Raw genomic sequence first — 72089 nt, forward strand, 5'->3', positions numbered from 1 at the left:
GTTGTTGCCTATCAAACTAGGGATGATGTAGGGCATAGCGTACCACATCTAGAGTCAAGAATCACATCTACACCACACAAATGGGTGTGTGCGTGTCTGTCCGTCCTTGTTCATAAGGCCAACGTCTGCTACCAAGTAATCCATTCTTATCTGCTGCACCATCAAGTGGAGAGAAAAAGTACAGCATTGTCTTCATCATCATCCTTCTTGTGTTATTGTCTTGCATAGAAATAGCTCAGAAAAAAATGAACTTAACCACACAAAAATGCTTAGAATGACATACTAGGCTTTTGATAAGCTGCAAGACCACAAGGTGAGGTGTCATGATATCGGTCTAGCGAAACCCAAGGTAATGTATTGATAAGGAGAGATATACAGAGCGCATGTTTTGTCTCTCCAGTTCACACTGAGCATGACAGAGAGTGTTCTCCAAATACAGTGGTGCCAGATGGGAGATTGGGCCACGGGTATTGTCTATGAAACAGCTTGAGGTATGTCAGCTTTATCTGTGTTCAAACATACCAAACATTTTTCTGTCATATTGTGGTATCAGAGCTATAGCTTCTCTCTCCCATCTGCGCGGTCGCCAACTATCTTGGTGCTGCAGTGTACAGTTCATGGGCAAAAATAACTCTGCCGATTCAAGGAGAAGGCCTCATTGCCAACTTTGTGGTACTTAAAGTGTGAAATGTAGAGATATGGAGGCATGCTGCCCAAGATTCTGTTATATTATGGAGCCACATTTCTACCCCCCCCCCCTCTCTCCCCCTCACTTTCCCTTGCCCTCTTTCCTTTTACTCATACCGTATAAAAGGTCTGAAAGGCGAATATGCTCTCGTTCCCTGAGAACATAATACTGGGGTCGTCAAATCAAATCGAATGTTAATTGTCACATGCTTCGTAAACAACAGATGTAGACTAAGAGTGAAATGCTTACTTAAGGGCCCTTCCCAACAATGCAGAATAGAAGGAAAAAAAAAGAAAAAGAGGGAGAAAAAAAGAAGATAAAAGAATAGTAACATTCTCATGACTGGAATGTTAATAGTCCAGACAGAACACAGGCATTGGGACTTCCAGGGCTCAACACACCAGTTTTGACTGTGTGAATACCACCTCAGCAGCCCAAACCAAAACAATGCAACATTTCAAACCAAACGCACAAGCCTCTGCGTGTTATTTGGTGCTTCCAAGTCGACTTGTGACACACCTACAACGACAACAATCATACAGACCGGGCAATCATTTGACAAGATGTGTCCTCTCGAAAGAAAATATAACCCCTGTTCCCGAGAGCGACCCATGAACTTGAAATCCATGTCACGCTGGGAATGTTAATAGAGGAAACAAAGGGGGCTGAGAGTGTGGGAAGCAGCGTTCCGGGTGTGCAGATCAAGAGCTGTGTTTGAGTATCTTATCAGTACTGTCGCCAGCTCCATTGACATTGCGTGGGATTAAAAGGGCCCACAATGGCAGATTATTTGGGTGAGCGAGCTGTCTTGTGTAAACAAACACAGTGGTCAGGCTCTCCCCAGTCAAAACACGACCCTGTGACCCCATACTGTACTCCATCACTACACAATACTCCTCCTGCTCCTGAATCACGTCTGAACCTGCCAGGCAGTATGGGGTCAAATAACCTGGTTTAAACCAGGCGGAATCCTGCACTCACCAGTGAAACTAATGGTGAGCACAGCTGTCAGTCTACTTTAACCAGGCTAGGTGTCAGTGCACTCTCAACTCAAATACCCTTTATGAATAGATAATTTGACTTTCTGAATGAGGATTGTGTGCATCAATCTTCTTTCATGAGTTGCGTTTCAATGGATCACCAGAACGGAGTTTAATTGAATTGATCCCTATCTTGCTGTCAGGGAACCCTTTCCATTCGCATAGATAAAGGGTAGCAAATGGCTAAGAAAACACAATGAGACTTCTGTGTGAGTGGATGGATGCATCATTAAACTCTAAAATGCTGCGGGAGGGAGATGGTGGATCAGGTCTCTGCTATGCAAAACTTCTGACATCCGTAAACTTGTTAAAGTCAAGCAGAAGTGACGCTGAAGCATATTGAAGGTGATAAGAATTTAGCAATTATAAATAAAAAAAATCTGGCTTTTAATCTCGTCACCGGCAACACCATAGCACCATGTGCGGCAGATGGATGGGATGCTGAGGGGAAACGTTCTTTCACAGAAGACAGTTATATAAACACATCCTGTCTGTTTTGCTTTTCAATTTTTCACTGCGAAGAAGAAATTACAAAGGTGGAGCGAAGCGCCAGTGCGGGCTGAGGCCGTGTCTCCTGATATCCATTCCAGATGCTGGCTAGACTTTGTGGAGCCAGGGCTGTGGTACTGGGGCTGGATTTAGTTGTCTTTTCCTCCAGGTGTGATACCTCATGCTGATTCCTCCACATGTTCCACGGGCCTTATCCAAACACGCCAGCGCCCGGTGACAGCGCCGACCTGCCCACCTCCTCTCCCCTTCCCTGGCGGCCCACCCACACTTCGGGAGCAGGCACCATGGGCTCGGGGCTTAGGGTTTAGTGCTCAGTCTCGCCCCACACAGACCCACTTGTCCCTGGCTGTCACCAGAGGCTGGACCCTGGAGGTCTAGCCGGCACTAACCTGGAAGACTAAATCCTTTGAGCGGCTTTATTCTTTTACCATAAAACATCAATTATTAGCCCAGAGGTTTATTTGCTTGTATTCTATTTCCTTAACGCACACGTCTTTTGCTTATTTGCATAGTTATCGTTTAATTCCAGCATTCACTTCCAGCGATTTCAATAAATGTCTTAATTTCCTGCAAATAACGTGTTATTATTGACACACTATGCAACGTTTCTTTTGTCTTAGTATGCATTACTAGCTTTCCATCCAATTGGTCAAAGATTTCCATGCGAATATTCAAAAATCTGTATAAAAATAATAGGCATTTCCATCAAACTGACTTGTCGCAGATAACAAGCTGTGCGTAATTATGTCACATCCGACTTACACACTATCGCACATACTTGGATTTATTGACATTTTTAATAAATGTTTCCATTGTTGACTTCAATCCACCTGGCTAATGTATCCTACCATAAAAAAAGAGATTGTTGAAAACTTGGTATAATGCTGTGTGGCCTGATCTTGCATGTTAGCCCGCCTGTAGCCTACCCAATGCACATATCCAATTGGATTTTCAAGAATGAATTCATCTTGGCTAAGTTATTGTAACTTGAATGTTTCACGCTGTCTCCACAGTGTATGTAATCCTCAGAGGACTCCAGCAACAAAACACAGCACTTCGCATCATGATGTGAGCAGCAATGGCCTGGTCACAGTGCCATGCACCAAATACTTGGCAACGGCAGCGTGTAAGGTGGTTTTGGGAGGTGATAGTGGAGAGCAGTGTAGGCTGCTAAGGGGAGGATGACTCATAACAATGGCTGGAACCGAGCGAATGGAATGGCTTCAAAACCATCTGTTTGATGTATTTGATAACATTTCACTTATTCCGCCCCAGCCATTACCGCGAACCCGTCCTCCCCAATTAAGATGCCACCAACGAGAGCATTTGGCTGCAACATTTCCGCATGTCCAGAGCAATGTTCGGCCTGCTGTGTAATGTGATTGGATAATTTGTTGATCTGACAATGTCAAGTCAGCATCCTTTGGTTTCAACCCGAAAGCGTAGTGCTATAGCTCTCTACAAACTGTCCACATGTGCAGAGTACAGGGTGGTAGGAGAGACATTCGGTGTCAGCAAGACAACTGTTCAAGGTTATGCATGTGCTGTATATCTGACAATTCCAGAACAGATGTGCAGCTGTACTACATTGCCTGGAATTGCAGAGGCTCGGGAGATTTCAAACCGGAATTCCATCGCACACCAAGTGCCACAGGTGTACTGCGCACTGGTTGGTACTCATACTTGGTACTCATACACCCATTTTAACCGGCTTGGGGATACCGGGATTATGTGATTGCAAAGGCTGGCCATCCATAGTTCTACAGGTTGTTGTGGATGATCAGTGTTTGATCAGAGACATTTGGGTTGGCTCACCAGGCAATGCACATGATGAAGCCATGTTAATTACCTCGGACCTGTGCAGGTTCCCCGAGAGATGTCCCTATTCTACAGTCAACGTGGAGGGAGTCCAGTTACCTCTGCTGCTGGTTGTAGACCCAGCTTACCCTCTCCTGCCATGGTTGATGAAAGCCTTCTCCTGACCTGTCAGATGAAGAGGAGGCATTCAATCTTCAACTGAATGGCAGCCATGTGAAGGTGGAACACACATTTGGAAGCCTCAAGGGGAAATGGCGCATCCACTTCATACGCTCAGATATGAATGACACTTTCATGGCAGTTGTTGTGGTCGCATGTTGTGTGCTTCATAACATCTGTGAAAAGGAAAGGCAGAGGTTCCTACAACCGGGCCAAGATGAGTGTCGTGAGGAACGAGATGCACCACAGCCACCTCACCATCTCTACGAAGGTCCACATAACGCACAGGCGCAGGTGATCCGGGACGCTCTAGCGAGATACGTGGCAAACAGAGTCAGCTACACTCTCCAAGAGGTGGCCTGCACATCAGATTACCAGACAGAAGTGACCAATTTTATGTTAAATGAAGTTGCACAATTATGTGTAACATTTAAATAATCAAAACTACGATTTCTAAGCAGCATATCTACACTAGTTTTCATTATCAAAATATTTTTTCTTGGATGCTTATAAAGTTGAGCTACAGTTGAAGTTGGAAGTTTACATACATTTAGGTGGGGTCATTATAACTTATTTTTCAACCACTCCACAAATTGCTTGTTAAAAAACTATAGTTTTGGCAAGTCGGTTAAGACATCTACTTTGTGCATGACACAAGTCATTTTTCCAACAATTGTTTACAGACAGATTATTTCTGGTTCATCCTTGAGCAATATCCAAACGTCTGAAGGTAACACGTTCATCTGTACAATCAATAGTACGCAACTTGTACTCACTTATAATTCACTGTATCACAATTCCAGTTGGTCAGAAGTTTACAGGCACTAAGTTGACTGTGCCTTAAAACAACTTGAAAATTCCAGAAAATGTCATGATGTTAGAAGCTTCTGATAGGCTAATTTACATAATTTAAGTCAATTGGAGGTGTACTTGTGGATGTATTTCAAGGCCTACCTTCAAACTCAGTGCCTCTTTGCTTGACATCATGGGGAAATCAAAAGAAATTAGCCAAGACCTCAGAAAAAATAATTGTAGACCTCCACAAGTCTGGTTCATCCCTGGGAGCAATTTTCAAAAGCCTGAAGGTACCACGTTCATCTGTGAATACAATGATAAACACCATAGGACCACGCCGCCGTCATACCGCTCAGGAAGGAGATGCGTTCTGTCTCCTAGGGATGAATATACTTTGGTGCGAAAAGTGCAAATATATCCCAGTACAACTGCAAGGGTCCTTGTGAAGATGCTGGAGGAAACAGTTGCATAAGTATCTACTGTATATCAATAGTAAAACGAGTCAAAGATCGATATAACCTGAAAGGCCGCTCAGCAAGGACGAAGCCACTGCACCAAAACCGCCATAAAAAAGCCAGACTACGGTTTGGATCTGCATATGGGGACAAATATCGTACCATTTGGGGAAATGTCCTCTGGTCTGATGAAACAAAAACAGAACTGTTTGGCCATAATGACCATCATTATGTTTGGAGGAAAAAGAGGGAGTCTTGCAAGCTGAAGACACCATCCCAACCGTGAAGCACGGGGGTGGCAGCATCATGTTGTGGGGGTGCTTTGCTGTAGGAGGGACTGGTGCACTTCACAAAATAATGGTTCTTCCAAATGGACAATGACCCCAAGTACACTTCCAAAGTTGTGTCAAAACGCTTAAGGACAACAAAGTCAAGGTATTGGAGAGGCCATCACAAAAAGCCCTGACCTCAATCCTGTGGGCAGAAATGAAAAAGCATGCGCGAGCAAGGAGGCCTACAAACCTGACTCAGTTACACCCAATAAGTTGGGCCAAAATTCACCCAACTTATTGTGGGAAGCTTGTGGAAAGCTACCCGAAACCTTTTGACCCAAGTTAAACAATTTAAAGCCAATGCTACAAAATACTAATTGAGTGTATGTAAATGTCTGACCCACTGGGAATGTGACGAATGAAATAAAAGCCGAAATAAACCTTTATCTGTACTATTATTCTGACATTTCAAACTCTTAAAATAAAGTGTTGATCCTAACTGACCTAAGACAGGGAATTTGTACTAGGATTAAATGTCAGGAATTGTGAAAAACTGAGTTTAATTGTATTTGGCTAAGGTGTATGTAAACTTCCGACTTCAACTGTAGGTTGGCTTATAAAAGGAATGGTCTGGTCATAAATGTTGATTTATATTAAAGCCAAATTAAACATTTTGCAAAATGTTTCTTGTCCACAAATGGTGATCTTATTTCCTATTCCTTTTCCCCGCTGTCCCCCAAAAGGTATTAGGCCTACAGTGCAGAAACCATTCACTCTTAGAAATTGCTTCAATACAATTTTATTGCCTTTCTCAACAAAAACAAAATCACAAAGACCACATATGGTCCACAAGCAGTATTTAAAATAAATGGATTACCTTTACCAAGAATGCCTAATAGCCTAGCACAGTTCCAACCATGCCTCATCTCAGACATCCTCTCAGAAGCCTTTTCCACATTGGCACAACGTTCAAAGTATTTGGCCGCCTTAGTGATGTCAGTGGCCATGGATCTCCTGATCCTGCTCTGCTTGTTTTACCAGGTTCTCGTAGATACCTTGCATCTCTGGAAAAGGGCTCACATTCAGGGTGCTCTTTGCTGGACGCATCCAGAAACGTTGTGTGTTGGATGGTGAGGCTGAATTCCTAGGCAATAGTGTGCCTGGTGAAGGTGGAGGGGACTCAGATTGGTCTGCATCACTGGGACCTCCCACAGAATGCTGGTCTCTGGAGCAGCTGTTGCCGTCTGGTGACTCTAACGGTAAGGGAAAACACACAAAAACGGTCTTCAATCCATCTTAAATACACAAATTGCATTCTGTTCAGATAGGGATAATCAAGGATCGGAGATGAGCCACTGCTCTACAGTTACCCAGACTAATGTCAAACATACAGTATTCTCTGCCATACCTGTTGTCTCCGGGATGTCGTCCTCAGCATCCTGACTGTTCTCTTGCTCACGGTTCGGCTCACCCATCCAAGCAATAGGCTAATTAGGCACACACTATGTACTGTATGTTCATATTTACAGGAGAACAAAAACAGTACTTACTCAAGTTGTTGATGTTGGTGTTCAACGAAGAAACAGTGGGCCGTGCCTTGAGGATTTGGTCCATCTCCTTGAAATAATGGAAGCCCGTTGGCTTTTTGTTCCGGCACCGCTGTGCGAAAGCTGGTTTTTGTCAACCATGTAGCTTTTATCAACCATCAACCATGTAGGGACTTCAATGTGTTCTGAAGAAGGCTCCGGGGTTTCTTGAAGCCTTTATCTGCCATGTCTTCTTCCCGATGTTATTGGAAAGTATCTGCATTTCTTGACCTTTTCCCATCTAATATGAATGCTATATCTTGCTCCAAAATAAGAGCAAGGGTCATGTTGATCTCATCAAGGCTCTGAGTAATGTATAGCTCCTGCGTGGAATTCAAATGGTAGGGCTTATTACGTAGCTGTCTGTCACTTTTAAAAAGGATGATAGTGGAAACACCTGAGCAAAATCACTTGACATTAACTTTATTTTCAATTTAATAAATGGTTAGTAAACAACTGTTTCCACCCCAATTTTAATTTTACCTTACACAACAAGATCCCACCATGTTGAACAAAAATTGTTTGTCTGCATTTATGAAATTGTATTGAAACTGTGTGTTTCCATCACTCGTGATTTTACATAAACACTATGGTTAGAAATGTGGTTTATTTAAGAAAGAAAGCCTCCTTGACAGAACAATTATTCTCCTCCTTGAACGTGCATTTGTTTGTCAGTTCTTACTTGAACCAGTTGAACCAGTTTCTGGGGGTCTGTACTCCTGAAGTTGCTGACTGTTTTTGTGCTTACCAGTTAACTAGCAGTTCTCAGCTGTTAGCAGCCAATGGCCCTAATTTTTTTGAGTCATTACTAAATAATTTTATGTAACAAATTTAACATGAAACCCCGTAAACAATTCATGGTCAATCATGGTAACCTCGTAAACAATTTATTTAGGTGCAGCATTCATTTGAAACAGGCGTTTATTTGCTGAAATGTGTGCCTTGACCCGACTATTAAAGGGAACAAGTGGCTATGTGAGACTCTTCATTTAATTGAAGTTTTAGGGTATTTCATTCCTCTCCTCCCTTCCTCCAGACCTCCATCTCCCTCCTCCTGGTTTTAAACCCCATTCCCGTTTGTACAGGGAGGTTATGTTCACACTGTTCCTCAGCAGTCTGAGCTATTGGCCCTGTCAGACCACTGTTATTCTTGTCATTCGATCACGGTCATCGCTGTTTTAGAGCGTATTAAACGTAGCATATTTCTAGCCTGGTCAGTTTTAGAACAATGTGTCATTAGGGAGTGTTGGGGAGGTAGAAAAAATAAAAAATAAAAACAGAAGCCAAATTTGCTTAGCGCTTTGATCTAGCTCTAGTTTTCGGCATCTGTTTCCATTAAAAGTAGAGAGTCTTTTATCTCGCATAAACCAGGCTGGCAAAAGGGGCTCTTTTTCACAAGTAATATTTTACTGTTTGCTTGGTTGCAGTGACTCCATTCTTCCATTCTTCCATGGTAAAATCAAAGTTTCCCTTGAATGGACATGAATTATGCCTACTCTCAAGGGTTTACCAGCACAATTACTTTTTGAGGCAGTAGGTGCAACCATTATTCCATTTTTTTTGTTTCAAGCCATGGTTGAAAGGATTCCAGTTTGATATGAATGAGGACAACATAATGTACTGTATTTATTAGATCAAGAAACAGACCTTTTATTGAAATAGTTGGCCTTGCATCCTTCATAGAACTTTTCCTGGGGCTTATTTACCTACTCGTACAGCACAAAATAATTATGTTTAATCTAATTTCACTTCATATTTTGTATTATTTCAATGATCCAAGGATGCATATGCTTGGAAGTCTTTATGTACAGTCATTTTGGAAACTGAATCTGAAGAGGCCTCACATTTTGTATTTCAGAAGTAATGAATGACAGTGGTTTGTTGATTTGTTTTTACAGTAGACCCGTTTTGAAACTGTATCAACTGTTAACTCAATCACTTGACTTCCCCCTTGTGTTATTAATATGACAAAACCCCACATTTTGATCCCAGTCTTATAGTCTTATTGAAATCGCTATTGTGTGCATTTTGCTCTGTTGTCATAACTTAGCAGAGATTATTTTGGGGCACACAGAGCTCTAACATGGTGTACAATGGTTTCCTTGTGTTTAAAGCATCTTGGATGTAATAGGATGTATAGTATCTCAATGTCAATGTATAAACTGCTTAGACTTACTTCAGAGCTACTTTAAAAATACACAGAGGAAGATGACTCTGAGTTCTAGATGTCTGAAGTTATATAGGCCTTCAAAAGGGAATATCTTCAATCTTCAAGCCATGTCTGAGCTAATAAATAGACAATGTACAGGTAACTGCCAAAATAATGGAAACACTTGAGTAAATGTATATTGAAAACAGGTGCTTCCACACAGGTGAGGTTCCTGAGTAAATTTAGGAATTAATATCCCATCATGCTCAGCAGCCCATTATTTTGGCTACCATGGTTATGCCCCTATAGGATGACAATGACCCCATCCCCAGGGCACTAAATGGTTTGATGAGCATGAAAACGATGTAAACAATATGTCATGGCCATCTCAGTCACCAGAACTCAACCCAGTTGAACACTTATGAGAGATTCTGGATTGTTGCCTGAGACATCATTTTCCACCACCATGAACAAAACAATAAATCATGTAATTTCTTATTGAAGAATGGTGTCGCATCCCTCCAATAGAGTTCCAGACACTTGTAGAATGTATGCCAACGTGCATTGAAGCTTTTCTGGTTCGTGGTGGTCCAACACCCTATTAAGACACTTTAGGTTGGTATGTCCTTTATTTTGGCAGTTACAGTCCCCGTAGATGTAGTATACAGATGTAGGATCTTAATTGTATTACTCTTTTGTTGACGGAACTTTAAGTTATTCAAGGTTTAAAATGGCTTCTAAAGTTTGTAATTAGCACTTAAACATGTCATACCTGTTTTGCCCTAATGTTAAATGTATCAACCTCTAAAAAAAATGTCCATGAATTATAATCCAAATTATAATTCACATTTCCTGTTCCTGCGGGATTATTTTCCTGCTGTAGCAAACTGGCTCAAATTAAGATCCTACATCTGTAACCAATTTGCGTAGATGTGCAGGCTATGTTGAATGTAGAATGAGTGATGACCAAATAGATGTGTAATCCTTCAGCAAATGGAACATCAGCCAAAATCATAAAATATTGTTGGGTGTCAGCCAACATTTTGTAGATGTTTGTCATTGGTGGTGGGTTGTTGGATTTATTTGATGGGGGTTTGCACTTTCACATGACAAGAATCTGTGGTGGTTCCCCTCAGCCTGCAAGGAAATATCTTCCTCCTAACTAATGTTAAATGATGTTCTCTTCCAGTACACATGTTTGTGATTTCTAGTTGAATGAAAGCGTGATTAACAGGAAAAGAGGGCAGAGGATAATTATATGTGTTGAGTTTCGACAGGGCCTGTTTATGTAAATGTTATTGTTTGGCCCATATTTCAACTTCTTTCGCGAAGAAATCGCAAATGTGCTTGTGATGCCAACACTCTCACAGAGAGGTGATGCCACCAGCGTGGTATCTCATCTGTCAGACGATGTCTTCCTCTCTCGGTTCCAGGTCGGCACTTCACAAGTAGCACGTTGCGGACACAAACACCCATACTCTTACATCATTTCCAGTCAGCGCAGTCAAACCAGTGGCTCTTCTCCAGCTGGAGCCCGACTAGTGAATTTGAGTGAATTTGGACCCTGGTAGGGCCCCAGTGCTGGTATTAATTTCTGGTGCCTATTGGCAGTGCATTCCCTGGCAGAGTCGCGCCAGCCCCAGCCCCGTGTAGGAGTGTTACTGGAAAGCCTGGCCAGAGGGATCTGAGTCTGATAATCATTTCTGTCCAGACCTAACAGCATCTGTACTGAAGCTTACAGGAAATTTGGACTGGTACTATTCCGAGAGGAGAAAAAGTGAAAAAGAAAGGAATCTTCTGGAATCATTCATCATCTTAAGAAAATGGAGAAACGAAAACAACTTTTTAGGGTCTCTAATATGGCTATAACTTAATACCGATATGGTGCATGCGTTTGCGGAATTTCCTCATGGTTTCCAAGATTTGGAGTGTTTTATATTCCAACGGCTGTTTTCAATTGCAAGAGGAGGAATAGGTGAATAATGGAATGGAATCAGGGAGGTTTTATGTATGGGGTAACAAGCACAATTTTACAAGTCGTTTCATTCTGAGCACCTTGACTCACGTGGGCATCTTGAGCCATGTATAACCATGTAATCTCTTAATGAGCAATCAAAGATAAACCTGTCATGTAAGCATGTTAGATGCATAATCCTACATTGTTACAAACTTTCATGGCACTCATATTAAACTGGAATTATGTGTAGTATACAATGTAGCTATTATTTTACAAAGCAAAAAAACACAGAACTCACAGAGACAGAGTAACTCATTCTCAGCAGTTGGGGACAACTCTTTTCCAACATGTCCAGCAGCTTTTAATGAAAATAAATCCCTTTTTTTTTATTCTCTCTCTCTCTAAAATTGGTCTCAATCTTGGGTCGCTCCTTAGGGAGCATTTGTATGCCTGTTGTTCTTTTCCATGAAACGCAATTCACATTCACTAGCTTCGGTACGGCCTCCTATTCTTCCTGGTTCCACAGTTTAATATGGTTCTGTTTAAGCAGAGGGGAAAGCATAATGACTCACACCACAGATACATCATAATTCTCCTCTGCCAAGGCACTGGATGTCTCCTGCTGCAATCACAACAGTGGGAGCCTGGAGTGGAGTGACCACTGGTCAGGAATTCCTACTGGTCAACAGTCAACCAGGAAATGTGCGGCTCGGAAATTCCGGTGGCTTGGGAACGCTGCAGTTCAGAAGCTATTAGGGAATGTTTACCAATGATTCAATATGGAGAAATGCCTTGCCCTCTCTTTAAGAGACCAGAATGAATGATTAAACCTTATCGAAAGCATTCTTTAAAAGATCTTGGACTTGAAATGTATATTGTAAATTAATGTTTCATGGGGATATGATTAATAGTGTTTTCATTGGGAGATGTTTTGATACGACCAACCAAAGATTTTGGTCTCTAGCATTTCTGCGACCTCTGTAACCTTCATGTTGAGTGTACGTACATTCTAAGGTCAAACAAACATCTACCAAAAATATTCAACAACATATTTAACCCGATAACTGAAATTCAGTGTTACCAAACGTTGGCAAAAAATACTATATATATATATATTATATTCCTTTCTGTTCAAAATATCCATCTTGATATATTAAGCATTGTTCTATAAAACCATTTTCTCTTTGGTAAAGAATCCTGTGAGGCTTCCAACCAAACAGTTGTCCCCCGCCCACCCTGACTTGGTCCCAGTCCCCTCAGTAAATACAGCAGGAAGTTAAAAGCTGTTCCACTTGCCTCCATGGCCACGCCTCATTACCCTGGCTGTTTCCCTCCTTACCCTGAAGCAGAGTAGCTACGCTCCCCTCGCGTTCCCCTTGCTGGGCCCATCAAGGTGACCCTACATGCCCCGGGACGACTAGGCCTGTTCTATTCTGTGTATTATTCCTTTACGTGTGCTGCTGCAGTATGACGCTGCAGTGTGGTGCTGCAGTGTGGTACACTGGTGCCCTCGGTGGCTTCACGAAGTGCTGTAGCACGTGGGGAGATATGTCTAATTTTTCACACCCAGCTGCCCTAACATTTCACACACACACAGGTGAAGGTGACCTCCGTTCACTAAATTAGTGATGTACAGGAAAGCCTTCGGTGCAGTGTCAAAAATACTGTCTGGTCTGTTACGGATGATATTTTGTCTTATATTTCACGTTTTGGGGGGGGGGAGCTGTCATTTTACAGATCTTGTGGTCAACTAGTTCATATACACTTAAGTAAAGCAACTTGAAAACTAAGAATTGACATACTGACTTCTGCAGCACAATACTTGAAGGTTGTGGAGCATTCTGCAACCGAGCAACTGACAGATTGCCAGCCATTTTCTCTCAGAAACTAGACCGGGGCAGATTGTGGAGAAGCGATATGCGATGGCACAACAGAAGTTGAGGGAGAAGCTCCTAGTTATCCCAGACGGATCAGGAGGTGTGTGACGGAGGTGTGGATGGCTGCTGCAGGTCAGTGACGTTGGCGCGCGAGGCAGGCCTACCCACATGGCACGGGGACCGGGGGACTGAGACAGATGGCACCTGGTGGGTGACAAACAATTAACAAACCAACAAGAATAGCTGGATAGGCAGTGTACCCGCAAGCACATGCAGGAGATAGCAGGAGATAGCGAGCAGGGTGCATCTGTGCGTGGAAGCACTTTTTCTCCCGTTCCTGTACTCTGTACTTGTTTTAACAGTTTAACAGTTACATTTCTCTATTTGTCTTAGTGATGTTGTTTCGTTCGAGCACACAAAAAAACGGCATCTGTGATTAGAGCAGTTTAGATGGTATAGTTTTGTAACCGCATACCCTTAGACGAGTTGAATATGTTCAACTTGACTTGTATATGCTGTAAAACATGGCAGTTGTTGACAGGCACATTCAATGTTTCCCTCTTAGCTTAGGGATACACCTGATACTGCATCAATCAACCAAACGTCCCCTACATACAGCCAGATAAATTCATCTAGTGTGTTGGGACCAAGGGAAGGGCAATAACGGTATTGATGATCAGGGTTATGCCACGACCTAACTGCATCCAAAAGTCATCTAGATAGGAGTGGTTTGGCCTCCGCTCCCACTGAAACTGCTTAAAAATGTTCTCAGTATATCACTGCAACAAGATAACTACTCTGTATCGTTCTCAGATCTTACAGACTATATCCCATACTACCCGGCTAGTCACTAATCTAGCCATGTTAAGGAGTGCAGGCAGGAATCTCCTCCACTTCCATGTCCACACTTGAGAGAGCTCTGTGTAAGTCTTTGTAAGTGGGTGGCTGTCATCTGCTAGAAATATTGCCCGGCTTGGACAGGAGCTATGCATGCTGGCCCTGGTATTTCAGTAGTGTGAACAACACATCTGGAGTCTAGACTCAGTGGCTCTGTGGGCAGGGCCCTTCTCCTATCTGTGAGCAGCATCGAGGACCAGAGACCAAGAACTGTTTACATAGGTGGCACATACCAGCATCTGTTTCAACAGTCAACTCTATGGTACTCCCACCAAAACCCCCTACTGGATCCCTTTTCTTCTCTGGTGAGAGACGAGGGGATTGGAGGGGTGGGAAGAGCGGGGTGGAGGAGGAGACAGCCTACTCCAGCCACCGAAACCCCCCGGAGCCCGACCAGCCTACTCCAGTCACCGAAACCCCCCGGAGCCCGACCAGCCTGCTCCCAAATGCTACTGCTCAGAATCAGGGCCATGAATCCTTTAATCCCTCGTTTTTATTGTTTTGTATTGTGTGTGTGTGTGTGTGTGTGTGTGTGTGTGTGTGTGTGTGTGTGTGTGTGTGTGTGTGTGTGTGTGTGTGTGTGTGTGTGTGTGTGTGTGTGTGTGTGTGTGTGTGTGTGTGAGAATTGTAATGAATTTCCTCATGAGGAGTTATAGTTAATCACTCAAATGGTCTGTTGGTGGCCACAGCGGAGAGTGCACACTGAAACGGCCTGTAGCACTTCCACAGTCGGGACGTTTATGAGAGTGCTGCCACTTTTAATTTACATTTGTGTGCACTGCAGACTGTATACACACACAGGCTCCCAGAGCAAAAATAATCGCTGCAATATTCTGAGGGAAGTTTATATAATAGCTCGAAGTATTAATGAAATAAACACAACAATAAATCTTTGTCGTGGAGTGACATGCGAGAATGCTCGAGCGTAGGCTTTTCACAGTAGAAAAATAAACAGGGGTAAGACTATGGGAATCAACAGGGCCTGGGGAGGCAATAACATATCCTCCAATACAGCCCAGGACATATTCCATCTTATAGAAACTGCTAACAGTGTGGGAGAGATTTGAAGACTCAGAACAGAACAGAACATACTGCATCAGCCTATTTCAAGGGAATCATGCCTCTTTATCTTCCTGTACGTGTGCTCTCTTTTCAATTGAAGTAACTGCAGACTGTCTCACCCACCAACCAAAATGGTACTATCAATAGTGGACTGAAGCGGTACGAGAGCTAATCAATGGAAATGAATGGACTACCATCCAGAGGGAAAGAAAATCTATTCTTATACACATTGTGATGAAGAAAGGCTGCCCCATGCTCTGCACTGACATCTACGCCTGGTCGAGATGGCGGTAGGCCACTCTGCAAATGTGCTCAGCAAAATGGAGATCCCTAATAGGATCAAAGATATGAATTTTCACATCACCTCTGCTGCCTGCGAGGAGACTTGCGGTCGATAAGAGAAGAGAAAATTGATTTTGGGAAATAATTGCCATTCTTTCTGTCAGGGTGATCCTACTGCCTCTAAGGCTTTATCCTATTACTGGTACTGGGCCAGTGGGCCTGGGCATTTTAGTTGCTCTGAGAAAATACATATGAGGTCACAGCTTTTGGCCTCCGAGTGATGAAAATAGTAATAAGATTCCCTCAGAAATTCACAGATAGATGTAGCGAATGGTTGGAGATTTTGGAAAATCGGTATGGTCTGACCTTTGATAAATTAGGAGTCTTTGAAAAAGGATGATAATTCCCATCTTAGTCCGTATCTGTCTACATGTAGTTACAGTGGGGCAAAAAAGTATTTAGTCAGCCACCAATTGTGCAAGTTCTCCCACTTAAAAAGATGAGAGAGGCCTGTAATTTTCATCATAGGTACACTTCAACTATGACAGACAAAATGAGAGAAAAAAAATCCAGAAAATCACATTGTAAGATTTTTAATTAACTTATTTACAAATTATGGTGGAAAATAAGTATTTGGTCAATAACAAAAGTTTATCTCAATACTTTGTTATATACCCTTTGTTGGCAATGACAGAGGTCAAACGTTTTCTGTAAGTCTTCACAAGGTTTTCACACACTGTTGCTGGTATTTTGGCCCATTCCTCCATGCAGATCTCCTCTAGAGCAGTGATGTTTTGGGGCTGTTGCTGGGCAACACAGACTTTCAACTCCCTCCAAAGATTTTCTATAGGGTTGAGATCTGGAGACTGGCTAGGCCACTCCAGGACCTTGAAATGCTTCTTACGAAGCCACTCCTTCGTTGCCCGGGTGGTGGGTTTGGGATCATTGTCATGCTGAAAGACCCAGCCACGTTTCATCTTCAATGCCCTTGCTGATGGAAGGAGGTTTTCACTAAAAATCTCACGATACATGGCCCCATTCATTCTTTCCTTTATACGGATCAGTCGTCCTAGTCCCTTTGCAGAAAAACAGCCCCAAAGCATGATGTTTCCACCCCCATGCCTCACGGTAGGTATGGTGTTCTTTGGATGCAACTCAGCATTCTTTGTCTTCCAAACACGACGAGTTGAGTTTTTACCAAGAAGTTATATTTTGGTTTCATCTGACCATATGACATTCTCCCAATCTTCTTCTGGATCATCCAAATGTTCTCTAGCAAACTTCAGACGGGCCTGGACATGTACTGGCTTAAGCAGGGGGACATGTCTGGCCCTGCAGGATTTGAATCCCTTGCGGCGTAGTGTGTTACTGATGGTAGGCTTTGTTACTTTGGTCCAAGCTCTCTGCAGGTCATTCACTAGGTCCCCCCGTGTGGTTCTGGGATTTTTGCTCACCGTTCTTGTGATCATTTTGACCCCACGGGGTGAGATCTTGCGTGGAGCCCCAGATCGAGGGAGATTATCAGTGGTCTTGTATGTCTTCCATTTCCTAATAATTGCTCCCACAGTTGATTGCTTCAAACCAAGCTGCTTACCTATTGCAGATTCAGTCTTCCCAGCCTGGTGCAGGTCTACAATTTTGTTTCTGTTGTCCTTTGACAGCTCTTTGGTCTTGGCCATAGTGGAGTTTGGAGTGTGACTGTTTGAGGTTGTGGACAGGTGTCTTTAATACTGATAACAAGTTCAAACAGGTGCCATTAATACAGGTAACGAGTGGAGGACAGAGGAGCCTCTTAAATAAGAAGTTACAGGTCTGTGTGAGCCAGAAATCTTGCTTGTTTGTAGGTGACCAAATACTTATTTTCCACCATAATTTGCAAATCAATTCATTAAAAATCCTACAATGTGATTTTCTGGATTTTTTTTCTCATTTTGTCTGTCATAGTTGAAGTGTACCTATGATGAAAATTACAGGCCTCTCTCATCTTTTTAAGTGGGAGAACTTGCACAATTGGTGGCTGAGTAAATACTTTTTTGGCCCACTGTATAAGCAATCCCTCTGCAATAAAGTTGTTAGCCTTCTCTTCGACAAACATCACTTCTGTCAGAAGCTTTTATACATAAGCGTTGTCTTATTCAATCCAATTTCTCTGAGAATTATTCAGTGAGAAAACAATCCCAATTGAAATCAGCAGCTAGTTGCTCATTATACCCTTCTCATAAATCATCATTCATTTTATCCCTCCGTCCCAAACAGGCATTTGTCACTGAAGTGATTACCAGACAGATCCTCAGAGAACCGGCTTAATTCCAGCTCTAATTCCCTGATACCTGGACCCTGTCTCTTCAGGTTGGCCTATGCAGTGCTGCCCTGATCCCCCATGCTTTGTAACCATTTAGCTAACAATAACAAGAGTCATTTAGCAAAGATAATTGCAGGAAGCAGAGCCAGCATTGTGTTCTGTGTGCCTTGGCCTCCCCTCACTCCTGCATACCCCGGTGCCCTCTGAAGTTTTCTCGCTCTGCAGCACAGTTGTACTGTACAGAACCTCATTGTGGTGTCCTGGAGATAAGGATATGGAACCTCTCCACTCATTCTGCCTCTCCTCCGAGCGAAGGCGCCAGGCCTATCTCTTCTATCTCCTCCAGGGAACGCGGACATTCCCAAAGACACCGGTGCTATGAGCCGCCCCACAGCCACCCGCCCGCACACCAAACCTGGAGATTTATGTCATGGTAACCCAATCTCTCCCCCAGAACAGAACGGTCGTCTCCCCCGGTCTCCCCTCACTGGCATTGGGAGTTGAAGCTAAGTTAAGGCTGATGTTTTTGTAGTGCTGTAGAGAGCTGCTGGAGAGAGAGACCATGTTCTCTTTCTGTTGTTTTCATCTGATATGGGTGGCCTTCAGATGTAAGGCTGGCTGACTGGCTGGGGTCGAGTGGCCGCTTTAGTTCCCACTACTGGTGGATATGGGAGTGAATGAGAGGAGCTGTTTATAGATGGGGGTGAAGCTACACACGCACACACACACACGCACACACACACACACACACACACACCACTAGATTGTGAATGATTTATTTATGTTGTCCTTTGCAGAATGCAGGTTGACATTTATTGTCATGAGTCTTGTCCTGCTGCGAAGTCCAAATTGTCTACATTGTAAAAATTCATGAAATCAAATTAGATTTTTGGTCTTGATTTAAGGTTATGTTTAGGCATTAGGGTTATCAGTGTGGTTAAGGTTAGGCTAAGGTTAGGGTTAGGTTTAAAATCTAGATTTTATGACTTTGTGAGTCTGCCAGCTAGTGACCACTGCAGAGCTGCCTCCAGAACAGGATTCATAATGAAAAATGCTAACCTGCTTCCAGAACATGGGAACTGATTTTTTGGCTTGTCTTGTTGTGTTTGTTAGCTTTACAAGAGTTGTGTGTTGGTTTTACACAACACTTAAAAAGGCACAAATTATTATTATTTTTATTCATCATATTTTTTTTACCCCTTTTTTCTCCCCAATTTCGTGGTATCCAATTGGTAGTTACAGTCTTGTCTCATCGCTGCAACTCACGTACGGACTCAGGAGAGGCGAAGTCCGAGAGCCATCTGTCCTCCGAAACACAACCCAACGAAGCCACAATGCTTCTTGACAAAATGCTCACTTAACCCATAAGCCAGCCACACCAATGTGTCGGAGGAAACAACATAAACCTGGCGACCGTGTCAGCGTGCACTGCGCCTGGCCCACCACTGGAGTCGCTGGTGCACGATGGGACAAGGATATCCCTGCCGGCCAAACCCTCCCCTAACCCGGATGCCAATTGTGCACCGCCCCATGGGTCTCTTGGTCGCGACCGGCTGCGACAGAGCCTGGACTCGAACCCAGAATCTCTAGTGGTAGACCACTGCACCACTCGGGAGGCCAGGCAGAAATTATTTGGACACATTTTTGAAAATAATGGACGTCACGACACTTCCAGTCAGTGCATGCTCCAAACAAATCATTGAAAAAAATGTATAATTTCATACCGCTTCTCTATAGTCGGAATTATAGTTCATTGAGTCACAATTTAGAGAACATTACTTAAACATGGCAAAAAATTAAGATCCCTCTTTGGAATCCGCGCTTTAATATTTCATCACTTGAAGAAACACCTGAAAACTACACATATGACCAAATCAAAACTTAATGTGGGTCAGGTAATACTGTGAAAACTCAGGGAGGAGCTTCACTAAAATGAATCCCCACTTTGTTGAGGTCTATAAACTTTTGGAGTGAAAGAGTCCCACAAATTCAGTTTAAAGACTTGAGAAATGTGAAACAATGATTGATTTAAAAAAATAAAACTATGACAATAACTTGAACTTGCACTATTGAGCTTGAATGTACAACTGAAAGACCACAGAGGTAACCTTTAGACCAGGGAGGTGACCTTTAGACCAGGTGACCTTTAGACTAAACTTTTTGGGGCCAGGGACTCCTTCTGTGATAACAAATTCATCAGGGACCCCGTCAAAATCAGAACACAACTCAGACTCACATATTTTCCCATGAGGCAGAGAGACCATTTTACAGTTTTAAAGCTTAAATTACAGTGCATTTGTGACTGACCGTCTCCATTCGGACTTATGCAGCAATATTTGAAATTGTGTTTTTCACATTGGATAAAAGTAGAACATGTTATATCATACACTGCAGTTGGGGAACAATGGGAAAGTAATTCTGCTTTGAAAGTTGATCAACTTGTAACAACACTTTTGAGAAAAAGGCCCTTGAATATTTTGCTACTCCTACTGGAGAGCTCTTCTTTGTCTACACCCATTCAGCATCATTCACACCCTCTTAAGACTTAGCCCCACCCATCTCTTTAAGGATTCACATGTGAGGCCATGAGCTAAATAAGTTTAGTAAACTACCAAAGATGTTAAGACTAAAAGTGGCAAAAGTAGTGCCTACAATAAGGAAAAACTGCAGGTGAAAATACACTTTATCTAGTCCTTTGCCTATATCCTAATCTGACTTTGGTGCAGGTCAAGTTTATTATTTGTCACATGCACAGGATACAGTGCAGTGAAATGGTTACTTGCAGAGAGTAGTAGCAATATCAACAACAGAGAGTGTCCAGATACAAATAGTTTATAATACTTAGATGACGCTTACCCGACAGGCTTGTCTAAATTGATGGGCCATGTGAAGGAAGTAACCACCCACCCCAGCCACATCTAGCTAAGTGGATGGGTCACTAATTGTCTAGACATGTACACATGTTCATGAAATACAATAAATGGCCATAATCATCCACATATATACCTGGCTAACTTGATGGGTCATGTTATCATCTGGCGGAGTGGACTCAATTGTTTAGACATGTAGCTGGCTAGCTAGCTAAACAATGAACTGGCGTAATCCCAACTCATACTAATACCAATAAAAACATTGTCATAGCTGTAGTAGGAATCTGTAGGTAGCTGAAGCTAACCAACCAGGTTCAATGTTATCTAGCTAACATTAGGCTATAACTAGCAAAACAAATGGATTTCTGATTCTAATAATATTACTACACAGATCATACACGTAACATTAGCTAGCGAGCCAGCAAGCTAACGTTCACTAGCTAGCTAACAGTATGAAAACAACTTGCTGACAAAATTAGAAATGTATAATATCTGAAAATTTAGCTATACTCTTACCCATATACATGGATGAACCCTCACAGCAGACTAGAACCATTTAAGAACCAGTGTTGTGTCAAGTCTCTCTGGTTCACACTAACTGTGGCATGTGCAGAAAGTTTATTATTAAGGCACATGAAAGTCCACATGTTCCAGAAGGAATGTTGCTAAAAAAATGTATGTTTACGTTCAAACGCCTCTCCTGTGAAGTAGTGACGTGTGACATACGCCTATTTTCATTAAACGAGACATTTAAATTGATTTTTTTTTTTAGAGAATACAACAACTATTGAGTTGAAAACTGGATCATTGATGGAGTACTGTGGATCCCTGTGAGCCTCCCAGGCCCTGTTGTGCATCGAAGGGTATATTGTAGATGACTAATAATACATTGTATGGTATTGCACCCTCTATACTTTTTCCACAGACACCTTGGCCAAATTTGTTTAATCTGTTGTTGCTAGCAATATTTATTTTTAAAAACTTTTTTATCTGGCCTCAGACCCCAAGTTTGGGAACCACTGCTGTAGAGAAACAAAGTTGAGAACTTGTGGTATGTAGAGAACCAGCGTGACAAGCTGGAGATGAGTCACCACACAGTCATCTTCTCACCTCCAACACAGCATCCTATGAACATGTGTCAAACCCATAGGAGCACACCTAACGGCTCAGCGTGTGAGTGTGTATGTGTGTGAGTCCATGTGTGTGTGTGTGTGTGTGTGTGTGTGTGTGTGTGTGTGTGTGTGTGTGTGTGTGTGTGTGTGTGTGTGCGTGCATACATGCATGAATGTGCATGTATGTAAGCAAGCATGTGTGTGTGCTTGCCTGTGTGTGTGTGACGGGGGCTGCCCCTGCCCTGATCAAACATGGTGGCGGCTGTGCAGGCACCTCGTCAGACTCTGTTTGTCAGAGGGTACACACTGTGCCCCGCCACCCCGCCGAGTGGGGGGGGGGGGGCACAGCGGGCCCATGATTTTTCAAACACCTCACCTGCCGTGCCACTGGCCCTCCGGAGGAGCTCAGAAGACGGGAACGGGCCCGGAGAGGAGCCAGTAATGAGCACAGAGGCTGTGGAACACAGGCTCCACAGAGGGAGGTAGTAGGACTGGGTGCTACCCCCTGTCACGGAGATGGGAGAAGGAAGGGAGAGTCTGTTCCATTACCTTTGGCTGTCTATCTTAGACCATTGCATCATACTGTAGTAACTTGGCTCAACTAGCATTATTGATTTAACACCATGAAGTCAAACAGGGAATGCTCAAATGAGAAATGCAGAAAGGATCAACAACATACAGTATGTACATAATGTCATGGAAAACTTGAGTTCCATATCTCCTCATTCATAACACGCATACGAATTTGGTATTCGAGATGCAAAGATGAGGGAATGGAAATTAGATGAAATTGCGTGTGGAAGCTCAGTGTAAGGAGGCAATTAAGGAGAAATTTGGAGGCAGTTCAGTCACAGCACTCCTGGAGACTGAGTGGCACAAGAGCCAGTGGTCCACTGTGCTTGTGTCATGCCAATTAGGATGTCCAAACGTGAGGATAAGGATATTAACCAGGGCCACGTTCAGTAGCCAAACATTGTCGAGCATAGCAAATAGAAATACCACGAATAGTGCCGATGTGATTCCTTATTTTACATGTCAGAGAGGCATGTTTGTTCTACGTAGCATATTTCTATCTGACCGTTCCAAAACAATGCCTCCTGCTAAAGGCACTCCAAGGCACTGCACAGTCCAGTTCAAAACATTATGTTGTCAGAACAGAGATAACTCTCGATAGTGAGATAAGTATACTGTATATACACTGAGTGTACAAAACATTAGGATGACACAGATTGACCAGGTGAATCTAGGTGAAAGCTATGATCCCTTAATAATTTTAGTTGAAGCGGAGGCCACAGGTTATAGAATAATTTTTTAAGCCTTGAGACAATTGAGACGTGGATTGTGTATGTGTGCCATTCAGAGGGTGAATGTGCAAGACAAAAGGGTTAAGTGCCGTTGAACGGGGTATGGTAGTAGGCAGAGGTGGGACCAAATCATTATTTTACAAGTCACAAGTAAGTCTCAAGTCTTAGCACTCAAGTCCCAAGTCAAGTCCCAAGTCAAAACAGGGAAGTCCGAGTCAAGTCTCAAGTCAAGACCGTCAAGTATCAAGTCAAGTCAAGTCTTTAACTTTGAGTTTTAAGTCCTAAACAAGTCATAATGTGCTCTTTTTTTACCTTTATTTAACCAGGTAGGCTAGTTGAGAACTAGTTCTCATTTACAACTACGACCTGGCCAAGATAAAGCAAAGCAGTTCGACACATACCACAACACAGAGTTACACATGGAATAAACAAACATACAGTCAATAATACAGTAGAAAAGGTGCGTGCAAATAAGGTAAGATAAGGTGGTAAGGCAATAAATAGGCCATGGTGGCGAAGTAATTACAATATACCAATAAAACACTGGAGTGATAGATGTGCAGGAGATGAATGTGCTATGCGTGCTCTTCACCAAATGTAATAGCATTTCATATGTTTAACAAGAGTAATAGTAGGTATATTACATTTAAGCAAATCATGAATGCTTTAAAAAATATCTATATATTTCTTTCTTTCCAAATAAATGTTATATTTCCATGGAAATACATGGGTAGCCATGAGAAAGACACACCCCTCCCCCCCAATAGTGATCGACTATCGAGGATCGCTATGGGGCGCAATAGGGCAATGTAGGTTTGTACACAATCGCCCAACCTTGTTTTAGGAACGCCAGGCAACTAACTGCCTAGCCAGTTGTAGCTCAATCTTGGGTGCAATGATCACGTTCCCGCACTGACTGACTGTGTGGAGGATCATTGATTTAACTTTACGTTAGCCTACATGATACACTAGTAAAGTAATAAAATATATAGCTGTCGGCTATATTAGCCACGACTTACCGTTCTTTGTGCAGCTTCAAATGTTGAACGAAGTTGGAAATTGTTGCGCCTCCATCTGTAATTTTCTTCCCGCATGTTTTGCAAGTTCCAATCCGTTTTTGTTGATACAGCGTTGTCTTTATATCTGAAAATAATCATTTTGTGTATCATCTTTCCAAGGGCTCCATCTGAATTCCCCCGCCAACGTTCCTCTGCACTGCCACGCACAACTTTTTCTCAGCTGGCACAATTTTATTGGCTGCTGTCCGATTCAAACTGTAATCCGATAAATGAAGAGTTGATGCGCTGCAAACTTTTTTAAATAGCATCATTTTTAATATTTGGGCTTGGGGAAGGTATCCAGTCAGGTCGAGTCATAAGGCTCAAGTCCAAGTCACGAATCATTGGTGTTAAAGTCAAAGTCAAGTCCAAGTCATCATACTTGTGACTCGAGTCTGACTCTAGTCAAAGTCATGTGACTCAAGTCCACACCTCTGGTAGTAGGTGCCAGGTGTACCGGTTTGTCTCAAGAACTGCAACATTGCTGGGTTTTTCACACTCAACAGTTTCCCGTGTTTATCAAGAATAATCCACAACCCAAAGGACATCCAGCCACCTTGACACAACTGTGGGAAGCATTGGAGTCAACATGGGCAAGCGTCCCTGTGGAAAGCTTTCAGCCCCTTCTAGAGTCCATGCCACGACGAATTGAGGCTGTTCTGACAACTTCAGGAAGGTATCCTTAATTTTTGTACACTCAGTATACATATATATATATACACAGTGGGGAGAACAAGTATTTGATACACTGCAGATTTTGCAGGGTTTCCTACTTATAAAGCATGTAGAGGTCTGTAATTTTTTAACATAGGTACACTTCAACTGTGAGAGACGGAAACTAAAACAAAAATCCAGAAAATCACATTGTATGATTTTCAAGTAATTAATTTGCATTTAATTGCAAGACATAAGTATTTGATCACCTACAAATCAGTAAGAATTCCGGCTCTCACAGAACCTGTTAGTTTTTCTTTAAGAATACCTCCTGTTCTCCACTCATTACCTGTATTAACTGCACCTGTTTGAACTCGTTACCTGTATAAAAGACACCTGTCCACACACTCAATCAAACAGACTCCAACCTCTCCACAATGGCCAAGACCAGAGAGCTGTGTGAGGACATCAGGGATAAAATTGTAGAACTGCACAAGGCTGGGATGGGCTACAGGACAATAGGCAAGCAGCTTGGTGAGAAGGCAACAACTGTTGGCGCAATTATTAGAAAATGGAAGAAATTCAAGATGACGGTCAATCACCCTCGGTCTGGGGCTCCATGCAAGATCTCACCTCGTGGGGCATCAATGATCATGAGGAAGGTGAGGGATCAGCCCAGAACTACACGGCAGGACCTGGTCAATGAACTGAAGAGAGCTGGGACACAGTCTCAAAGAAAATCATTAGTAACACACTACGCCGTTATGGATTAAAATCCTTCAGCGCACGCAAGGTCCCCCTGCTCAAGCCAGCGCATGTCCAGGCCTGTCTGAAGTTTGCCAATGACCATCTGGATGATCCAGAGGAGGAATAGGAGAAGGTCATGTGGTCTGATGAGACAAAAATAGAGCTTTATGGTCTAAACTCCACACGCCATGTTTGGAGGAAGAAGAAGGATGAGTACAACCCCAAGAATACCATCCCAAACCGTGAAGCATGGAGGTGGAAACATCATTCTTTGGGGATGCTTTTCTGCAAAGGGGACAGGACGACTGCACCGTATTGAGGGGAGGATGGATGGGGCCATGTATCGCGAGATCTTGGCCAACAATCTCCTTCCCTCAGTAAGAGCATTGAAGATGGGTCGTGGCTGGGTCTTCCAGCATGACAACGACCCGAAACACACAGCCAGGGCAACTAAGGAGTGGCTCCGTAAGAAGCATCTCAAGGTCCTGGAGTGGCCTAGCCAGTCTCCAGACCTGAACCCAATAGAAAATCTTTGGAGTGAGCTGAAAGTCCGTATTGCCCAGCGACAGCCCCGAAACCTGAAGGATCTGGAGAAGGTCTGTATGGAGGAGTGGGCCAAAATCCCTGCTGCAGTGTGTGCAAACCTGGTCAAGAACTACAGGAAACGTATGATCTCTGTAATTGCAAACAAAGGTTTCTGTACCAAATATTAAGTTCTGCTTTTCTGATGTATCAAATACTTATGTCATGCAATAAAATGCAAATTAATTACTTAAAAATCATACAATGTGATTTTCTGGATTTTTGTTTTAGATTCCGTCTCTCACAGTTGAAGTGTACCTATGATAAAAATTACAGACCTCTACATGCTTTGTAAGTAGGAAAACCTGCAAAATCGGCAGTGTATCAAATACTTGTTCTCCCCACTGTATATATATATATATATATATGAGAGAAGTTATGTGTTATGTGGGCATGATACTTAAATGTCTGTTAATAAACAGGCACCTCCATGTTAAAATGGTGGCATAGTCAGGATAGATTGAATCTCTTCTTTGATTTGAACTTCTTCAGCTGCTATAGTTTTTGACAGACTATTTACAATCGATTTCCAACCTCCTCGTTATCATCACTCCATGCCCCTAGCACCACATGTTAGCCCAGTACGCATCACTAACCTAGCCATGTTTGTTTGGTGTGTTTTTCAGCCACCCCAGCTTGCGTATGCATATTTGATCAAAAACTCAGATGAAGGGTTAAATAATATCACTGGGCACCAATTATGGGCGGTTCTGTTGGAAATTGCAGTGGAAGGCCGCGACTCGTGCTGTCAGCCAGCTACTGATGAAACACTGAGACAAAGGGAGCCCAGAAGCTGCAGATGTTGACGTTGGAAAGCCGGGGGGCTAGTGGGGGTCGACGATGGGGGCCAATGCTCTGGCCCTGTGGCTATTTGGGAGCCCCAGCTGGGAGGAAAGACTGAATGCTATTCATCTGGGCTCTCTGGGGCCTCGGCTCCGCTCCACGCAGGTATCTAGCCTATCGGGAGGCTTTGCTGGATGAAAGGCTGCTCCACAGATGTCACCTGCTGGGGTTCAGTGGCCTAGCCAGCAAATGTCATGTTTGGCAGCTGGTGCGTTGCTCTCCCACCAGTTGTTGGCAGCGCGATTCCTAAAGGATGCGAGGGCTGGGGGCTTCCTAATGGGACGACATTAAAGAGAGTTGCTGGCTTCTGTCTGTCATAGAACATTAACCTTGTCCTGTTTCCTGCTCCTCCAGGACCCCAGCACTGAAGTACGTCTCCTGTGAACCCACAATCTGGCCTCACCCAGGAGGCTCATATGTTTGTGTTTAAGGTTTCACAAAAGTTTACTCCAGTGACTAGATGTTTATTTTCAGTTTCACGTTTTTAAAATGACATTGTCGGGTGGTGTTTCAGCTCCTGGAGCATTACGGTTTTACTATCTGTTTATCTGCTGTGAAACTCTGCGCCCAATAGACCCTTCACTAATGTTGTCTGACTGAGCAACAGTAACCAAGTGGGGCGGAGTTACTGTTGCAAGCTCAGACAACATTTTCCTAGGGAGTGTTTCCCAACAATGATCTCAAACTTGTTTTTTAATACACAATGAAATTAAACACAGACTACCCGTTGCCGAGAAAACTCTCGGGATTATTGTGGTGGACTGTCATTACACTTTACGCATCATGGGAACCTGGTAAAAGTCAGAATGCAGTCAAAGCTACAACCATTTTTGGAGCAAACTAGTGCTCTGAAATCGTGTCCTGATGTCCACAGCAGATGGGAGTTGTATTAATAACATGGCTAACTTAGCTAGCTAACATACATTTAGAGAAAAAGTTGTATTAAGTGTCTAGCCAGCTAGCGTTAGCAACGTTTGGTGGACAATGAGACAGAGAGCTGGCTAACCAGCTGAGTTAGCAAACAATGTAACAAAAGTATAATTTCAGATCTGAAAAAAACTCCATCAACAGGCTCTGCAATTCGGGAATCACAGTCGCAAATACCCCTGATGAATGGTTCAATTATTTAGCCATTTAAATAATTCATTCTTTAAAGAAAACTCTCAGCTTTGAAGAAAATTCTCACTGCCCTCACTGCTTTCAAACGTGAGCTTGTCTGAGGTGTTGGACTCAACCACAGATGCTATCCATTGGGGCGATGCGATTGGTTCCCCCTAAATTCTGGGGCGGGGCTTAGAGAAGATTCAATTAACCTTGTGTTCTTGTTTTCATCCACCAGGATCTGGTGTTTGGATTCATTTGAAGCATTTATGTGCTTCTACATCTGCATTACTTGTTGTTTGTGGTTTTAGGCTGGGTTTCTGTGCGAGCACTCTGTGACATCTGATATAAAAATGGCTTTATAAATACATTTCATTGATTAATTAAACTGCACCTGTGTCCTTTGGGTGGGATGAATGACACATTCAAGGATTCCGATCCTTCAGAAGACACAGAATCCATTTTCCATTTACGTAACAACATCTCAGTGTTGGCAAGTTCCATGACTCGTAACATTTCAATATAGCAACAGAGAAAATAAACTGTAAGACCTACATACCGTTACTCTCTGTGTCACTGTAAAGAATGGGCCTTCTGTCAGAGGCGGTCACCTTTTTAGCACCATGGAAACAGTGACAGAGGTAAGGTGTGCTCATCCTCCTGACCTAGAGGGCATGATTAATCTCAGCCTGCCATCTGGGTAAAGAGACAGGCCATGCTACACAGCCTCTGGCCCTGGTGAGCTCTCCCTCTCCCTCTCTTCTCTTCTTCTCTCTCTTTTCCCTCCCTGTGGAGAGGGGTGCATGGGGGCCAGAGGTGAGCCCTCTGACCATCAGTGTGGAGACACTCCCGCTGCTCTGAGGTCACACAGCTGAGCTCGCTCTGTCTCCAGAAACTCAAAAAACTCTCTGTTTAGCCTAGCTTCTTTCACTAGCTCAGTGTTGACTTTAGCATGTGAAGCTAATGCTAACGGTTAAGAACAAAACAAAGGCCCTCTGTGAATTTAGCTGACACATTTGCTAATCTAAGACGTGTGGTAAGGACATTTCTGAAAAAAAATCTATCTTTTCAATACAATTCCCATCGACAACGACACTCTTTGTGGATGCCTTGCATTGAATACAAAGAGTGTGGTGTATTCCTCTTTCTCATGCAATGGTTGCATTGGCATTGGCCTCACTGTTCCAGCAGTTAGCCTTTGTTAATGTTCACCAAGGGCACGTAACTGCAAATCCCATTGTGAATACTGTGTGTCTGCAGCTCAGGAAAGCATTAGTAAAATGCCAGTTTCTGAGTGAGACTACTGTCTGAAGAGACGTCAAGCCCTCCTCAATAAAACGAAGCATATGAAAAAAGGAGTTGCTCTCGTTTGAATGCTAATAAGAAACACATACATTTGCGGGAATAAGGAGAGATCCAACTCTGTAAGATTATAGGCACAATATCTGATCTCCTGAACTTGTTTGACATTTACATTTCTGAAGGTCCAAGGCTGTGATTTTCCCCTTTATTAAAGAAAAAACATTATATTGAACAAATTCTTAGTTTTTATCAGACATATCCTTATGCATCTTTTCCTTGGGCTGTGACAATTTAAAATCTTTATGTTCAAAACTGTAAGAGCAGACCTGAATATCGACTACCATATCCAAATCGATCTGCCTGAGCACTACCCTCCGTATTTAAATGGATCAGCAAACAGGAGGCACACTACCAAGCAAACAAATCACACTCAGGGGATTGGGCATGCAATTACGATTATGATCAATGACAAGTCAATCATTCAGGCCCCTCTCTCTCTCCGTCGTGTTCAGCAATTACCCTCCAGTTGGAAGGGGCTGCCCTGACCCAATAGAAGTGCCCCCCCATTACCTCCTCCAAAGAGCAGTTAGCTCTGTCAGTCACATCTCAGAACACAAGGCGCTCCAACAATTACCCCCGGCCCCATAGACACCATGTTGGGTTGAATGGGTCATACGGCCCCCTCCCGAGGAGACAGATGAGGAGCAGGATATTATTCCCCTTAGTGGAATTTAGAGATTTCAAGATGGCCGCCAATAAGATTTTCATCTGAAAGGGTAATAGAGGTGCACGACTGATAAGCATTAGGTTGACAAAACGATACAACTTAATCTAATGACAGTGTCCATTGTTTTGTTGTTAACATTTTTATTCTTTGATATTTCAACGTCCATCATCCAATTTCAGAATGTTATGCATTTCAATGTATTGTGGCCTATTTGGCCTTTTTCTAACATACAGTCAGATGCATAATTATTGGCAACCTTCATAAAGATGAGTCAAAAAGACTGTATAAAATAAATAATACAAATACTGAGCTACATTGTATGCTCTTGTTTAACAAGTCATTTAAACATTTTTTTTTCAAATAAATAGCTGTAAAATGTATTGGCACCAGTTTTCAATACTCCAGCACCCCACCCTTGCGAGGATAACGATGCTGAGCCTTTTTCTAATATATTTTTATGAGATTGGAGAACACATTGGGAGGGATCTTAGACCATTCCTCTACACATAATATTTCCAGATCCTTGATCCTTCGTCTGCGCTTATGGGCTGCCCTCTTCAATTCAAACCACAGGTTTTCAATAGGGTTCAAGTCCGGACATTAAGATGGCCATTGCAAAATGTTGATTTCTTTGTGGATTTTGATGTATGCTTGGGGTTATTGTCTTGTCCACTTGTAGCCAAAGTGTCAGCCTTCTGGCAGAGGCAACCAGGTTTTGGGCTAAAACGCCCTGGTACTTGGTAAAGTTCATAACATCAAAGATGGCCACCATATTTTACCGTAGATATGAGGTACTTCTTTGCATATGCTTACGTTTTTCGACGCCAAACCCACCACTGGTGTGAGTAGCCAAAGGTCTTTATTTTCATGTCATCTGACAATGAAAATAGAGCTATTTAAAAAAAATACAATGTAGCTCAGTTTTTGTATTATTTATTTTACACAATCTTTTTTTGTTCATCATTATCAAGGGTGCCAATAATTATTGACCTGACTGTATATGTTGTGAAAATTAATGAAGTTGTTTTCTAACTTGTGGTAAAAAAAAAAAATGTGTTCATTAAAAACGAGCTCCTTTCATTCATTTGTGACCTCACTAAGAATTCATCACGCTCACACAAACTGCACAAAAGCTCACCAATCATTCTGTTGACATTTTCGTAGATTTGTCCCCAGCTAAACAAAGAGACATTGAATTCTCTACATTCTAAGTTCTCCACGTTGCCGGGATACCGCCTGCATTCAATAGTGGTTAATGTGGTTATCTGCAAAGATAGGAGACATGTGCACTGAACCTTCCATAGCGAGGAAGCCCATCCTGCACTATCTCACCACCAAATAAAAGAGGCAGGTGTGAGAAGGAAATTAATGTAAATCCATCAGAACACAATTAGGGCCTCACAAAAAAAAGGACCAGACTCTCTCCAAAACCAACAGGACCCTGCTTTTATCCTTTATCTAGATGCATCCATCTTTTCATTTTCATCTTCACCTCCTAACATCTAACTCTTGGTACCGGAGAAATATAAATTGCTAAGTTTAATTATGGGAAAAAGTGTGATATTTTCCACGTTTTGCAGGTGCAGATTTAGCAGAGTAGGAGCAGCCGGCACATAGTTTCGCCCATTATGCGCTCAGTATGTTGCCGGTCTAATTCACTGTGCCTGGAGGTGCAGGGAGCACCAGGCCTCTGTGGTCGGTGGGAAAAGAAAGGCAGTTTAACCTAATTTGATTCTAATTACTAAAACAGGAAGTCCACCTGCCACACAAACGTGAGGGCTGTTCTGTGTGTGTTCTCCCCTCTAAGGGTTGGACAGGATCCGTCCACTGAAATGTAATCTCAAGCAGAGACCCACTGGGCACAGACGTCAATTCAACGTCTATTCCACATTGGTTCGACGTCATTTCATTGAAATGACGTGGACACAACGTTGATTCGACCAGTGTGTGCCCAGTGGGGAGCTTGATATTGAGAGATTCCGAGAAACATTGTGCATGCTTTCGCGGTGCTTTCTAGTATTTGTTCATGGTATTACCACAGCACGCTATGATGTATTTACACAGACAAGTTTGTTACATAAAGTCTCCGATGGCATTGAAAAGTGTGCATTTCTCATTCAATGCCCTTCTGCAGGTGCTAAGACAAGAATAGCCATTTGTGGAATCTTAGCACGAGACTGTGTGTATTGCTCCCTTACAACTCATAGCACAATGCATATTTTGAATATTTCCAGAACAATAAATATTTAAAATGCAAATACAGCTCATTAGATAAGAATTTCAAGGAGCCGTGGTGTGAAGAATGTAAAAATGAATGCTATCTGCCAAGAACAAAACACTGTTGTCTAGACGTGTGTAAAACACAAGACGGGAAATGTCTAACTGTACAACTATGCCAAAAATTAACTCAGCCCTTATTCTCTATCTCTTGGTTGGAGCCGTACAATTTGCAGCTCAATCGTCTTATTTTCGGCACTTAGGCTGATAGGAGTTTTGCCAAGTGCGGTGTAAGCCTAAAAATGTTACTTATATAGCTAATTAGTACATGACATCATGACCTGCTTTAAAAAAATATATATATAAAAAAAAGGGAAGGGATATGATGAATTAAAATGCGAGTGCAGAGTTAAATGGAAGTCGGTCTTGTTGTCATGATTGGAACTGATATCAGTGAAAACACACCAGTGTGAACTTGGCCTGTCTTCCCTGCTGAGGTCATCACTCTTGCATTGGGTTACATGACTCAGATCTGTAGGGAACGACCTGATTCTGAACGTCGGGTGCACACCTCTGACTCTCGATCGTTACGCCATTATGTTGTCATTGAGTGACTTGTACCTGGGTAATGCTCAACAAGGAAAAGAGTTGCCTCTTGATTCTACATTATATGCTTGTGAATATGCATTCTGTCAAAGTCTTTATTTGAGGACTTTTGTCTAGTTGGAATTTGACACATTTAAAATGTTAGATGTGCATACATGCTTGATGTGTCCACACACGCATATTCCAAGACATTTCTTGGTCAATATAGGCAAAGAAGAAGCAAAATCCTGTGCAGCAATGCAGCCTTGTACCTTTCACTCAATGGAAGTGACCTCTAAGACACTAGAAACTTTAGCAAAGGTACTCTAGGTACACCTCGCTTGCAATCAGAAATGTTTCGAAAAAGCCTATTATTATACTTTGACAGTTGTTTGGATGTGACGGGAAAATGAACAATACTGTTTGTCATTGTGCTGTATACCCTACTGCTGGGCTTGTGTGGGTAGAAGTTCCATGAGGCAGTATCTGATTCCATTGTCGAGTCACTATACTCATTGCGTAATAACTTCCCCAAGGGCATCGTTCCAAGCCAGAGTGAGTCCACCATTAACTCAAGAGTACAGGAAAAAGAGACTATCCCGACAGTTTAAGGTCACTAGTCAACCTCGTCTGTTAGCCCTTATCAGCTGACAAAAATCCACTAGTGGTGTTAATTGCAAGGCCTTGCTCTGTTTTCACTGTCAGACCCTAACAAGGGGGTAGATTGTTCCGTTAATGTGTCACTTCCTGTTTTGGAGTCTGTTAAGGGAAGGAGCTGAGTAGCCCCCTGGAAGAGTTAAAGAGATCAGAGGGATCATTGGCCCTTGTGTAGCCACCTAATCAGGGAACGTTGGAGGTGGATTTCAACGGTAGGCACGTCTGGGAAACCTGATTCTTCCTCGTGGGCTCCAGTGTTCTTAGCGAGCTTGAGCTAATGTTCAACGGTAGGCACGTCTGGGAAACCTGATTCTTCCTCGTGGGCTCCAGTGTTCTTAGCGAGCTTGAGCTAATGTCAAAGGTTTTTACTGTCAATGGATTCACACTATGTAGCCAGACTTGCCCAGAATATGTGACTGTCAGAAGGATGTTCTTTTTCTATGTAAGTTTTCACTCCTACAGTCATATTGATTTTTTTTACCGGTTGACAACGCCACAATTGACCCTTCGCTAAGCCCGCCCCAGAATTTGGGGCAACCAATCTCAGCGCTCCAATGGATAGCAGCTGTCATCGAGTCCAACGCCTTGGACAAGCTCAAGTGTGAAACACGTGAAAGCCATTGAGGGAATTATAAAAAACAAAGAGTTTTCTTCCAAATACAAATAGTTGAAATGGTTAAATAATTGAACTGTGCACCATGGGTACTTACTACTTAGCTCTAGGCCTTATTGACCACGCAATGTTGCTAACACTTGCTAGCTAGCCAGCCAGTTAGCCATGTTATAAATACAACTTTCATCTACTGTTGCCATCAGGATACAATTTAAGAACAATAGTTAGCTTCAAAAATGGTTGGTAACTTGCTGACAGTGAATTCAGAGCCATCCAGTGGCTAGGCACACTACAACCTTCATTTTACCAGGGTGCCGTGAAGGAATTATAATGACAGTCCACCACAGCATACCAGAGAGGCTCCTGATTAGTAAGGGATAGTCTGTGTTTCATTTCCTTGTGTATTAAAAATACAGTTTGACATCATTGTGAGGTGATTTCGCCAGTAGTTCGAAGGGGGAACTGGGCTTCCCAGGAAAATATTGTCTGACGTTGAAACAGTAACCAAGGGCTTAGCGAATTGTCCATATAAATTCATACAATTTCAGCAATGTTGACTGTCACCACTGTATATTCCTGTAGTTTATTCCCACACAGATTTGCCACACTGTGTGCTCTCCGGGTATTGCAAGTCAATAGCACCCAAATGGGATGGGGAGTAGAACAGGGGCTTATGGGGGTTTATTTTCTGCACTACATGCACGAGGCTAGCTGAGCCGAGACAGAAGCCTTGAGAAGAAAAAAAAAGAGCTTGAGTCTGCCTATTTGGCTGCTTGTCTGAGGAGCGGGTCAAGTTCTTGGCCGAGAAAGTGCTGTGTTGCTATGGTGAAGTGTGGTTTCTCTCCGTGTCCTGGGGTTAGGGCGCCATCAGCAGTATGAACGTTGTTCAAGACGCAGCCGAGATCAGGGCCCTAATCAGAAGCGCTTATTTTGGTTGAAGGTGAACAGCGCCTGAGGCAGAGAGCAAAGAGAGATCAGCAAATACAGCTATGAGCACATACAGCACCGGAGCCTTGGCTAATGCAGAAATAACACAGCGATATACTGTACAGTGGATACGGGGATAAATGGCAAAACTGACAGGGTTTGCTGCAATCTGCTGATTAAAGATTGGTTTCAATTGCACTGTTATTGCAGTATATGGTACATCAGCAGTAAGTGTAGGCTATTGTCTACTGAAAGTAGTATAATGCCGAGCTTCTCTAGCTTCCATCCCTGAAGCTGGGAAGAGTTAATCAGAAATGATTTCCTATCAATACCGTCATTTGTGTGTAAAATCTTACTGTTCTCAGATATATAATTCATAGATTATAGTTATTTGCTACATTTGACTGTGTAAAACCTAGCAGTACTACTCATTTCTCTGAGTGTGAGGTGGATATAAAGGTTTTTGCAAAAAAAACATGATTATTCGTCTCTCTGAATTGAAACCATCAAGTGATAGATTATAAACAAATACATGTCTGTCATTGAGCAACCTCATACAATGATTCGATAGTGAAAAAACACCCATCTTTAACACAATAAAAGCTAATTTACCAACATTGCATTACTGAACCTTTCTGAATGGCAATCTGACTCACACTAAAGATATGTTTCTTAATTGTTTTTCAGCATATTTGTATCTAATTTGTCTTGTTTTTAACTTTTCAGGAAAAAAGGTTTGGCAAGTACACTGCATGCTAGTGGCTGTCGGGAGCCAAGGGTAATTTCTGTTTGGATGGAAGTGATGGGTTCAGGTTGGCACAGGCTGTCCGCTGTAGTCTTTGGCACCCCTCCCCATCCCTGTCCCCCTGATATACTCTCTCCCTCTGTACGCGGCCTGTACAGTTTCCTTGTGTGTGTTTGTGTGTGTGTGTGTGTGTGTGTGTGCGTGAAAGGCTCCAGTGTGTGTCTGTGTGTGTCTGTCTGCGTGTGTGAGTGAGTGAAAGGCTCCTGTGTGTGAGTGTGTGTGTGTGTGTGTCTGCGTGTGCATGTGTGAGTGAGTGAGGCTCTCTTAGCCGAACAACCGAAACTTACTTAAGACGTCACATGCGGGGAATGACTGAGTAATTCTGTAAGTCCTGCCAAGTGCCTATTCTAATCTTTCCTCAGTGTTGCTTACGCTGGGCAGCAATTTGCCAGGCCGTGTCTCCTGTGCTCTATCCCCAGAACTCTAAGTTATAAGGTCAGCCCATCTGCTGTCGGTAGAAAATAAAGTAAGCAAAAATCACTGGGTACCACAGTACAATCAAGATCATTATTTACCTCTATCTTTTCGCAAACTGACTGACTTGCTCTGTATAAATGTATTTATATATTATATATTTATCTACCCAAGCTAGGGCTTTGTGGCCTTAAAAGGAAGTGCTGCCTTTTTCCTTGCGACGGTGTTCCCGGAGTCTGCGGAGGCTCAAGCCCGAGGAGCCTGGGATTCATCAGAGTGGACCAGCTGGTCGGGAAGAGAGTTGGGAAGAGAGTGATTCTAGCCGGTCCAGGCGGGACGCGGCCAGATAACAGGCTGATACTGGGGACTAATTTGGTCGTATTTAGGGCTGCCCGGATGACGTGAGGCTGATAAAAACATGCCAGACAGAAGGTAGCTCTGCTCGTGGCTGGTGTCTGTGAGGTGCCCCTCACTGTCCTGTCCGTCTGTCTGTCCATCTCTCTTTCTGTGGTTGGACAGAGCCTCATTTTGCACAGGTTAGTCACACTCACACAACCCCTTTTCCCTCCTCTCCCGACACAGATAAACATGCCAGAGGTATAGGAAGCTGTGAACTTCCACTGACAACCGTCTCATGTGAAAATGGCAACGAGGCTAGATGGCCACTGCGTTTGAATGGTCCCGTTCGCCCTTTACCAACCAACACACCACATTGACCAGCCAGCCCAATTCAACTTGTTTGCAAGAGCTACATTAGTATCTCTCACTGTCGCTGCATCCCAAATGTTCCCACCCTGTCCCCGTCACGTCCTCATATGACATGGCTTTATCTTTTAGCTAATCTTCCATGTGTTAGGGGCTGACCTGGTTGACCTGGTTGACACAACAGGATGTAAACACCCTAAATACCAAACATGCAGTAATAACAGATTGACAGGCAGGCGGACACAACAGCAGTATTGCACCCATCTCTGGTCATATGGAGAGGAGATGAGAGGCAGGCCAGGCCTCTGCTTACATAAACCCAGGCCAGGCCCAGTCGCCTCACTTGGCTGCCGGAAGGGGAACAGCAGATCAGCGGTCAGAAAGACTGTGAAACGTCTGTGTCACAAGTGTCACCCAGGCAGACAGGCACACAGAGCAGCAGCAGGAGCACATTCTTGGCCAGGGCTGATCTCCAAACACTTCTCTCTTCCACACACACATATACACTCTCTCTCCCTTTGTGTGTCTCTCCCACTCTCTCTCTCTCTCTCTCTCTCTCTACTTCACTATCTCTCTTTCTCTCTCTCCTGGTTCACTTCCTGTCTCTCTTCCCTGGACTAAGATGCACTAGACATCAAAGACGACTGTGAGCACCTGTCTCATACACAGGGGTCACAAGGTCACGACGGTGCTGATTAATTAATGTTTCCCCTTCTGCCTTGTGAAAGAGCATCTCCACTTTAGATCTGGCCCATCCACTCTGTTATACATCCACTCTGTTATACATCAACTCTGTTATGAGTCCACTCTGTCACGTGTCCATTCTGTTACTTGTAATACTTGCAAAATGCAATACAAAATGGAAAATGCAATACAATTCAAGACAGCGTGCAGACTGTGGACTAATTACGTGGATAAGCAATGAACCACTATTGTTTATTTGTGAAAACGATTCTAGGACTTCATCTAATGCAACGAGAATATTATTTGGTGAAGCACTCAAGCTCTTTGTATTTTAAAACCTTGAAAGAATATGGCCTTCTTGAGCAGAATTACATTCGCTGTCCCTGTTGTATTGTACTGTATCCTTTGTAATTCAATAGAAAGCCTCACAATGATCGTAGCTTTCTGTCGACAGGAGACAGAATGGAGGAGCTCACAGTAGCTAACCAGCACCCCCTTTTGAAACTTCTGTTCTGTGAGATTTAAAACGCTCATTCACTCACCCGAAAACTCCACTCTATCATCATCAAATACTTCTGTCACCCACAGAAAATCTGAAGTCTAGTTTGTAATATTTTAGATGATTTAATGAATGGAGTAGTTCAGTGATTTAATTCTTGTTTGATTGATTGATGTGTTTACTATGTTAAACAATGGTTCTGGTGACCTTTCATGTGCAGTAACTGTGTGTGTGTGTGTGTGTGTGTGTGTGTGTGTGTGTGTGTGTGTGTGTGTGTGTGTGTGTGTGTGTGTGTGTGTGTGTGTGTGTGTGTGTGTGTGTGTGTGTGTGTGTGTGTGTGTGTGCGTGCGTGCGTGCGTGCGGGCGTGCGTGCGGGCGTGTGTGTGTGTGTGTGTGCGTGTGTGTGTGTGTCTGTGTGTGAGTACAGCATGCCAGAAAAACAACAGCTCAGCATTGATTAATTAGAATTAGGAGTCGTACAACTCATAATTCACACGCCAAACAAAAACATGTTTTGTAAAACCATAATTCCCCCAATATATGAAATAACTACAGTAGGAAATTGCTTTGCTATTTTTGCCCATAGATTAAATAGGATCAGCTTCAAAAGATGACTGCAATTATCAGCGTATTTTCACCCATTGAATGTAATGCACTATATTTTTTAATTGCACAGTCGATATGACTCTAGTTACATTAATAAAACTGGTACTCTTGAAGTTGTATAGCATATCCTAATTTGAACAAGAGCATCTGCATTGAAACTGTCCCTGTACAACAGACCTGGTAAAAAAAATAGCAAGTGATCAACACCGTGACTTCAGAAAAGGAACGCTGGTTACCAGGGGGAAGATGAGCACACAAATGCTTCCCAATCCATGTCTCCCATGTTATCCCCTGAGTGATGTTATAGTGCTACCCAGCAGCAATGAGTCTGAGACAGGCTAAACCCACCCAGCCACAGCCAGAGCCCCGACACCAGAGTGCAGTGTGGGAGAGGGTCGATAAGCAGCTCAGACAGGATCATTGGGAACACTGGGGAGGAACATAGTCGCTCCTCTCTCTCTCCCCTCTCTCCTCCTTAGAGCCATCCTGCCACCCTCCACCACCATGCCCTACCTCTTCCTCTTTCTCCTCTCCCTCCTCCTTCACCTTCTCCACTTCCTCCTCCTCCTCCTCTCCATTTTAACTTGACTTGTTTTAACTCAGAGTTTCGAAGGCGGTGGAGGTCAAAGAGGAGACGGGTGGGGCCGGGGAGCAGGGCGAGGCGGGCGGGGCGGGCAAGCGTTAAGCCGGTCAGGTGCGGTGCCACCAGTGATCATTAGGGTTGCATCTGCTCGGGCCAGATTGTGCACTGCCTGCACCAGGCGAGATGTCTCACCCAGGGAACGGGGCGAGCATCTGTCTGTCCTTCCCCGTAGACACAAACCTCCTACCAGCCTGTCCAACTCAACCCAACTGGTAACAAGGTCACCTCGCTCACTCACTCCCACTCCCTCTCACTTACTTGCTGTCTTTTGCTCAAATTCCCTCATGTACTTTTTTGAGGTGCACAGACTGAGGAGATGAGCAGGGAGCTTTCTATGTACGACTGTAATTCCAGTAAATACAACTTTCCTCTGAAACCACAGCCTCCATGTTTAAGTCTGAATCCTGCCCATGCACATTCAACTAATTGCATTATTTGATATGGGTTGATAAAGGGAAACCATCATAAAAGGAAATTAATTAGCTTCCAGCACTTGAGCATGTGGTTTCAACTGTTCCTTCCACTCATTGTTTTTTTGTTGTTGTCACATCTGATCACTCTGGAACAAAGTAATAAGCATGCACATACCCCAACGGGGAATTTATGTTGATGCAAAAGGTTTATTTAGCAAAGCGTCAACCAACCTTTTTCATCCACTTGCACTGCAAGCTGTATAATCATAAATGTCTACTTTAGCCACTGGTGTAGCACGAGATCAACAGCTTATAGGGGAAAAAACATATTATTTTAATGAAATAAGGTAAAGAGGTTGATAAAATATCCCTTCGGTAAGTGCATGCTCTGTAAATGGAACTTAAATAAGGGCAGTTGTTCATCAAGACAAAGTTGTGAAGCCCAATGTTGGGCTCGTAAAGGCTTGGGTAGTAGGACTCAAAGCTAACGCTAACAAAGCAAGACAACAGTCAGTGAATGCGTTATTACATGTGTTAATATGTTATTACACTAACGGGTTGTCAGATCACAGAGTGTCATGGAGGGAGAGTACCATCTCATACTGCAACATTAAATATGCAAAGTAAATATGATGGAAATGTTTGTCGAATATTGTCAAATGTACATACATCAGTGAAAGTATTAGCTTTCTACATATGTAACATGAAGCTAACAGCGAGCGGTTCCCCCTCGTTTAACCAAAGTGCTAAACATTTCCATTGTTGTTCATGAGGGGCTTATAGGTGGATGAAATCACTGATTAAATGTAATAGGTGATGAGTTTTAATCTATTTGGTCATGCAGCTTTGCCCTTCACTATTGCCAGAGTGTTACAACAGGATATTTGAGAGGAACCTCGCCAGACCACGAATAGCATATGGCTGCTCGTTAATATGTCAAATGCAGCATCCCGCAAACATACTGAGGTGAGGCATGATTAATCAAAATCAGGAAAATGACACAAAGTGAAATGATGATAGTGGAGTACAGGTGATGTTACAGGTCAACAAGGAGAGCGATGGTTGTGAAAAGCACAAAGTAGGCCTATTGGTAGGATTGTAGCCAAACAAGTGAATATATTGAGTGAACATAGGTTTTCACATACAGTAGTTTCGGAACATACAATAGCAATGTTGTAAAAATCAAACATCACGTGTGAGCAGGAGTTGGAACCGGTTCAGGGAACAGAACTGAAACCTGGAAAATAACGAAATTGTTCAAGGAATGAAAACAGAAGCAGGAGCGAAAGTGATCTCTAGTGTTCCCGGGAACAGAACTGTTATTTTCAAATCTCGAGAAATGGTTTCGTTCCAAAAAAAAAAACATTCCTAACGTCTAGTATTTAATTCAGTAATAAAGGGAAGTTATGATGCTAGTAAAGGTGTCCAATTCACGTCATGTCATGACGTTCAGCGCGTCAAGCCAAGCCTCCTTCACATCCACCCCTCTCTTTCAGTCTTCTCCCAACCCAGGACATTTCAGTCGATTCTCACACCTGCACTTCTCTGCCCCTCCAACATGTAAACGGCTATAGCTTACCCATTCCATAACAAGCTGCTATATCCACGCTCACTGGTGGAGTAAATGCATGTGCTTCATGTAGAAACGTTGTTGATTTGACGGGGTTAACAATGAACGAAAAGGAACTATATGATCCGTTACTTGTTTTGGGTTCGACCGGTTCAGAACTTTATTGTGCTGGTCAGAACACTGGAACAAAAAATAAATAGGGCTTCTGCCTCGAAACAGAACGATTGGGAAATCATTTCGGTTCCAACCCCGGCGTGTGATAGGCCATGAGTTCATTTTGCACACGAGGGTTGAACTTGATTGAAAAGAGGAAGGACACAATCTGGATAAAAGCTATAGACAGGGGATTGGAAGATAGCAGTGAAAGCTGCCGTGATTCATTTCGACAGCTTCGGCAGTAGGTAATTGTTGCGCAGGGCTGAATTAGGTTGGCCTAGAGCAAACAGAAAGGGATGAAACAGGTGTGACTCCAACTTTCTGCCTCACAGGAGACTAGAGAGCCCTTGGTCAAGGACGCAGCACCTGTGCCATTGTTTCCTCCCCACAAATGGCTTTAAAGTGCAAATTTCTGCTTGGTCCTGAAGGAGACCTAGCCGTTTACACTTATTTTACTCATCTGAACCAATATGTGCCGCCGCGCTATTTACATAATGGGGCGAATGCAAAAGGAGGCTGAGGCTTTGTCAGCCTGAGACAAAAAGAAGACAGCGCAAAGGACTGATTCAGTCAATTCAGTTGAGCACATCTGCACACCACAAATAATGAGGGATGTACAGATGTAGGATCTTAATTTGATCACTCTTTTGTTGCTGCAAATTTTCGATGAGCTTCATGATTGACATAAATTCACTGAAAACACGCAACAACACACCCATTGGCTGGCTCAGTGACCCAGCAGAGAGAACGAGAGCGAGAGCGAGAGAGCAATGACGTGCTGCACAGATCTGCACAAACAGTATATGACGTAGCATACAATTTTTGGGGACCCGTTTTGGCACTACTTTCAGAAGTACTGGCTAAACAGTATGAAAATCTCCCGGGAAGTCTCTTTAATGGTATTGCACTTTTCATGTAGACTGTAGTGAGGTGCGTACTGGCGGCAGAGAAGTCAGGCGCAGGAGAGCGAAAACGAACTAACAAAAAATCCTACAATGTGATTTTCTGGATTTGTTTTCTCATTTTGTCTGTCATAGTTGAAGTGTACCTATGATGAAAATTACAGGCCTCTCTCATCTTTTTAAGTGGGAGAACTTGCACAATTGGTGGCTGACTAAATACGTTTTTTGCCCCACTGTACATACTGCATAGGTAGGGATAAAGTGACTAGTCAACAGGATAGATAATGAACAGTAACAGCAGCATATGTGAGTTAAAGGAGTTAAAGGAGTGCAAAAATGGTCAATGCAGACAGTTAAATAGTTAACCAATAACTGCCTGAACTAACTATTTAGCAGTCTTATGGCTTGGGGGTAGCAGTTCAGGGTCCTGTTGGTTCCAGACTTGGTGCATTGGTACCTCTTGCCATGCCACAATAGAGGTCCTGGAGGCAGGGAGCTCGGCCCCAGTGATGTACTGGGCCGTATGCATCATTCTCTGTAACGCCTTGCGTTCGAATGCTGAGCAGTAGCCATACCAAGCAGTGATGCAGCCAGTCAACATGCTCTCGATGGTGCAGATGAAGAACTTTTTGGAGGGTCTGAGGGCCCATGCCGAATCATTTCAGCCTCCTGAGGTGGAAGAGGCATTGCCCTCTTCACGACTGTGTTGGTGTGTGTGGACCATGATAATTCCTTACTGAGGTGGACTCCGAGGAACTTGAGGCTCTCGATCTGTTCCCCTACAGCCCCGTCGATGTGGATGGGGGCGTTCTTGGCCCTCCGTCTGTATTGAGTGTTGTTGTTGTTGTTTTATTCTATTTGAATGGGATTGAAGGAGGAGTAAAAACACATTGACAGATGCAGGTGGAAATTAGGAACAAATGTTTTGTCAGAAATGATTTTATTGACAGTTGCAACACAGAGAAAACAACAATGTAACTTCATTCAGACAATGTATCATGGCTGGCCAGGGATACGGCTGAGCATCTACAGTCATGCATGATATTTATGTTTATGTATTGGATGTGACATAAGAAGTATTACGTCAAGAGAGGCAAACATGAGAAACGCAGGAGTAGTGTTGGTTCAAACATGAGTTATGACAACAGTAGGTAGTGTTCCAGTTGAGGGCTGGGTTCTAATTGTTTTTTTTAAGGCCAATACTGTATTGCTGGTGCATTGCATCATATGCCTTATTGCTTTTGAGTTTCCATCTTACTCTACTCAACTCAGCAAAAGAAGAAACGTCCTCTCACTGTCAGCTGCGCTTATTTTCAGCAAACTTCACATGTAAATATTTGTATGAACATAACAGGATTCAACAACTGAGACATAAACTGAACAAGTTCCACAGACATGTGACTAACATAATTGGAATAATTTGTCCCTGAACAAAGAGGGGTCAAAAATCAAAATTCACAGTCAAGTATCTGGTGTGGCCACCAGCTGCATTAAGTACTGCAGTGCATCTCCTCCTCATGGACTGCACCAGATTTGCAAGTTCTTTCTGTGAGATGTTACCCCACTCTTCCACCAAGGCACCTGCAAGTTCCCGGACATTTCTGGGGAACTGGCCCTAGCCCTCACCCTCCGATCCAACAGGTCCCAGGCATGCTCAAAGGGATTGAGATCCGGGCTCTTCGCTGGCCACTGCAGAACACTGACATTCCTGTCTTGCAGGAAATCACGCATAGAACAAGCAGTATGGCTGGTGGCATTGTCATGCATGTCAGGATGAGCCTGCAGGAAGGGTACCATATGAGGGAGGAGGATGTCTTCCCTGTAACGCACAGCATTGAGATGCAATGACAACAAGCTCAGTCCGATGATGCTGTGACACACCTCCCCAGACCATGACGGACCCTCCACCTACAAACCGATCCCGCTCTAGAGTACAGGCCTCGGTATAACGCTCATTCCTTCGACGATAAACGCAAATCCAACCATCACCCCTGGTGACACAAAAAACTTGTGCCGCAGGTGTGATGTTCAGATGTACCAATCCTGTGCAGGCGTTGTTACACGTGGTCTGCCACTGCGAGGACGATCAGCTGTCCATCCTGTCTCCTTGTAGCGCTGTTTTAGGCGTCTCACAGTACGGACATTGCAATTTATTTCCCTGTCCACATCTGCAGTCCTCATGCCTCCTTGCAGCATGCCTAAGGCACATTCACGCAGATAAGCAGGGACCCTGGGCATCTTTCTTTTGGTGTTTTTCAGAGTCAGTAGAAAGGCCTCTTTAGTGTCCTAAGTTTTCATAAATGTGAGCTTAATGGCCTACCGTCTGTAAGCTGTTAGTGTCTTAACTACCGTTCCACAGTTGCATGTTCATTAATTGTTTGTGGTTCATTGAACAAGCATGGGAAACAGTGTTTAAACCCTTTACAATGGAGATCTGTGAAGTTATTTGGATTTTTACGAATTATCTTTGAAAGACAGGGTCCTGAAAAAGGGACGTTTATTAAGTGTCATTAAGTATCATCCATTTAGTCTTGTTATGCTGTTGTCTATTTAATTAGTCCTCAAGCTTTTAAGTTATGTACCCTATAGGTTCTTCAGGTCCTCTGGCACTGGCCTTTTAACTATCCCAAAGCTTAGGACCAAGAGGCATGGAGAGGCAGCTTCTAGTTATTATGACCCCAGCCTGTGGAATAGCCTGCAAAAGAACCTGAGGGGGGCCGAAACTGTGGACTTATTTAAAAGGGATCTTAAAACATTCCTTTTAGGCTTTTCCTTACTTCTTTTTTAGTCTTTCAGTTTAAAATGGTTATTTTTGTATTTATTTTTATCCTCTTATGTTTCTTGCGTCGTAAATATTTCCGTTTTATTTCCGTTGTTAGTTTCTTCCTGTGAAGCCCATTGTGATGCATTCATGTCTGAAATGTGCTGTGTAAATAAAGCTTGATTTGATTTGATTCACTCACAACAAAACAATTCCTTCCACTTTAGTGCAGTCAAAAGGTGGCAGTGGTTTCACTCACTAACGATCACACTATACAGTGTCTCTCAAATAAATCCAAAAGAACAACAGCAAACAGGATATGTTGAATAGATTACTTCTCAATTCGAGTTTGCTTTTATCGTAACTACCAAAAGGAAAGACTCAAGCTATTCTAAATGTAATATAATGTAACACTATGGGAAGAAAAAAAATCTAGACAATAAAAATGTAGCCTTCTTTAAAAAAAAATAACACTTGCATCACACCCTTCTAATCCTGCCCTTCTCAACTGCTGCTGCAACGTTTGCACTAGAAGAACATCCCATTACCGTAACCACTTTAAGGGACCGCACTACCGGTGCTAATTTCCTCTGCTGACTGCACCTGCATTGCACTGCAGCCAGCAGTATGCCCCTCTCGGCATCAGCCAGGCTTAGGTCTACGACTCTGTGGCCAGAGCAGGCAGGGATAAGAACAGTGGTGCATCGCAGAGAGCAAGAGTTGACTAGGTAGAGAAGAGTGTGACTCATAGCGTTTTCCCCTCTCTAATCACTGGGTTTCATTGTTCTGGTGGTTTCACATAACCTTGAGATGAGCAATGAGGCTAAATGTATGTCGATAAAAGTGTCTTGCAAAGTATTTAGACCAATTGGATTTTTCACATTTTATTCTGATACAAGGTGGGATTTAAATGGATTTTATTGTCATCTTTTGTCAACAATCTACACAAAATACTCTGTAGTGCCAAAGTGGAAGAAAAAAAATCATGTATTTTTTAATAAATCGAAAATTCCTAACTAAAATATAGTCATTGCACAAGTATTCAGCCCTTTTGTTTAATTAGTTCAGGAATAAAAATAGGCTTAACAAGTCACATAATAAGTTAAATGGATTTCTGAATGACTAATCCTTCCTCTGTTCCCCATACATACACAGTTGAAGTCGGAAGTTTACATACACCTTAGCCAAATACATTAAAACTCAGTTTTTCACAATTCCTGACAATTAATCCCAGTAAACAGTCCCTGTCTTAGGTCAGTTAGAATCACCACTTTTATTTTAAGAAAGTGAAATGTCAGAATAACAGCAGAGAGAATTATATTTTTCAGCTTATATTTCTTTCATCACATTCCCAGTGGGTCAGAAGTTTACATACACTCAATTAGTATTTGGTAGCACTTAATGCCTTAAAATTGTTTAACTTGGGTCAAACGTTTCAGGTAGCCTTCCACAAGCTTCCCAAAATAAGTTGGGTGAATTTTGGCCCAATCCTCCTGACAGAGCTGGCGTAACGGAGTCAGGTTTGTAGGCCTCTTTGCTCGCACACGCTTTTTCAGTTAATATATCCACATAATTGTCCCGCCTCATGATGCCATCTATTTTGTGAAGTGCACCAGTCCCTCCTGCAGCAAAGCAACCCCACAACATGATGCTGCCACCCCCGTGCTTCACGGTTGGGATGATATTCTTCGGCTTTCAAGACTCCCCTTTTTTCCTCCAAACATAACGATGGTAATTATGGCCAAACTGTTATATTTTTGTTTCATCAGACCAGAGGACATTTCTCCAAAAAGTATGATCTTTGTCCTCATGTGCAGCTGCAAACCGTAGTCTGGCTTCTTTCATGGCAGTTTTGGAGCAGTGGCTTCGTCCTTGCTGAGCGGCCTTTCAGGTTGTGTCGATATAGGACCTGTTTTACTGTGGATATAGATACTTTTGTACCCGTCTCCTCCAGCATCTTCACAAGGTCCTTTGCTGTTGTTCTGGGATTGATTTGCTCTTTTTGCAACAAAGTATATTAAGCTCTAGGAGACAGAACGCGTCTCCTTCCTGAGCGGTATGACGGCTGCGTGGTCCCATGGTGTTTATACCTGAGTACTATTGTTTGTACAGATGAACATGGAACCTTCAGGAGTTTGGAAATTGCTGACAATGATGAACCGGACTTCTGGATGTCTACAATTGTTTTTCTGAGGTCTTGGCTGATTTCTTTAGATTTTCCAAGCAAAGAGGCACTGAGTTTGAAAGTATGCCTTGAAGGTACACCTCCAATTGACTCAAATTATGTCAATTAGCCTATCAGAAGCTTCTAAATCCATGACATCATTTTCTGGAATTTTCCAAGCTGTCTAACGGCACAATCAACTTACTGTGTGTAAACTTCTGACCCACTGGAATTGTGATACAGTGGATTATAAATGAAATAATCTGTCTGTGAACAATTATAGATGTCCTTACCGACTTGCCAAAACTATAGTTTGTTAGCAAGAAATTTGTGGAGTGGTTGAAAAACGTGTTTTAATGACTCCAACCTAAAGTGTATGTAAACTTCTGACTACAACTGTATCTGTAAGTTCCCTTAGTCAAGTACTGTATTTGAAGCAGAGATCCAACTACCATAAAATAATAAAAGAGCAGTGATGGGAAATAATAACAAATAAGACATTGAATATCTCTTTAAGCATGGACAAGTTAATAATTATGCTGTGGATTCTTAAAATCACCCAGGCACATCCACAATTTTAAAACAGCTAATGGCTGTGATGGAAGAAAACTGACCAACAACACTGTAGTGACTCCACAATAATGACTTAAGTGACCGAGTGAAAAGAAAATGAAGAATACACATTTTCTAAAACATGCGTGCTGTGTGCAACAAGGCACTAAAGAAATACTGCAAAAAAAACATAGAAAAAGAATACACTTTTTGGCCTGAATGCAAAGCCTTTTCTTTTAGTCAAATCCAACACATCACATCACTGAGTAACTGCCTCATTTTTTTTCCAAGCATGGTGGTGGTGGCTGCATCATGTTGTGGGTATGCTTGACATTGGGGAGTTTCGGGACTCACTACGGGGGAGTTTTTCCAGGATAAAATAAATGGGATGGAGCTAAGCACAGGCAAAATCCTAGAGGAAAACCTGCTTCAGTCTGATTTACACCAGAGACTGGGAGAGGAATTCCCCTTTCAACAGGACTTTAACCTGCAAAATAAGGCCAAATATGAACTGGAGTTGCTTACCAAGAAGACAGTGAAGGTTCCTGAGGGGCCAAGTTACAGTTTTGACTTAAATCGGACTGAAAATCTATGGCAAGACTTGAAAAATGTCTAGCCATGATCCCCAACGTCTTGACAGAGCTTGAAGAATGTTGAAATGAATAATGGACAAATATTTCACAATCTAGGTGTGCAAAGCTCTTATAGATTTACCCAAGAAGACTCACAGTTGTATTCTATGCCAAAGGTGTTTCTAACATGTATTGACTCACTCAGGGAGCTGAATACTTACGCAACAACTATTTTAGTTGTTACATTTTTTAAATGACAATTTTTCTTCCACTTAGACATGAGAGTATTGTTTTTTTTAAACAATTTTAATCCCACTTTGTAACACAATCAAATCCAAGGGGTCTGAACACTTTTGCGAGGCATCGCACGTATGTATGTCTGCATGTACAGTATGTATGTGAATTGTGATGCCTCATCAGTGCCGCCAGTTTAGTTAGGATTGATCTAAACATGCTTGTTTCGGTTGTGACTTGCTTGTGACGACTGGCATCACTGATGTAAATCTATTTGGAGTGAATAAAGAAATCAAAAGATGAAGGCAGTGTGAATGTAATCTGGATCATGTCCCTGTTGACAGTGGCACATGTATCCACAAAAAAATACAAATGCCTTGGCCAATGTTTTCGGTCCCCCCCCCCTCTATCTCTCTTTGGAAATCTGTTTCTTGTATTGCTGCCTTGTGATGGGCTGACAGTAACTCCCAAACAAATGAACTTGGAAACAACGTTGATTCAACCAGAGTGTGCCCAGTGGGCAGAGAAGTGGCCCCCCATTGGGGATGACAATGTCTCATTTTGTGTTCTTTCAAATGAGGCCTTTGCCAGTTCTCCACTGAGCCTTGTTGATCTGGCGGTATGCAGTCGGACACCTAAGGTGAGCTGTTGCTGTTGGTCTCGGTGTCTTTTTCAACCCCTGGTGCACCTCGGGCATTCACTCAGGTTTAATCTACTTGAGCTTTTTACACACAGGACCCAAGTCAAACACAGCCACATAAAGTCTTACAGGGACCGACAAATGAAATGGCAAAATCCTGTCGCCTTGTTCTCCGCGAAGGTAGATTATCTATGAATGCGGCGGGATATTTCTCCTGGGATACTTTGGGAGGGAGTAATAAAAGTGGGAGCGTTGCTCTTGCCAAGCTGGGACATCTGGTCACCTTATCACAGATAAGTGGGGGTTAGTCCTGGCATCTGCTAGAATTAATCCATTTTGCAAACACAGTTATCCTAATCTACTAAACATGTCTTTTCCCCAACCGTAATGTACAAGTAGTAAGTATTTCAACTTTGACGGAGAGTGAGGGAGAGGCATCCATTTTTACATCACGTTTCAGAAGGCTAGTTGGCATTGGATATAGAAATGGAGGGAAAAAGGGAGGGGAGAAGGAGTGGAAAGCAACCTGTCCAACTGTGCGGCGGGCTACTCCGACCTCCATCTACCTACCTACAATCCCGTCATGAATATTCATGGCAAAATTTCTCTTTTGTTGCCTGCCTAGTCAGCAGTCACAAAACACATGGTGAGTGTTGGCAGTGGCCTTGCCTAGGTAGAGGGGCCGTGGACGGAGGCAATGGCAGGAACCAGGACCTGTGAGGGCTGACTGACATTTCCATCTGTAGCGAGGCCTGGTAATTATCGGGGAGAGGAGCGCCCGCAGCAGCGCGCCATCTGCTAGGGGAGATGGCTCAATGAGGTATGAGGCGCTAGCGTCGCTCCGCCGGGCCACTGGCTGCCTCTGACATGAGGCCTCGCATCTGCTGCTGAGGAGCTGGGCCGCCCCAACGCCGCCTGGCCGAGAGAGGAGGGCTGACAGGAGGGGAGGAGAGCAGCCAAGAGCCCCCTGACCCCGCCCCCCTGCCCAAATCCTCCGCCCCCACCACCATCATCTCACCCCAATGCTGCCTCTCACCCACCATCCAAGCCAAAGGAATAATCAACGAACACCATGCACAGACCTCGGAAAACTTTCTGAAGTTTTGTTTCTTTGGTTTGTTGGTTGGTTCCTCTTCTTTGAAAGGCAGACGGCATTGTAATATCAGCGTTTGTGACTAAACAGAGGTGGGAGTGGTAATCTGAAGGCTTGGCATGGCATAAACAATGATGAGGCAGTACTGCAGATTACGTTTGGAATAGCTCCGATGAGGTGTGGTTTGAGTCTGTAAATTAAGTGAGTATATTGCGGTTGCGCTCTCCAATATTTTGTGTTTGTGTGTGCGTGTGTCTGCTATCCACACTGCAGACGTATACCATGGGGCACGTTGCGAGACGGCTGTGGTTCTGACTCATCTGCGATGCACAGCTTTGTGAGACCGGTGGGTTGTGGGAGTCCAACACCATTACGCCGAGCCTCCCACACCTGCCAGGTGTGCATCGGTCTCCACTCTGCTCAGCTCAGCTCAGAGCTGCCTCAATCCAATTGTGGTTCTGTTTCTCACACTGCCCACAGACACATCCCATTAACAATGAGCATGCAGTACCGCACTCTACAGGGAGCCACAAACTCATGATGAGGAGCCAAGGTGGCCAACTGCTATTATCCATATAAAGACAGCTGTGTGTGTGTATGTGTGTGTGTGTGTGTTTGTGTGTGTGTTATTGGTGTGAGGTGTGGGTGTAAGCGATTCCGCTCCTACAGATGTAGGATCTTAACTTGAGCCAGTCTCCTACAGCAGGAAAACAATCCTGTAGCAACAGGAAATGTGAATTATTCAACTAGCTCTCACAGTCTCACATCAGAATTAGACGTTTATCCATGTTTCTCAAAACGTCAAATGTCCAAGTTGTAGCAGACTTCAAATTTGAAAGTGTTTAAGGTTAAGTTTAGGCATTAGCTCCTAAATCCTAACGTTAGGCATTAACATTTTTTGGGGGCCTTGGTTCATACTTGTCTAAGTATATCAGGTATACCTTTTTATTGTAACTGTGTATGTTTGTTATGACAGCCTTTGTGTTTTAGGTTTATTGACTCCAAACACTGCCAACGTAGATAGGTTAATTAGCATACAATATTAAACTTTAAAATGTTGTGTGATTACACAAATCAAAAACTGAGAGTGAGAGAGAGAGCGAGCGAGAGAGAGAGAGAGAAAAAAACATCTCCCCGTCTCAGGATTTTGTCAGAATGTTTCGACAGATTGGTAGAATACAAAATGCAGTGGGGGGCTCTGATGTGGCGATAAAGCACTTGCCTTTGATCGTACGTCTCTTCTTTTTCTCTCCCTTGCACATGTGCATGTCAAAATCAATTATGTCAAAGCTGAAGAAGCACGGCAGCATCCGCTACTGAACAAACCTGCACGTCGCACTGCCAGTTTACCAACATCACAATTATTGCTCTTACAGTGAAGCAACTGACATAAACTTGGAAAAATACAATTGCCGATTCCCAGAAGTCTCAGGGTGTTTCGAAGATGAAACGAGAAGACACAAATTGAATATTCGACTACACAAGACACCACGTCGTGCTTGCAGTACATTTTCTTCCACAGCTGTCAATTACCTATGAAAACACCCCTTTGATAAGGAAAATTTGAATTTTTCCCTCCCCGCCTTTGGAGTAGCTTTTCAGATGTCGTAGCACTTACGAGAAATTTGTGACAGCATCAACAGCGCGTATTCCCCATTCAGAGGCATTAACTCTGTGCCATGTGTCTAACAAACGGAGGCCATTCTGGAGCCCTTAATGACAAGGCAGCGTGCGCTCCTCTCCCCCTCGCTCTTTTCAAATTGCTCACTAAATGAAGTACAGCTGTGTGGACCAGGTGCTGCCATCCCCCTTTCAGAAAGAACAGGAAATTATGAAATCCCCAAATCCTTTACAAACGGGCAGCAGGGAAGGTTGGTGGTTGGCTCTCTCATGGTCCATGGTCTCTGTCGGTTCATACGGTTGCCTTTCAGTCTACCACACGCTCGGTCCACCTTACCGACCTGGACCCTAACAGACATACTCATTTGTAGATAGAATTGAACGCCACTGTTTTGAGCACACAGTGGTTAGTGCAATAAATTCATCCAACCGAGTCTAATATTTTGATGTACAAACTCTTACTGTTAATTAAAGAATTCATGGTTTAGCTTATTGCCACAATATGAATGTCCTATTTCTTATTTCAACGTTACACGCTACTAAGTAAGATATGACCCAGATACAAGGTTAACAAAACCCTCCATATTGCAACTGGAGAATCCAGCCCCACAAACAGTGAGGTAAACGTGTTTTAGACGGCACTCCAGAGTGCCCCAAACCACTCTCCCATACCACAGGCCTTCATCTTGTCCATCACCTAAACTACCCTCCATCTCAACTAGCCTCCATTTCAACTCTCACCACTAATGTTGTGGGCTTGACTGTTTTTTTTTTTACTGCAAAAGGAAGAGGAACAACAGAAGTGGGCCTCATACTCAGGAGATGTGCAGCTGTCAATGTCTCCATTAAATCCCATATCCATAATACACAAAGCACTCCTCAACCCATCTTCATCTGCACTACCAGCTGCCCCATAACCAGAGGCAAATCCCTTCCAAGGCCTGTGAGCACAAGCCAGATGTGGGCTCACAACATGGCCTATGGGTCAACACATGGTAAAGGTAGAGCGTAGAAATGAATTATACCCTGATTATCATAAACAGGAGAGCTGAGGATTATTGCTTGTTGTTTTGATGGAGGATGGTAAGCTGAGGTGGAGAATGTGTTTTTTTTGTTTGGTTATCAATTAGTCATTTTCAGATATGAAGTCAACAATGCCTTGTTTTCCGATATGAAGTCAACAATGCCTTGTTTTCCGATATGAAATCGACAATGATTTGTTTTCAGATATGAAATCAACAATGCTTTGTTTTCAGATACAGATACAAAATCTATTGTCCAGTACCAGTCAAAAGTTTGGACACACCTACTCATTCAAGGATTTGTCTTTATTTGTAATATCTCTACAATGTAGAATAATAGTGAAGACATCGAAACTATGAAATAACACATATGGAATCATGTAGTAACCAAAAAAGTGTTAAACATCAAAATATATTTTAGATTCTTCAAAGTAGCCTCCACAAGCACCCGACCTCAACCCGATTAAGATAGTTTGGAATGAGTTGGACAGCAGAGTGAAGAAAAAGCAGCCAACAAGTGCTCAGCATATGTGGGAACTCCTTCAAGGCTGTTGGCAAAGCATTCCAGGTGAAGCTGGTAGAGAGAATGCCAAAAGTGTGCAAAGTTGTCATCAATGAAAAGGGTGGCTACTTTGTGTCTGTATGTAGCCTCTCTACTTTTATAGTCTCGCTACTGTATATAATCTGTCTTTTTACTGTTGTTTTATTTCTTTACCTACCTATTGTTCACCTAATACATTTTTTGCACTATTGGTTAGAGCCCGTAAGTAAGCATTTCACTGTAAGGTCTACCTACACCTGTTGTATTCGGTGAACGTGACAAATAAACATTGATTTGATTTGATTTGAATAATCTCTAATATAAAATATATTTTGATTTGTTTAACACTTTTTTGGTTACTACATGATTCCATATGTGTTATTTCATAGTTTTGATGTCTTCCCTATTATTCTATGTAGAAAAAAGTAAAAATAAAGAAAAACCTTTGAATGAGTAGGTGTGTCCAAACGTTTGACTGGCTCTGCATGTCAAAGATTCAAGGGGGTGGCAAATTCTAGCTTTAGTATGCTAAAATATGTCACTTTCATGTATTGAAATTCATATTTTCCTGAACATTGGGTTTATAATCAATATGATGAACAAAATATTATATGACCCTATATTTTGAAATATGCTTAATTTTACACCTAGCTAGCTGTACATTACGTGAAACTGTTATATCAGACTTACAAAGAGTCATGACGAAAACTTTCTAGCCACCGCAAAGTATAGATTGGGCTTGACAGTATTTTTAGGTCTCTCAAACATATTCTTTTTCTACATGTGCCAGAAGTCCTTTTCCATTCCTCATTGGACACTTGGTGCATGTATCCACTGCCCTGGCTCTGCCTTTCCCTTTAAACTGGCATGCCAACTTCAGAGGACCCAGGTGTACCGGAGCCGTTATCAATTCCACTAACAAGCGTGCTTACTGGGATCACAGGACCCGTTGTGGGTAGCTTTAAAGTCCCCGTCTGGAGCCCAGGATGACCTGAATTGGAGACAAGCAACCCCCTACTGACACCAGCTAACCTCTGATGGGCACTCTTACTCAGAGACTTGGCCAGCGCTCTGCCTGGGAAAGAGAAAAAAATAACTCTTTGAAGATGAGTTCCATGAAGAATTGAGAAGCAGGACAAAAAATCAAAAGGATTCTGATAGGGGAAAAAAAGAAGGAAAAAAAGTGGGGTGTGAGGGAAAAAAAAAACAAGCATATGTCAGGTTGAGAATGTACTGTGAACAAAGAACGCATATACACTATTCCTGAACTATTGGTAGAAAGAAAACTTCTTTATCTCCATTTGACAAGTGTGTACTGTATAATATTCGTGCTTTTGAGGGAATGTGACGTCCCCTTCCTTCTCACACCTCAAAGCAGACTAGGATATGTATCACATCAGGGTAACAACAACAACAAAATGGAGATGAAATTGCACACGGTCTCATCCTATGTAGTCGAGCCCTTTATCCCACCTGTACATGGTGGGTGTGCTACTCCTTGGTGTTAACATCAAAGCGACAGCAGAGGCCGGAGCTACCACACCGCCAGTTACGCCTTTACCATTGAAATACCAGCGTCTGCTCTACCGGATGCTGAATCCATTTTGTGTCAGAAACAGATATCCTCAACGCCAGAGGTGGGGGCTTGAACAATGGCAGCGGTGCTTGGGAGATAAATAAAAAAAGGGGTTTAGAGGACTATTATGTCCAGGTGGCCAGGGTGATGCAAGAGGCTTCACTGAGAGCAACACAGCTGCCGGGACCCTCAGCATGTCAATTAGGAGGAAGAAGGGAGAAGTGTATTTACAGCACACAAGGACATCCACAGCCCAAATGTATAATGCATGGATGTGGCATGGCAAGGTGGGATGGACTGTATAGAAGCTTTAAATTAGATCCAAAGCCTGCTGGAAAACGGTGTGCTGTAGTTCAAACCAGGAAACCGAGTACACACCATAGCTTTTCGTCACAGGCGGTGGATTCGCAGTGAGACTACTTGATACCATGATGTAATAATCTCTCTCTCATACACACACACACACACACACACACACACACACACACACACACACACACACACACACACACACAGCCTGACAAAGGGTAAACACTGAAATTGTTGTGACAGCCATTCATTCCCAATTGCTACCTCCAGTGCAATTCTCCTCAAACTAAAGCAATTTCTATGGTTTAATGGTGTGTCTGCAACGGTTCAGGGCTGATAATGGAGACTTAAGCTGGTGAGCCAAGGTGCCCCGTCTATCTGCTTTTAATTCAGCCTAACTGGGAAACGCAAATTATAAACCTATATCCTTGCTAAACAGTGACATCAAGACAAAGTTTAGTTTCCTCAGTGCACAGCTAAGGTCAAAGTCACAGTGTATTGAGTTGCTAGGGCGGTAGTGGCATGTGCTGATTGCTCTCATGAAACTTGCATGTAGTGGGGTTGGGGGTCACGGGAGCTTAATTCTGTTTTCATGTAGCCTATCTCCCGAGCCAAGCTGTAGGCGTCTGCGTGCGAGCTGCCGCTCGCTATTGGCCTTGACAGCACACACTGTAATTGGCTCACTAAGGTGATACGGTAATCGTGTGAGTGGCATCTTCTCTGGGAAAGTTTGACACGGAAGGTGGAAGGGGATGTTCAGAGTTTTGTACCAAGGAGGCTGTAACCTTGTGCCAGGACTAAATTGAGTGCAGGTAGATATGGTGCACCACTTAATCCAATGCAAAATAACTGGAAGCCAATGAGACGAAGCATGTTTTCCCTGAAACAAAAGCATGTCCGCAAACACAATCCCGTGCATCCCTCTGAACCAGCGCCTTAGCATGCTTCAAGATCACACAGCATACTGTTGGCCCTAAGATGTCTTGCCTGAGAGATGAGATTTGTGTGTGTGTGTGTTTATGGAAAGAGTCGTCGTCCTCTCCTTCCCTGGCTTGTCTTCCCTGACTTGGCTCCTGGCGAGGAGGAAGGAGAGCTGTTCCTGTTCCTCAGGACTGTCCTCACGCCGCACACAGATGGTTATTATGGAGCTGCACATAAATTGATTATGTTGGAAATTAACTGTTGCTGTCAAAGGCAGCCGCCAACCTGTCCCAGTGTGTCCCTCTGCTTGCTGATGCATAGGATCCAGCTGATGAGCCAGATGTTGCACACCGCGCCGCTCATTTTAAGGTCAGCACAAAAGTGGTATGGGGGCTCCGACTCGCCGGCTTTGTAGTCAAGTGCGCCGCTCGCCCTCTTGCCATTTTGCGGGATTGCGATGTTCGATGTGTGCGAAGTGTTTTTTGGGGTTTCATGCTGATGATTGGATGGGAGGGAGGGATGATGTCGTTTGTTCGATGGGGTCTTTCCTTTGTTGTCTTGACTGTTGCCAGCGCTTCGTGTTCAGGGTCAAAGGGGAGATAATGGCGGTTGGAATCCCTTTTGACTTGACTTTCCTTATGATTCAGTTCCCCACCGAGGGTCACCGAGGAAGGTTTTCTTGGGTCACTGGTGACTGTTTGCCTTGTCCATGTGCGTGGTCCAGAAAAAAAAAGCTTTCGCTAAAGTTACCTTTTCGCCCGTTGGAAAATGAAGTATTCTTTTGTGACGTGCCAAACGACCATGTTTGGAATCCATTCCAGAATCTCGTTATAGGTTTGCATGGATAAGCATGGGTCGCTCCTGGTTCCTGTCTCTAGGGATAGGTGAGGAGATACCGATTCAGCACAAACTCAGGTCTTAGGGGGGGCTTGTACATTGTTATCCAGGACTACCTTGATTCCAGTCTCATCCCTGGATGTTTTCTTTATGCACGGCAGGGTAGGGGAGACAGGTTGGTTTTCACACCTTTTTTTGTTGTTTTACTCTTGTGGGTATTTCTCAGCACTAGTATATCTTACAAGACTCTTTTCAACATTAGGATAAATACCAAATGTCTTGCGTTGAAATAGGGACCAACGTTTGGATGAGGTGTCCCTCTTCGAAGAGACATGCATCTGAATTAACAGCATGAATGCAATATGTCCAAATAACAGGAAATTCAAATACGAATGTTTGTGGAAAGCCCTGTTTTGGGTGTCTTTGTTCGGCGTCGTTATTATTTCCGGTTACGTCGTCCCCTACTCTTGCACGACACATATGCAGCATGTGAGTCCAACACGGGCCTTTAGTCAGAGCAAGCCGGTCAGATCCTGTTGCAGACATTAATATGAATGAGAGCAGGTGATAAAGTGTCGGTCTCTGGGATGTGTTGCTGACACATCCCCCTCACACCCCAGATGTACTGGAGCTAGGGAGGCTGTCACTCAATCTGGACACATCTGAGCAGCTAGAAGGGTCGCCGTCACAACACCGCCCAACTCTAACCAAGTGAGAGAGATGCGAAACGGAGGCAAATACGAATTCTTCAGCCTCCTTATGTGACGATGAAACTGAAACGCTGTTTTCAGATTTATTTCAATATATGACCATTTATTTCAATATATGACAACGCGGGTGTGTTTCAAATATTTATGTGTATGTGTATGTGCACGTGCGTGTCTGTGTGTATGTGTGAGAGAGGTGAGAGCACAGGGAGTCCTCTTTTGATATCTTACAAAGTCAATGAGGTATGGGTGTAAGCGATTCCACGCCCGCTCAAAACATGTATTTTTTTCATGAACCCACATACATTCACCTTAGCTTCCTGAAACATGCAATTATGGGAGGCATCAAAAGTAGGAAATGATCTGTTTATTGAATACACCATTGAGAATAATCTGCAATCTCTGTAATTAACATAAGAGTCAACCTTATTTACTTCACAGTGTCAAACCGTGCTTAGTCAACTGACATTATGTGATGTGACTATGAACTGTCAGTGCTTCTAAAAGGTGTTGTGTAAGGGACGTGCACTTGTTTTGAAAAGCCCGACAGCGGTTTTAAAAAATGTCATGGTAATGATACCACACATATTTGCAAAAGAACCGCATTGCTTTGCAAATGGAGTTGCACTGTTTATATTGGATGGTGAAGCCTCACACTCACAATATGTAAATGAGTTGCCTGCAACACAGAGAAAAAATTAAGTAGAAGTAGATGATAGTTTGCATACCCAAAGGGGAATACTTTTCTTATTAAAAATGCTTGGGAATTTTAACATATTGAAGAATTACATGTTTATCTTCCTTTATAAAGGCTTTGCTTGAGAATATCTTTGAACATCCAGGCGGTGGAAAAAGAAAGCCGGTCAAAACAAGGTTTGTAGCAATGTGCGTTTATTGTTTCCCAATTTAGATTAAAAAAAAGAGAGGGGAGGATTTTTGGCGATTTACACACCTCCGTAAAATGGCAGAAATCTCTCTGCTGTTATATCAGGCTGGAACACCTTGGCAGATAGGGGCTCAGAGGTAGCACAGACCCAAATGAAATTTTCTGTGCTTAAAATGGGAAAAGGGGGGGGGGGATATTTTCCAATCACCGCTCCGCCGACTTCTCATTGTTCTGGGGAGCTGTTCGCCATTCTGCACGATTAACAATATTATCTGTACCTGCCCGAGTCAGCCTGGCAGTCCTTGGGCCATTGTGTTCCCGTCAGGGGTGACTGCCTTGGGCCCGGCGTGTCACGCACGCTCCCCCCTTCACCCATCAGTGGGGACAGGCTTGGCTGGGTCCAGGTGGGACGTGCTGGCATTTGGGCTTTCGTCCGCAGCAGGAGGGAGTGGAAGGGACCGGGCCTCCACAACCTCCACAGCAGGCCGGTGCCACAGAGCAGGTTCCCTCTCCCCAGCCGTGGCAGCCCCAGACCAGGGGCGGGGCAGGGTGATATGGGGGGGGGGTGGTCCCCAGGGGCCACCTTTGCGTGCCCTGAGCACGGAGTCTCCATCTGGCCACTCTGCAGTGGAGAATGGCAGCGACATGGCATTCGCTCAAAAAATAAGTGTCTCTCTCTCGATTTTCTACTTTTGACTGTTTCTCTTTTTCGTTCTCTCTCACGCTCTCTCTCTGTCACACTCACAATGCAAGACACGCTCACCATTACACCATCATCATGTGCACCTTTAAACATGTTTGACAGTGTACTCTATCATAAAACCATAATACATGCCACCCCTTAATGCTGTGGCCATGTATGAAAACAGCTGACAAATGCAATATGATGGTGGTACCATTTCACAAATAATCCCCTTCAAGCCTACATATTTGAATCATAGGTTTCAGGACACAGTTTGTTTGGGTTTTCCCCAATCCCCACAGAAGTAAATGGCAGATTAGCATACCTGAGGTCCTATTTGATTAAAGATATCTCTCTATCTCTCTCTCTCACTCACACTCTCTCTCTCTCTCTCACTCTCTCTCACTCTCTCTCACTCACACTCACACTCACACTCTCTCACACTCTCTCAGTCCATCCTCAATGCCCCGGTGACCCAGGCCACCTCTGCCCCCAATGGAGGCTCCTTTGATGAAATCAAGAATTCATTGCCCAGGTGGCCAGCCCCTTCTATTCCTTTGGTCCTTTCTCTCCCTCTTCTGCCCCCTCACCCTTCTCCCCTATACTGAATAATTGACTCAGCTGCAGCCTTTGTGATATAATAACCCGTTTCCTCCACAGAATGACATTTCACAGGCTCTGCGCCGGCATAAAGCTAATTGTTCTAGAGAGAGGGAGCAGTGTGTGTGCCGGCTAATGATAAGAGGAAGAGCGGGCGGCTGTGTCTGTGCTGCAGGCCTGCGGATAGGGTGGAAGTGACATTTATCTCCTGCACCGAGCCCCAGCCACAGTTAGGTCCTGTATCCAGCCTCACACACACACACACACACACACACACACACTCACACACTGTGCTACACAGTTACTGTAGTTTTATTACTTTTCAATAACCAACCGTGTGTGTGTGTGTGTGTGTGTGTGTGTGTGTGTGTGTGTGTGTGTGTGTCTGGAGCTCAGTAGGCTGCCCTGCAGAGAACAGATAGGATGTTTAATTTCAGGGCGAAATTCCCATTTTCTCCTCTCTCTGTTCCTCACAATGAGAAAAAAAATAGGGAAAATGAGATATGGACAGATGAGGAGGAGGGAGTGGGGGCAGGGGGTGGGGGGTGGGGGTATTTTTTTGTTTGATAAGTTTTGAGCTCTGTGTTGGTTACTTTTGTGTGTTGCTGTCTAGGCAACTTCTCAGTTTCTTTGTTTAAAGGACAATGTGGAAACATGTTGGATAAGATAGTCAGTCTAAAAAAATATATATTCTCTTCTAAATAAGCAATAGCATGAATGAGATATTGGGGTTTTCTAGTGCAGAATCCACAAGATGATCCACTTAAAAATATTGATATTCAATATGTACTAATAAGATATACAATATACAATTATCATCAATTGTAGAAATGAAGCATAGCCTTCAGAAAAGCATAGACTTTTGACTGAGTATTGATTTAAACGTATCTCTGTTTGAATGACATTCCTAGATATTGATGTGGCCGGAGCCATAAATACCCTGAAGAAAAATATATAAAAACAACATGTAAAGTGTCTGTCCCATGTTTCATGAGCTGAAATAAAAGATCACAGAAATGTTCCATACACACAAAAAGCTTATCTGGGGAGGAGGAGTTGGCTTTGGGGATGACCAGTGAAATGTACCTGCTGGAGGGCGTGCTACAGGTGGGTGCTGCTAGGGTGACCAGTGAGCTGAGATAAGGCGGGGCTTTACCTAGCAGAGACTTATAGATGACCTGGAGCCAGTGGGTTTGGCGACGGGTATGAAGCGAGGGCCAGCCAACGAGAGCATACAGGCCGCAGTGCTGAGTAGTATATGGGGCTTTGGTGACAAAACGGATGGCACTGTGATAGACTGCATCCAGTTTGCTGAGTAGAGTGTTGGAGGCTATTTTGTAAATGACATCGCCAAAGTTATGGATTGGTAGGATAGTCAGTTTTACGAGGGCATGTTTGGCAGCATGAGTGAAGGAGGCTTTGTTTTGCGAAATAGGAAGCTGATTCTTGATTTAATTTTGGACTGGAGATGCTTAATGTGAGTCTGGAAGGAGAGTTTACTGTCTATCCAGACACCTAGGTATTTGTAGTTGTCCACATATTCTAAGTCAGAACCGTCCAGAGTAGTGATGCTAGACGGGCGGGCGGGTGCGGGCAGCGATCGGTTGAAGAGCATGCATTTAGTTTTACTTGCATTTAAGAGCAGACCATTGAAGACAGCCTGATCAACTCTATGCGAAGGAGATGTTTTAAGTTGCATGAGGTAAATGGTGATCTCACCAGATACTGACTGGTTTTCTGATCCACACCCCTACTTTTTTTTAAAGGTATCTCTGACCAACAGGTGCATATCTGTATAACCAGTCATGTGAAATCCATAGATTAGGCGCAGCATTTCCCAGACTCAGTTCTGGGGACCCGAAGGGGTGCACGTTTTGGTTTTTGCCCTAACACAACACAGCTGATTCAAATGATCAAAGCTTGAGGATTAGTTGATTCTTTGAATCAGCTGTGTAGTGCTAGGGCAAAAACCAAAACGTGCACCACATGTGTTCCCAAGGACAGAGTTTGGGAAACCTTGGATTAGGGCCTAATTAATTAATTTAAATTGACTGATTTCCTTATATGAACCATAACTCAGTAAAATCTTTGAGCATGTTGCATGTAGATTTTTGTTCAGTGTACATACCGTATGAGTACATGTAAACCCACCCCCACCCCAAAAAGAACATCTAAATACATCTAAATATTGCTCCCAGCGTTGATCAAAGCTCAGAACGCTTGATCTGACAGAGTTCTAATCGCGCCTGGCTCTTTGCGAATGAGCGGAATCATGAACAGTGGTTTGTTTGTTATGTTCGCCTCCGAGTCCTCTCAAGTAGGCAACTGCTGACAGTGTGTTTGCAAGACTCCGGACAAAAGGCCATTTTGAAACCGTCCGAGACTACAGACACCCCCCCCCCCAAACAAACAAAAAACAACTCTCTGTGAATGAGTGCACAACTGGTAAATAGTCGCTTATAGATATGTGCAGTAATGTTGAAGGGCTCTGGCTATTAGCCAGCTAGAAGGATGAAGTAAGAAGCTAATGTTAAAAACAGAGCCTACCTCAGCAGGAGCAAAAAAAAAATAGGCTACTAAATTCTCATAATAATGCTTTTCAGTGAGTAGGCTAATGAGACGGACAGTGATGTGGTGCTCAGTGGTGAGGTTAAAGTTGATTGCAATGCATGCAGGAGGAAGCAGAGTGGATACATAGAGAGAGAGAGCGAGGAAGCAAGCGGAGAGAGAGGTTGCACAGTGGTTCCCACACTTAGGGTCGGGGCCCCATGTGAGGTCCCCTGAGCAAATATGCACCAATCTTATCAAACAAGTTATAGGAAGTAAATCAAATGAAGACACGTTTCAGTATGAACATCTCCACATGGCCCGTCTTCCCTATAGGCCTACATCAACATGCAAACAATACAGTTCAAAAAATGGCGTACGTATTCGTTTCTGTCGGCGGTTGTTCACTCGTCTTATCTTGATCGCCCACTGGAGTTTATAGTTTACCCATTACGAGCTTCTTTTTTTTACTACTACGTTACTGATATTAATACAGAACCACAAGTAATATTCTAGTAATCCATGTGAATGGGATGATACGATCATCTGTGTGCTACATTGATGTGTTTGTGCGGAGCTTGATTAGTAATGCCTAACATGCTGACCAGATATGACGCGTGCGCGAGCGTCGCAAAATAAATTTAGAAATCCATGATATTCAATTATTGCACCCACACTGCTCGCGAGTGTCTGCGATGCCAAGGGCTAAAATAGAACTCCTTTCTATTTCTGATGCAGATCGCGCTGCAAGTCCTGCCTCTCCCATCTCCTCATTGGTTTATAGAAGCAGGTACCCACGTGCCATCTCCTCATTGGTTATACCCACGTGGGTGATTGAAAGACGAACTGTTTTGCCGGTAGTTGTGGTAATACTATGAAAGTTTAGATGTCGATCATCGTATAAGTTCAAAGATGAAAAAGCCTGGAAGGAGAAGAGATGACTAGAAACGATTGGGTTGGCCGTTTTATGTGTGGATTAATTGTCGGAGTAGAGGACCTTGTGCATTTCAGGTAAAATAACAACTCAATGTTTATATCCCAGGACAAATTAGCTAGCAACAGCAAGCTAGCTAAATAGGACAAATTAGCTAGCAAGTTCAAGCTAACTAGCTAAATTGCCATACATGTTTAATGCTTTCCGACCTGTCCTCAAATTAATGTCATTGGTTCAGAGTTTGCTTTGATATTTTAACCTGCGTGTCGTGATCGCGTTTAGTGTAGGGTTACAAAATAAACGTATGCATGATGGCGCACGCGCGCAGCCGGTTTGGTTCCCGTGTTAGAGAACGTATGCGAACGCAAATGTCATTTCAGAAATTAGATATCTATATAAAGAGTTGATGATTTTATGCAATTTCTCATTTACAACCGACTGTCGCTGATACACTGACTGTACAACACATTAGGAACACCTGCTCTTTCCATGACATATAGACTGAGCAGGTGAATCCGGGTGAAAGCTATGATCTCTTATTGATGTCATTTGTTAAATCCACTTAAAAATCAGTGTAGATGAAGGGGATGTGTTAGGTTAAAGAAGGATTTCTAAGCCTCGAGAATTGGGACATGGATTGTGCATGTGTGGAAGGAAATGGTTCCACTGTTGAACCAGAACATTCATTGCATACTGCCTGTCTGGACATCTCAGTACAAGGTTAAGGTCTTTGAAGTCTCCCATCTTGTGATTGAATTACATTCTTTATATAGATCCAGATAACTCACTTAAGCAGGAGAAACTTTCTGCATGACATGTTTTCTATTGATCGCAGGTTTGTATAATTCTAATGGTTCTGTCTAGAGTTTCAATAGAGAGGCTAGAGACGGGCAAGGGAGGGAGGAGGGAAGGAGAAATAGAGAGAGGCAGAGAAAGAGCGAAGCAGCCTCAAAACAAGATGATGCATTGCTGATGGCTATGTCTTTCTTGTCGTCTCTGGGACACACTTAGACATTTAGAGAACGAGTGAAGGAATCTGTGAGCCGTCTTGAATAGCTCATGAGAAAATTACTTTAGTCTGGTGTCAATATTGCAGTTGATTTGAAGCCCCAGTAAAAGGATTGATTTGATTGAATAACATTTCAACTATATCCCCTGCCCTTGGTGATGTTGTCAGAGGGAGAGAGCATGTCACTTCACCTCAGTCCTCTCAGATGTCAAATGCAAGTAGACATTAACAGACCAAGTCATGTGACCTCTATAGACGCCATGAGAGGAGGTCTCGACATTACCATATACGAAGGGACCATGAGTGTAATTTTAATGCATTTTGGTCTTAAAGAATATAAATAGTTATAGTAACAGTATCTCCAAATGCATGATCAATATCAACAAATGTTGAAATATTATACATAAGGCCATTTAAATCAAATGTTGAAGATTTATGACAATAATCTATGGTTTAATCAGCAGATGTACAGTATGTTGTCTGCAGCACCTTGCTCCTCCCAAGAGGCCCCGCAATCAAGAACCGACCAAGCAAGACCCTGCTTACTGTAGCCCCAGCTGGACTGTATAGCAACAGACTTAAGAGCCTATTGCAATTTTAGCACCAATGAGTCTTTGGTATGATAAACAGTAGTAGAGTACTGACGAAAGCCTGCAAATGAGGGATTTACTGAGACCACAACCTTGCAACCTGAAACCCTGCTACCTACAAAAACACTTGAGAGAACAAATTAGTACGGGTAGAAACAGTTCCAACTTTACCACGTTGAATAATTATGCCATCAGAAAAGAGCTGGCGTGAGGATAACCTCGGCGGTATTGCCGATGTGTGGATCTCTGTGGAATTCTTATGACACTGCGCCTTGTATCTGTTTCTCATCCTAAATTGGTGTTTGAAGTGAGAACCGCACCTGCACATGAGCCCAGCAACAGCTGTGTACGGGGCGGTGGTTGCTTTGCAGTGTGGTGTGTCGCCACACACACACACACACACACACACACACACACACACACACACACACACACACAACCTTCCTTGAACAGGAAGGTTGGAATGTTAAACTGAAAGACACCCCCACTGCACCTCTGAAGCCCAGCATCCACCTAGACAGGGAGAGATACAAAATCATGGGCATTAATATGGAGTTGGTCCACCCTTTGCTGCTATAACAGCCTCCACTCTTCTGGGAAGGCTTTCCACCAGATGTTGGAACATTGCTGCGGGGACTTGCTTCCATTTAGCCAGAAGAGCATTAGTGAGGTCGGGCACTGATGTTGGGCGATTAGGCCTGGCTCACAGTCGGCGTTCCAATTCATCCCAAAAGTGTTCGATGGGGTTGAGATCAGGGCTCTGTGAAGGCCAGTCAAGTTCTTCCACACCTATCTTGACAAACCATTTCTGTATGGACCTCGCTTTGTGCATGGGGGCATTGTCATGCTGAAACAGGAAAGGGCCTTCCCCAAACTGTTGCCACAAAGTTGGAAGCACAGAATCGGCTAGAATGTAATTGTATGCTGTAGTGTTAAGACTTCTCTTCCCTGGACCTCAGGGGCCTAGTCTGAACCATCAAAAACAGCCCCACATCATTATTCCTCCTCCACCAAACTTTACAGTTAGCACTATGCATTCGGGCAGGTAGCATTCTCCTGGCATCTGCCAAACCTAGATTAGTCCGTCGGACTGCCAGATGGTGAACCATTATTCATCACTCCAGAGAAAGCTTTTCCACTGCTCCAGAGTTCAATGGCGGCAAGCTTTACACCACTCCAGCAGACACTTGGCATTGTGCGTGGTGATCTTAGGCTTGTGTGCGGCTGCTCGGCCATGGAAACCCATTTCCTGATGCTCCCGGCGAACAGTTCTTGTGCTGACATTGCTTCCAGAGGCAGTTTAGAACTCAGTAGTGAGTGTTGCAACCGAGGACAGGCAATTTTTAAGTGCAAAGCGCCTCAGTACTCGGCGGTTCCGTTCTTTGAGTTTGTGTGGCCTACCACTTCGCGGCTGAGCCGTTGTTGCTCCTAGACGTTTCCACTTCACAATAACAACACTTACAGTTGACCGGGGCAGCTCTAGCCTGGCAGACATTTTATGAACTGACTTGTTGGAAAGGTGGCATCCTATGACATTGCCACATTGAAAGTCACTGAGCTCTTCAGTAAGGCCAATCTACTGCCAATGTTTGACTATGGAGATTAAACAGGCCTTGTTCCGGCCTTGCCCTGAAGACTACACGTCACATCACTATGATCAGGTCTCAAAATCAAACCCCTGGTCACTTCACCATCAAGTGATACGGATTATTACACCACCTGTAAAACAAACTTCCTCTATGATTTTACGTGGGAGAGAACAGGAACAAGGGTTCTTGTACAAACACCACAGTCCACCTCGATCTGAAATGGCCTCTTTGTTTCCCACTCTGAAGTGGAGTGTTTCAGAGATGTATCAAGTCAAATGCCACCAAGCAGATGACTTGCATGTTATTACCATAATTTACCCTGCTGCAGGCTGTTGTGTTGTACCATGGCCATGTATGCCTATGCTATTCTGTGAAACCTACAGTACTGACAGGCTTAAGAGCTCTCAGGCAGTTATGCACAGTAAAGTTTGTAGCAAATCGTCAGCAAGGTTAGAGATTCGCACTAGCTCCACTTCTCTGGTGACAGAGGAGTTGATTTGAGTGGCGTGGCGTGCTGTGTGTGTGTCATTCTGTCCTCCTCCCATCATCCTCCCCGGCTGACAAGGCTTTCATGGGGCTGTAGAAAATCTGCTCGGCAGATGGGAGCTTCGCTTTTTACAGCTCACTTGAGGGACGCCCATGCGGGCGACGCAATCTGTGACCCACAATGCAGCACCCGTGGATCCAACGGAGAATCGATGCAGAGCCACGGCCCAGATTTCCTCAACAATCCCCTCTGTGTCTCTAACCTGCCCGGCCCTGAAGAAGCATCGCACTTTGTTTATCTACTGGAAATAACGTAGGACCTTTCGAGCACACACATGCATAAACACAAAAACACACACACACACAGAGCCTCCTTCTGTCTCTCAAAAGTCGACACTTATAGGGAGCGAGGGGAGGGACAATTGGGATTTGCATATGTCGTAGAGAAAGAACTACAAGTCCCAGCAGGCTCGGCGGTGGAAATGAACCAGCTGTCCATGGTTTGTAGATCAGATCCTATCCTCTTGGTTACGAAATCTTAAAATAATGAGGACCAAAGTGGTAGGCATGCCGTGTGTCTCTCCTTTGTTGTTTTCCTACGACAGAAGTTATTTTTCTTCCGTTGCCTCCGAGCTGGGTTCGGTTTGTGCCAATGTTTGCTGTGCTACATTTGCTCTCTCTCTCTCTCGCACATACACACACACACACACACACACACACACACAGAAGACTTGTGCCCTGCCCCTCTAAAGCTGTCATCCAACTCCCGCCATTTGTTTAATTTAGACTTGAGCGTGGTCCATAAATTGTCCTCACCAACTGGCTTTATCAAACATGCAAAGATCAGAGCGATCAGACACATATTGGGGTTTCAGGAACTTTTTTCCCATCCAAGTTTTGGTTGTGTGCTGACCCTATGGTTTGTTGGATTCCTTGATATATCTTGCAGTATACTCAATGTACTCCTAACAGGTAGGAAGTAGTTGAACTTGAATTTGATTATTGTTCCACTCAAGACCACACTGGTCCTTCTGAAATGTCATTAGAAAGAACAATCCATGCCAAATAGAGACTATGTTCAAAATACTACTACAAAAACACAGTGGGTATAGGAAAACGTGTGCCTCACTTTCAGTGGGTTTAAACTAAAGGCCTGCTTGCTTTGTGTGTTTTGGTGAGAAGCATCTGTCTCCGCAATTAAGAATAGCTCTCCTTGCAAAGACAAACATCTGTCAGGACTAAAAAAAATAAACACAAACAATGGCATAAAAGCTTAATTAAACAGATAAGGATTGAGGTTGTTATGGCAGCGGAGTCGAGTGGCAGGCAATGGGGATGGGAGGGGCCTCTAAATACACCAATACAGTGTGTGGGTTTGTGTATGATGTTGGGCTCAATATGTTTTATAGGCCCATGCTGAGGTGACTGTACACGTCTGTATACATCCAGCTGGCTGGTCATCTGTGAGGATGAAAACAGGTTATATTAGTGCTTATGGGAAGTAATGTATTCTGCACCAATGATGGTGTCAATAGACTATAGGTCATTTTCACAGCCATATCTTTACCATATTCTTGGACTACATTGAACCTCTGAAAAATGTTGACGTACAAACAGCGTGGGACATTTTGATAACATTTGGTTGAGAAGTTGATCAATTCGACTTGAACCTTCATTCACCCACTCAAAAAGACAGCCAGAGGTCCAGTCATCTAAATTCCAATGCAAAATGAATGTCTGATTTTTGGTTTAGTTGTAATCTAAATGTGTTATCACTGAGCTTTCAACCATTTTGAACAATAACAACGGTCAAACGGGATTACAATGTCCGATATTTTTGTATTTATTACAATTGAATGTGTTATCACTGTGCTTCATCTAATAGCACAACCAAATGACCTGGATTACAGTTGAGATTAGGGATCAATGCTGCTCGAGAATCTGCCCAGATTACTATAGCAATGGTGAAGATCTCCACAGACCTGCGACCTTTGCACTCCATCTTGAACATACACGCTTTCTATCATTACATAAGAAGACATTTATAGTTACAGTCACCTCACAATGTGGCCATGGATGTGTTACTCATTTTAAGGTTGAATAATACTGCTACAATAGTTTGATAGCCTTAACTTTAGGCTATTTTGTTTAATCTGATCGACTGGTTAAATTCTATTCTTTAACTTTTATTTTTGGTTAAGTTGGAGATGTGAATCCAACAGATAATTGAACTTGTCGACAGGTTAATAGGCTATGTGCTGTATTTCAAAAGTAATATCCCACTGGGCACACACTGATTGAATCAACATTGTGGAATAGATGTTGGATTGACGTCTGTGCCCAGTGGGATTGAATGGTGTTTGGTTGTCAACACAACCAAATATCAACATTTGAAGGACATGTAACCTTTGTGCCACTGTCTCGCTTTAATTCCAGTTTTTCTACAAACAAATGGTTGATTACGTTGGATTCACATCACCATCTCAACCAAAATACTAGTTCAAGAGTAGAACTAAATGAAATCAAACTTTAAACGCACTTGAAATAAAGTTTGATTTGATTTTAGTCCTACTCCTTCACTTAGATTTTTGGTTGAGATGGTGATGTGAATCCAACATATTTAATGATTAACTTGCCGATTACATTTGACAAATCAACCAGAGCTTGAAACCCTAGGCCTTTATGTATGGTCTAGTTTCAGTTGAACCCTGGGTTGAATTGAAACAATATCTGTAGATGACTTCGCAAATGCTATACAGGCATGAATACTCTCAGTGATGATACATGACTTCGAAAGTGTGGATACATTTCATTTGCTCTGTTGGAATGACTTTGATAGCAACTGTAAATATATTTAGTTATTAAGAGATGTCTCAATAATCTTCCTCACCACAGTAGACCATGACAAAGCTAAGCAGGGCTGGGCTTGGTTAAAAACCTAGACGGGAGACCAAATGAAGAGCTGTAGATGGATCCAATCTCCAGTAGAAAGTGTTGCATATCCCATTGTTGTTGTTTTCTGATAGTTGATATATCGTTGAAGATCTGACGTTGTTTAAAAAAGGTACAAATTCTAAAAATTAAAAAAATAAAATAAAAAAGTCAAGGTTTGTCTATGTTGAAAATACGTTACAATGAGGACATAACCCTGTGGTTGAAATTTCACCCTCAAAACAAAAGTTGATTCCCCCCCAAATGTAATGTATATTCCACATTGCAAAGCGTTGACAAGTTACGTTGAAACAACGTTGATTTAACCAGTTTGTGCCCAGTTTTTATTCATACTGTCACAGCACCCCCTTCAGATTATTTATCTTTTTTTCTCTGCATTGTTGGGAAGTGCCTGTAAGTAAACATTTCACTGTTAGTGAAACCTGTTGTTTACGACGCAGGTGACAAATAACATTTGATTTGACTTCACATTTGTTATTGCATTACAACTGGATAGAATGTTTTCAGATTGTTATTGTACCATTAGCAGTGTGTGGGTAAAATCAAAGGGGGAAGCCAAGACAGGGGGGGAGTAGTAGCCATTTTACAACCTATGTATTGAGATAATTGCGTTGTTTGCTCTATAACCTGTTAGTTCATATGCCTTGCCACCGTAGGCCTAAACGGCAGAATAAATTCAACCACACCTTTGTTTCATCACGAAACCGGAGAGCAACATCTGCAAGTTAATGTTTCTGACATTTTCGGAACACTAAACAACTATTGATTTAGAAGCACGAAGAGTTACCGCGAAGTCTCTAATAAAACAGGAGCCGCCTCCACTATTGCTCACCATTTCAATATCATCAAAACACCTCTGCTTAGTGTAATTCAATGTCAACTAAAAATACCAAAAAATGATTTAGTCCAATCAACAGAAGCTAATATGATGTGGTTGTCCATAGTACTGAATTCTCTGTGTGTGTGTGTGTGTGTGTGTGTGTAAGTAGAAAAAAACATGTTGAATCACCCTACTCGTAGAGAAATGGCAATGCCATCCTCCTCTCTTTCATGTTGGCAAAACAGTCTATGGGAATACGCCTTTCATATATGTTGGCCTAGGCTACCTGGCTAAAATGCTTGCTCGCTAGCCTAACTTCCTTTCATGGGCAATGATGTACCAGGCCAGCTAGTTAACATTAGCTTACGACATCTGGCTACATATTGAAATTCCACCCTCTCAGGCCAGGGGCATTGGCCTGTGCGTTGAAGTAAAACCACAAGTCCGAATCACCATCCATGACTAATTTAGAAAAGGGACAATTTTAGCTAGCTAGCTAGCTAGCCACCGGAGGATAGCGGCACACAATTGAAGATTATTTCTGTATGATGTTTTGCTTCTGATGTGATTGGTGTGAAGAATACGCTGGACCTAGTTTTGTCCCATGGAATAAATGTGGTGGATCTTAATGTTTTTCCTCATAATCCTGGACTATCGGACCACCATTTTATTACGTTTGCAATTGCAACAAATAATCTGCTCAGACCCCAACCAAGGAACATCAAAAGTCGTGCTATAAATTCACAGACAACACAAAGATTCCTTGATGCCCTTCCAGACTCCCTCTGCCTACCCAAGGACGCCAGAGGACAAAAATCAGTTAACCACCTAACTGAGGATCTCAATTTAACCTTGCGCAATACCCTAGATGCAGTTGCACCCCTAAAAACTAAAAAAATT

The sequence above is a fragment of the Oncorhynchus tshawytscha genome, linkage group LG08, assembly GCF_018296145.1.
Source record: "Oncorhynchus tshawytscha isolate Ot180627B linkage group LG08, Otsh_v2.0, whole genome shotgun sequence".
Lineage (NCBI taxonomy): Eukaryota > Metazoa > Chordata > Actinopteri > Salmoniformes > Salmonidae > Oncorhynchus > Oncorhynchus tshawytscha.